This window comes from Cryptomeria japonica, chromosome 5 (genome assembly GCF_030272615.1).
Source record: "Cryptomeria japonica chromosome 5, Sugi_1.0, whole genome shotgun sequence".
Lineage (NCBI taxonomy): Eukaryota > Viridiplantae > Streptophyta > Pinopsida > Cupressales > Cupressaceae > Cryptomeria > Cryptomeria japonica.
The window spans coordinates 80,776,804-80,848,892 of record NC_081409.1 but is presented as its reverse complement, the minus strand read 5'-3'; the positions used below and the strand labels follow the sequence as shown (position 1 = coordinate 80,848,892).

The window sequence follows — 72,089 nt, the reverse complement described above, 5'->3', positions numbered from 1 at the left end:
TTCCAGGCTAACATAAGCATAAGAATGAGAAACTGCAACGATGCTAATAATAATGGTTACAATTAAGAAGAGTGTGGAGGTAATACCTGTGCAATCAGTGCCATTCGTGTAACCATTTCCTTCGTATCCAGGGAGACATTTGCATACGTACCCCTTCCTTGACGGAGAGTCGATGCATTCTGCATTGGAGGAGCAAGAATAATTGACTGTTGTTTTAGCCATGGAGCAATTCTCAAGGCCGATACCCCAATTAAGGCGGAGACCATAATAAGCCTTCTTTACGTGTCCCCAGTAGAGGTCCTCTCTATCATCCCCTATTGTGAAAGTAGACGGGTCTAATATGGTGGAGAAGCCACATTTCTTCTCATCTTTTAAGTGAACCAAACCTCCACCCGTGAAATTTAACCACTTATAATTATCTTGAAGTGTAATTTCACAACAGCCGTAACTGCAGTATGGCGGGTCATTTTGAAAGATACATCCTGCCACACATCTCGCTTCTCCCCCCAAGTTATCATATGCGTAACTACCAGATGTGTTGCAACCAACAACTACAAATCTATTGGTCATGGAAATAGTGAAAGGCCCATCCGAAGGCAGGTGAAACAAAACGAATCCGTCTCCCTCTTGCCTTCCCAGACACGAAGCGGCTTTCAGAGGTCTCGAACTGATCACCATCTGCCCGGTATAATTGATCTCCCTAATTTTATAATAAGATTTTGTTAAAGTTCTGTGAGTATTATTAGCGACATAGGCAGAAAGATATCGAGTGAGCATTCCAGTAGAATTCTCCTTGCATATCACCTGGAAACCAGGGTATCCACAATGAGAATTCTTAATCCAGAAAGGGTAACTCACATTCACCGAGCCACACTTTTCAGGAACACATTTTGCAGCACTAGCAACGCCCGCCAAACATACACAAATTACAAAGTGAACGAGAACTCCGCAATGCATTTGCGTTTGCAACGACATTTTCAATTGGAGCAAAACCACAATAACAAGAAGATATGAATGAGAGGAAAAGCCACATTGAATTAAATAGCAGAGTGGATATGAAGGAACGAAGAAGCCGCATTGAATTAAATAGGAGTGCATGGTTGACTAGACACACAGTAGAAGACTTTGCTCCTCCACAAAAATCCAAAAGGATGAATGCCACTAGCATATTTCCACAATTTTTTAAGAAAATTTATTTCCACCGCGATTCTTTCGGTCACTCGGCTACACTTCCATTGGTTAGCATATTGAATTTTAGCCCGCTCTCTCATCATGAGCAGATAAAATGGCACCACTTACATTTGTGGAAGTAAGCATCAAGCATTTAAAATTTGCAAGCACTCTCATTTGTAAGAGGAACATAGTAGGCCAAAAATCTGGAGATTCCATATGGAAATACAATAAAAATTTGAGATTTTTTTTCTCACTACTATTTCGTATTATCCATTATCTTACTTTCAAGGTATGTGCATTCTATTATGCACCACAACTTAGTAATTGACATAGGTAGTGCTCCTAATAATCTATGTTTCTTCAAGCCTTTCATGGAAATTTAAGCCTAGTGCAAACATATGCAACCTTTATTTAAAGTTCAACATATAATAAATAATACACCCTCGCGATTGTTAATTACTTTCAACTAGTTGATGTTCATCTTTATATTGTTGCTTGTATTAATTAGAGTTTATATAACTTTATTTATATCATTGTTGACATAAAACCTATACTAACAATTAAACTTGTGATATGTTTTATTTCATACCTTGATTTGATACTAAAAAATACATACGAATATACACCCATCAAATCATAAAATAAGATCATATTTGCATACATACATACATACATACATACATACATGTATGTATATTGAGTGGATATCCATATGTTAGCATGTTGAATTTTAAGGGCTTTACCCCACTCCTTCATCCATGTCTATAAATGAGATGGCACCATTTATATCATTGAAAGTAAGCATCAAGAATTTAAATGTGTTGTAAGAAGTTGACCAAGTTTTCCAATACTCTCATTTGTAATAGGGACTTAGTATGCAAAAATACGAAGATTCAAAATTGGACTAAAATAAAAGTTTGAATATTTTTTATCTCACAACTTTATACTATCCATTATCTTACTTTCTACATATGTTTAATAATAAAGCATTCTATGGTACATCCCAAATTATAAATTGACATAAATAGTGCCCCTAATATTCTTTACACAATATTCATACATCCATACTCTTATTACATTCATATTTTCTTCTCTGATCATTTTCCTTTATTTCAAGTTATCTTTGTTTATCGTTTCATATTCTTCTCTATCATATTTTTTTATAAATTTCATTGTAATATCTTTATTATTCCATCCTTTTTATACACCATACAATTTGTTATTATTGCATTTACATTTTTCATATACATTTTAATGACAAATAAATAAGTGTTTTGCATATAAATATTGCTCTTTAACGTGTCTATTAGACCAAAGTATATGTCTTCCATCACATGGTCTATTCGGCTCTACTAAATTGTAGACATAAATCTATAGACTAGAATAGTATGAATTTCATTATAATAATTTCCACACAAAAAGAAAAAGTTTCTCACATTTGAAATTTCTTTGTCATTGTGTAAAATATCCAAAGGTTTAAATATTTATATTTTCACACATAATATTTTATTTTATAATCAGGCCTTAATTCTATGTGTGAAAAATATTTACTATTTTATAGGAATTCTTTAAAAAAATATTGATAAAGTAAATATCATTCAAACCTTAATGAGGTTTTGTGAATATTTAAAATTCTCACATGTTTGCATTCACAAGTATAATTATCTATAATATTAAGTATTTAATAGATTGGTCATTTGAATCAATTATATTTGATAAGTTAAAGTCGAATGAATTTAGTCATAATTGACGATTCATCATATGTTAAATTAGTTGAGAAACTTATTTTAATTATTGATTAGGAAGTCTATGATTTCAATTATCAAGATGTAGAAATTATAGACAAAAGGATCTAAACCATTTTAAGGGCACATCACGTTGAGCCCATACCAAAGAAACCATTTGAAGTGGAGCCTCATGAGTTCCTTGTGTTGAGGGTACAACAAGATTGAAACTTTCTATTACAATGATTAAGGCCTTTTGAACTAGGTTGTGAGTGTGTGTTGGAATATATTATGAAATAATTAAACATGTTTGTTGTGTAAGAGTTTTTGGTTCTTTCCCCCTTATTATCTAATGCCCACTCTTTTTAATTTGTTACTTCTTTCACAATTTAAAAGGGGAAAATGATTTTTTTTGCTTCTTCTTATCTACCACAAACAATGTATATTTTTTTTTGAGCCATTTTTTCTAATGGAAGATGGGGCAAGACCTAATCTATCATCAAACATGTGTCAACTAGTTATATTACGTGGAACAATGAATAGCTAACTATTTGCACATAATCCATTAAAAACATTAATATTAAAATTATATATATAATTTTCCATGATGGCATAAGAGAAACTTTTAAAATTTATTTATAGGTTTGATGATTGTAAAATTCACCCTTGTGAAGTTCTTACAAAAATTAAATTATGTTGTGGGGTAGGTCATTTTAGTACCTCTATGCTACACTTCTATTGGTTAGCATATTTAATTCTAAGGACCTTGGCATGCTCTTTCATCATTTTTATAGTCGATATGTCGTCATTTGCATCGATAGAAGTAAATAAAAAATATTTAAAATGTTTTATAGAAATTTTACTAGCTTTTTCAACACTCTCACTTGTAATAGGGACATAGTATGTCAAAATATAGAGATTCAATATGGATCTAAAACAAAAATTTGAACATTGTTTTCTCACAATAAATATTTACTATCCATTTGGCTATTGTACAATATAGTTGAAAACTAGGGTATGAAGCTTAAATCTATAAAAAAATATTTTATTGGAGAAATTTTAGTGCAAGTAGATACTATAATTGCATTTAAAAGGCCCCAAAACCCATTTTTTTATATAAATTTTTTCCATTTTTACATATTTTATTTTTTGGGGAAATTTTTATTTTGTGAGGGGGTCATCACTATAGGAAAATAATAGACATTCGTTAAAAAATTCTTAAAGTTTGATCTAAAATATTAGATTTTCACAAACTAAACATAATTGAAAAAGTTGATTTTGTGCAATTTCCACTAGTGTGGGTTTCATTATCAAATCTATTGGTGAAGGTTATTATTCATAGGATTGAGGTCTTACTTTTTTAGCTCTTAAGCTCACCAAGTTTTTCCACAATATTTTATTTTCATGATTCTTGCATTGTGAGAAAGGTATTGAGGAGCCCTATCAAACCACCCATGCATTTTTTCTAGATTTAAAGCTAGGTATATTTTATTTAGTTTTTTATATTCTCATTCTAGAGGATTACTTGGATATGCTAGCACTTGGGAAGGTGTTATTTTGTTAAATCACTTTATTTGAGTCCCATTTCATCTATTTATATCTAATTTTATCATTTGGGGATTGTATCTATGTTATAATCATTCTAACTAATAATAATTATAAGTCTTGGAAAAAAGACATCTAGACACATTATAGGTGGCTAAATATTTTTCTTCATTGTTATGGAATCATCCTTGAGACAAATAAAAAATGGAAGAAAATATTTTGAGCTAATAAAAATGATCTCATCATAGAATTTATTGATACAAGAATAAAAAAAATATCTTTAAGATGTCTTAGGAATCAAGTGTGTATGCACAATTGTACCAACATTTGGAAGATCTATGGAAATCCATATAATCCTCCATTATTGAATAATCCTACATACAATTGCCTAATTTGACTTGATGATGCTGATACTTTACCCTTTTATTATGATACATTAGTGGTGATTTAATATGATGTAGGACTTGAGGATCTTGATAAGTAAGAGACCTATCCTATATATAGCTCCAACTTCTCCAATTCGGATCACAAATATAGCTATTTTTTGGCCATCAAATTTTAGAGATATTTCTTCAAAAGATTCTAGTTCTTCCATCTAACATGTAAATTATAGTCTCTCCAATTCATCTTTGTGGAATTACAATGCAACTTGGTACAAATACCATCTTAGGTGCAAAATAATCCAAGAGGATTCATCCATTAATCTTGTGTCAATATCTTAGATTTAATAAGTTTGTGGCTCTAGAGTATGAAAAAAATTGAAACATTGAACAATAGTTAGGAAAATTATTATTGATTGAAGTTTAGGCATTCCAATACCATTATTTATTTGAGGAACAATGTAGTAGTGGAAGAGAAAAGGGCATTTTAACTCAACAAAAGAGTCAACTCAAGTAAGAGAAGACAAAAAAATGCCTTCTTAGAAGGTGAGAGACAATAGAAAGAGAGAGAGACAAGAGAAAGAAGGAGAGTAGACATAATAAAAGTTAGTTAAAAGGCAATGAATAATTTTAACATTAACATAGAGGGTGAAATGTGGTGCAAGGCTTTGACTTATTGTTTTTAATAATTTAGGTTTAAAAAACATTAGAGTAAATGTCAAGTCATTAGTGATTTTGAAGGCTCCCAAATGTAGAGAAAATTGTAGAATAAAGATACAGGAAGTAACACCTTATTTTGGAAGAAAATGTGTTCTACTAATTTTGGAAGGAAATAAGTAAGGAAATGTGTGGTACTAATTTTGGATGAAAATATTTAAGGAAATGTGTGGCACTAATTTTTGATGAAAATTTACAGTTTTTTTATGACATATGGGTTGAATAAATGCTTAGAAATGAGGTGTGCAGAGAGTAAGGAATACAAACTTTTAATTTTTTTTGAATTGAGTGGAGTTTGTGAGAGAGAGGAGAAGGTGCATAAAGAAGATTAAGATTTCATAGAGATTCGCTAAAAAAATAGGAGGATTGGGAACTAGGTTTGAAGTATACTATTTGAATAGTAAAATAAAAGAATAGAGGAAGGGACTAGAGACATAGATTTTTTTAAGAGATAGAGAATGATTGTCGATAGGAAGTATGATGTATTGTTTTTGTTGAATTAATTTGTAATTTGATGTGTGGACTCTTAATTTTTAATTTGTAATTTTATATTATCATAACTATGGGTGTATGTGTTTATGCATTTTTTTAATATTGTATCACATCAAGGTATATAATGAAACACATCACAAGTTCAATTATTGGTTTGGGTTTTCTGTCAATAAATATATAGGAAATCTATTAAAAATTTTGTTAGGGTGGGCGAAAAGGAGGGGGTGAACATTTGCTAATTGGAAGTTATAGAGGATCACAAGGTTTGGTTATTTATGGATGTTGAACCTTAAAATAAGTGTTGCATATGTTTGCACTAGGCTTAAAACATATGTAAATATGTAAGGCTTGAGGAGAGTAGATTACTAGGAGCCCTAGCTATGTCAAGTACTAGGTCGTGATACACCATATAATGTATTATTATTACACATACCTAGAAAATGAGACAATGGATAGAGCAATGTTATTGTGAGACAAACCTATACACATTTTTATTTTGTTTCATATTGAATCCTTGATCCTTATTTCCACAAATGCAAATGATTCCATTTGACTTGCACAAATAATGAAAGAGTGGGCTGAGGTCCTTAAAATTCAATATGCTAACCAATGAAAGTGTAGGCTAGAGGTACTTGATCAACTTATCCCACAACACAATTCAATCTTTCCGCTAACTTTACAAGAGGATATTTTAGATACATCAAGTCGACAAAAGAGGTAAACACTTTGTCATTTGTCATCATGACAAAAGATGTGAAGGTTGAGTAACAATATTTTATAATAAAGGATTATGTGCTTTTTACGTGCACTCCATTAACTATTTGTTATTGGATGCAATATAACAACTTGACACATGTTTGATGATGGATTGGGTTTTGTCGGGCATCTACCATTGAAAAAATTAAGATGTGGTAGGAGCAAAATTGAAATTATTTGTAGGAGATAAGGGTGAAGCACAAAGTTTCATTGTCCCCATTTAGACTATGCCAGAAGCAACAAGTGAAAAGAGTGAAAATAGAAAAACAAGTAAGAGAGCAACACAAGCTTCTCTACACAAACACATCTACTTGTTTCAAAATGCATTCTAGCATACAATCACACCCTAGTGTAAAAAGATTCAAATCATCGTCATAGTATGTTCCACTACTTGTTACACCTTCAACATAATATAGGGAAAAGGTGAGGCTCCATTTCACATGGCTTCTTTAATATAGACTCAACATGACACAATTATGAAAAAAAAATAAAAAATGATTAAATTTATACTTTCTACCTATAAATAATTGAAATAAAAAACTTCCTAATTGATTATTTAAATAAGTTTCTCAAAATCATTTATATAATTAACTAAAACTTATGACTGAATTCTAACTAATAAATTAAACCTTAATCTTATAGATAGTTATATGCTTGTACACAACAACACATGGAAAATTATATATTCTGAAAACCTCGTTAAGATTTGAATGCTTTTTAGACTATAAATAATATGTTCAATCGTGATTAAATATGGGTAATGTTTTCATCACCAAGGAACAAAATATTAGGCGTTGAAATGATTATTCTTAGAACGCGTGGGAATTTTACTCAAGGAGAGAGAACTTCCAAAAGCGCGTGACTTTGTCTTTTGTGGAAAAATTGACTTAGACCGCACTTCCTACATCCAAAATCAACTTCAACTAACGAAAAGGAAACCGCGTGTGACAAACGACAATAAGTATGCCGCCCCACAAATTAGAAATAAGCCCTCCCCCCCTCCCCCCCTCCAAACAAACTTTTCACACAACCAAAACAAATTTTCCCCCATTGTGTGGAAACATATGTAATTATTAAAAAGGTCATTATTAAAAAGATTGTGATCATTATTAACATAATATAAAAATGATTCTCAAAATCATTCCGTCTTCTTTTTTGTTCTCAAGTGCATGAATAAATATTGTATACATAAATATAATATTCTAAGTGGACTTGTAGTATTATAATTGAACCTTCTTTTGTGGTTTATCGTATAATTCTCTACAAAGTCTACAATTGAAATGATGGTACGAATTATAAATATGTCCTTGCATAACTTAAATGGCAAGTCCAACCATTGACCTCTATAGATATGTCTTGCATATGCATACACTACATTCTCTCAAAAACTAAACATAAATTGATATACTGGTATTTTCGATCCACCATTTCAAACATTTTATCCTCTTCACCATCTTTTACAATGTATGTGACTTATTTATATTTTCCAAAACTTGTTCATTTTTAAATGTATGTGTATTCTCCACATGTAGAAAATTTGTAAAACAATACAACTATTATATTTCCCATCCAAAAATGATTTCTTGTGAACTAATTATCCATCTCCTATTTTCACATAAAATGGTCAACATGAAAGATCTCTAACGTATCATTAAAATGATCAAAACAAAATCTCTTGCTTATCTTGAGGGAGCTTTTTTCTTTTGTTTCTATGAAATCTCAATAATATATAAAGTTATCTATATATGCTAAAAACAACATAATGATTAGAAAATCCAATGTGTATACCATAACAAGAAGTTGTTTGTGTGTGATTTATTTGATCATAAAATGATTTTTCTATTTAAAACATGATTTTACTAATTTTTATTTAAGGACGTATCTCTATAAATTTGGGAAAAAAATATAATTATGTGTGAGTCATATCCAAAAAAATCCTTTAGATGTAGTTCATGGATTCATTAACCAATTCTCATTCTTAGAACATCTCTTTGATTAGTTAATACTCTTGTTTTTCTTTTTCAATTTTTTTAAATTACGAATTTCAAAGCTTCAACTATAACTTATCCTTTCATGGCAATGTTGGTACATCAAGGGCAAGTTGCAGAGCCATTTGCATGGTATATAAAATGGTATGCGAGGATAGATTATTAGCCAACCTTAAGAGACATGGATTTTCATGGGAAATTGTATATATTTTAATTGTAAATCATTTACGTAACATAATTGAGATATATTGAACCATAATAGATAGATATATTGTGATGAAGCAGGGAATGAGACTTGCATTTTGGAAATAAAGTTAATATATAATAGAAGATGTTGTTGGTCTCATAATTATGTATTATAAATGAATATATCTATTTGTCAAAATTGTAGGGTTATACACCTAAGTTTCCTTTAAAAATCATTTAGACAAGCTCCAAAAAGTGCTTAAAGTCGTAAAGCTTTAAATCTCTTTGCATTTTAACACTTAAATGTTAAATTTGTGGTTGACCTACTGCATCTAGTTAGATCAACTTATTAAGTTTTGGGAGTCAACCTTGTAGATTAGCTAGCTCTACGTGTTAGGCATGTACTTTTCATCAGATCACTAAGTCTTTCCCTAGGCCTTTTAGTGTCGTAAATTGCATCCCTGTGCAATTTCTCACTTAGCTAGGTACTATTCTAGCATTCTAGCCTTTTGTACTTAACATTCTTGATCCAACCCCAATTTAGCATCTATTTACATCATCTCCTTCTCACTTCAAGCCTTAGGTCCCAATTTGAGGCCACATTGGTGAGAGCAAGTTGCCCAGAGAAACCCACTCCATGATGTCTGGACCCAAATTTAAACCGTAGCATGCTGAGCTAGGTGGAGTGGGAAATATTTTACCATGTCAACATACTTTGAGTTTTGCACGCTAAAATTCTCGGAGAGGTATAAAAGAAAGGTATCCTCCACATTTTGGGTAACAACCACTCAAGTAATATGATGAAATAATGTTAATTTTGCACCTTAAGTCCTCAAGAGTGAGAGATAAAACATCAAGACACTGAAGACTAGGAGTATTTGGCAGATATATGCATTTGTGATGACCTCCATGATCTTCAATTTCTCAATTCAACTACATTCAAGACAACATCATATCTTCATGATAATTTTGACACCAAAGAGGGTTTATGAAGGTATAATTCAATTCTAGCCTCTACTATCTAATAACACGCTTTCCTTTCATGTTCAAATCAATTCAATTTCAAGGTTGATTTAAAAAATGGGGTTCAAATTACTCAAATTCCTTTCTATCCAACATTTTCCTTCTTTTCTATTGTGTATAAATATGTGGTGCAACTATACATGAATAGGTATAGAATAATCAAGTAGAGATCTATAGTTTGCAATTCATCAAAAGAAAAAGTGCCAAGGGAGGCTTTCCCATAGTGATCCCATCCCAGGAGTGAGTTCCCTAGTCCTCCATTTCTGCCTCAAATTTGGATTGTAGGTCAGTTATAATCAGTTTTGTCTCTTCTTCTGATATTGGTCTGTGTATTTTTTGTCTTTTTGTGCATGCCAAATTCTAGATCAATTTGAGCCTATTTGGTCCTATTTGGTTTGATTCTCATTTACAATTACATAGTCATCTTAAAGTACCCCACACCAAAGGATATTTTCTTCCACCTAGTGCATGAACCTTATTGAGCCTAGTAGATCATCTTCCTTCCAATGTATGGTATGGCATTGAAATATATTTCTTGTTCATGGATCATATTTCCCTACCATTACATTTTGATGAACTCAATGTAGGACTTCATGCTTATTTTTTAATTTCATGCATATTTACAATCATTTTTTAGATATAGCATTACATACATTTTTTAGGTCTAGTTCACCAAACTTACATTTTGGCGAACCCAACATATCCTATGCTTACTTTTGATTTGGATGTCTAGATCTGATTTGTATTATATTTTATACATTTAGAGACTCAAATTTTCTTCATTTTATGCAATGCTTAAATAATCAATTTGTTAAATATTTTTGTTTTGAAATTTTTTATATTAGTTTTGTGCATGATTTTTATGACTCTGAGCCCCACATCCAATATCCTTGTGAGAAGAAGTTATAGGATTAAGGCTTTCTAAAGAGGCATTGATCTTGAGTCAACTAACATTTTCCATGGGAACTTATACGAAAACTCCATGCCTACACATGAAATATGTAACATTGTTGACAGTAATTCTTCCCACACTTCTCATGATGATAATTAATTTATAACATGAGTGTCTCCTAACCAAGTAGTAAAGGTGGCTCATGATTTTTAAAAGATTGAATACTGGATGAGTTGAGAACACTCTAATAGTTAGGCAATCCCCTTGATTAAAGGTTGGGGAGAGTGGTTCAAAATGATGAAAATGGTGTGGATTTATTGCATGGAATATCTCATATTCTAAATGATAATATCATTTCCATTAAAAGTTGTGTTAAAGGTCTTAATTTTTGTAAGAACACTAATATCATTGTGTAGCATCCTAAAATTACACCCCTTGAAATTTTTTATCACATTTGGGTCTTCACCTTAGTGTTTGCACCCCTTCTCCTGATCAGGGACCTAATTATGCTCATACATATCATAAACACCATCTATCTCAAAGATGCATGCCACTACCATATTGATCCTGCCCCAAAATATGGTAGGACTAGGGCATGGCACCCTGGTCCTCCCTAATGGGGACCAATTTTGGACCCCTCGACCTATCTCAAATTTGAGCAGGAAAAACCCTCTCCATGTCGGCTCATGTCAAAAAACTAATTCATTTTCTTTTTGGGAAAGTATATAAGAGGGATTTCCCCTCTCATTTGAAGATGAAGATATCAAGCATCCACAAATATCCAAGAGATCAAGCATTCAATTATTCAAGAGCAATTGAGCATTTTCAATCTCCCTTCAAGCTTTGGAGCAGCAATGAAGTCAAGGTTTCAATCATTGAAGACGAGATCATCATCCTAATTTATGAAGTTCTAATTGAATTTGGAGGAAAGAAAACTTCACGAGGAGGTGTAAGAATTTCATTTTCAGTTAATTCAACATCTCCTCAAAGAGGGGGATTTCTACTTTTATTCATTTCAATTACATTATTTCAACCACTTGGCACAGGGGCTTCACTTAGTGAACCTGAATTATATCACGTACGTTCGTGGAATACTATAGAAGCCCACTATTTTCAAAAAATATTGTTTTGAACTCCTTTTTTCTCACCCCCTCCCAATACAGTCTGAATTAAAAGCCCCCCTATTGTCACCAAATATTGTATTTTTTCATAGCCCAAATTAAAAACCCCCCTATTTTCACCAATAGGCAATATATTGTACCCTCAATTTTGGGATATTAAACCCCTTAATATGAATGCACGTGATATAATATTGCCTATCCAGTCAAGCCCCCATGCCACTTGGTTAATTTCAAAACCTGGGTTTGACCTAAAGGAAATCCCCTATCCCCAACACATTTGCCTTTCCTTTTCTGTATAGAAAAATAGGTGTGCAACTATAACTATTAGGATAAGCTTCAGACATAGAGACAGAGAAACCCTTTTTGACGATCGAAAATTTTGAAGGACGAAGAGGGGGCATCCTAGTCCTTGCACACAGTCACAGAGCAGTTATGAATCATCTCATACTTCTCAGATCCAGGTGCATGACAAAATCCCATGTTTACAACTCACTGTTTTCTCAAATTTATCTTCATTTCTAGCACATAGTCTTAATTCAACTAGTCAACTTACAAAAGAGGGTCAAACATATTCCATTTTAGTCAATCTACTTAGTATGCAGTTTTGATCTGATTAGTGACTGAATCTAGTGGATTTTCTACATCTTTTGAATGTAAAGGCATCTCCCCATTCCAAGCGAAAATAGGTGATTTGATGATTTCTCCTCCTTTGTTGCAAATTGCCAAGTCACCTAATTATTCCCTTTATATTTTGGTGAACCTGACATGTCTTATCCTTACTTCCGATTTTCATTTTTAGATTTGATTCATATGCCATTTACAATTCAAATTTTCAATTACAAGTTTCATTTCCTTGTAATTTTATAAAATTTAGAGGTTAAATTCATAAAAACCCTAATTTTAAGATTCAAAATTGAGCTTGTGATTTGTTTAAATTGGATTAATTGTTTCATATCTAAGAACTCTTCAATTTTACAATTCAAATTTTAATTTACATGTTTGATTTTCAACAAAATTTCAAAAAATTAAGTCATTAATTAAAAAAAAACCCTACTTTCTAATTTTAAAATTGAACTTGTGGATTGTGTAGATATTGAATTAATTTTCATATTTGAGTTCTTGCTTCAATTTAAAAATACACATTCCCACCTTACAAGATTCAAATTTTAAAATTTAAAGTTTTACAATTAATCAGTTAATGCAACAAACTCTAATTTTTAAATTTAAATTAATTTTGTGTAATTTCCAAATTTATTTTAAGCATTTAATCACTTTAGTTAAATCTAAAGCTTTCTTTTGTCCTTCTAAAAGTTGGCCCTTAACCTTATGTGTTTTCTTTTTTGTTTCATTCTTTTAATTAATCATCTTATTGAACATCTTAAGTGTGTCCTATTTCAATGTTAAAGGTCTTATTTCGCATATCTAGACATCTCCATTTTCCATATCCTTCTAGAATTTGCATTAAAATCACAATATCTTGATTCCTTCAAAAATTTGGTAAAAAGTTGGTCAGACCAAGTAGCTAGCTACCTGGTCCTAACTTTTTCTCCCCAAATTTCGGGAGCCTGTTTTGACTATTCAATTCCAGAGACTTATGAAATTTTATTTCTTTTAGGTCACCCTAAGGTCAAAAGAAAATATAAATTTCAACCTTTCGATTTTTAATTTAAATTTTAAAATTAAGCTGTTAATTACATACACCCTAATTTTAAAATTAAATTAATTTCTTGAATATTTCAACATTTCAAAATTTTAATTTTAAAATTAAGAGATTAGTTTTGGACAACCCTAATTTTAAATTTAAATCTTCCCTCCTTTAAATTTTCAGTTTTAAATTAAGAGGTTATTTCCATAGGCCCTAATTTTAAAATTCAATCTCTTGTGGATAATTTTCATTTTCATTTTCCTAGAAGATTGCATCATTTCTTTCTAGAATTTTGCATTATTCAACTTAGATTCCAAAATTCAAATTTCTAATTTCCCTCCCTTAGTTCATGAGTTTTACTAATATTAGTCCTACTTATAGTATCCCCATGAGAAGAAGTTGTAGAATTAAGGCTGGCCACGGTTTAATTACAGAGGAGATGGAGCCTAATTTTACTAGCTTTTTCAATGAGGATATTGGTGGTTCTTCCAATCCTACAGATATCCCCCATTATCTCCTTGATAATTTTCATGATGATGAGGAATCACTAACTAGGGTATCCATTGACCAATTGGTGAAGATGGACAATCAATTTGACAATCTTCAATAATGGATGAGTCAACAATACTCAGAAAGTGGAGCTCTCCCATTGATTGAAGGATTAAAAAGAATGATTCAAAGTGATAAACATGGTGTTGATATCTTGCATGGTATTTCTCATATTGTTGATTCTAATATTATGCTCATGAAGAGTTGTGCTTCAAAGCCCTATATTATACACAACCTCCTAGTCAAGTTAATCATTCAATTTATTTGACAACTCCTATGGCTAGTATTACCACCTCTACATCAAATATCATGGCTACCTCTACAAAAAATATCACACCTAAAAGTGTTAGTGATGGGGGCAATCCCTCTTCTTTCATTCCTCCTACCATGTGTGTTCCCCTTATTAACTAATCACCTTCACCACCTATAAATGTTAGTCAAGGGGACAACTCCTTCAATCACAATTCCTTCATTCCTCCTACGATTTTTCTATTTGTTACTGTGTGGGGGAAAAAGTGACACTAAGCAAACATGCCCTAATCTCACTTTCAATCACACACTTGTGGAATACGAAAGAGCCTAGAGGTATCACACAATTGGCTACTTCTTTTTGTGGAAGAGAGAGCCACGGGCTACCTATTAGGATTTCTATTCCTTTGTTGCAAATGATAGATAAAATGATGCAAGTTCAACTATTAACCCTAAAGTGTAAGTATGAACTAGCAACAAGATTGCAAGATTGAGATTAAGTGATGAAAAGCTGTAAACACAAGGACAAGACAAGAATGCAAATGCATACCCAGAGTTAAAATCTGAGTGAAAATGTTCGGGACGGGGGCGCGGGCGCCACTGTCCTGATTCTGCCCCTGAAATTGCTCCTGAAACTGCTATTTTACAACCTGAAAAGCTGTCAGAAATGCTGAAAAATGTTGTCTGACAGAAGGACCAGGGCGCCCAGCACCCCTGTCCCAGGGACCAGGGTGCCCAACGCCCCTGTCCTGGCAGGACCAGGGCGCCCCACGCCCCTGTCCTGGTCTTTTGCTCTGAAATTTGGTGTGGAGTGTTGTCTCGGCCTGCTTTTCCCGGATCTGCAACTTGCGGCGTCGTCCGAATCCCGAAACCTGCACTTATATCTGAAAAGGTGTGGTGGGCGGCTATATAGGGTTTTGCCTTAGTCAAACCCCCGCTTTGGTGATTTCCACCTCCACGAATAGCCAAGTTGTATTGTAAAAGTAATGTGTGTGCAGACCTTGTGTGTGTGCAAGATCCTAAAATGCAAGTAAGCAAACTAGAGCAACCTAGAAAGTAAACCCTAATTGCTTGCAAATGATAATGTAAATGCTCCAAATCAAGATGCAAAGTGATCTAAAGCATGAATACAAATGATATAATGAGGCTTATGCAAAGACATGAAAACAACATGAAATCATACCCAACCCCAAGGGAGGGGTACAAGCCAATCTTCAGTCGGTAATCCCCTATTGCTCTTCAATGTCTTCAAAGCCCTAAGTGAATAATTGATGAATGCTTGATAGATGAATGTTGAATGTTGTTGAAGTCTTCAAAGATCTGCTCTTTCGCTGCATAGAAGGTCCTTGAAACCAAAAATCCGGATCCTTTCAAATGAAGAAAGAGAGCTCTTATATATGAAACCCTAGGTCATAATTTCGTCTTTTGGCCAACCTAGAGATTGAATCTCCCGCCAATTTCTTGGGGTTAAGCTTTATTTTATGATTGGATTGCGCTCCTAAAATTTCGGGAAAAATGTCTGGGACCATGTGCACGCCGGGCGCCATGGTCCTGACAACTTTTCACCAAATTTTCAGGGCCGTCGGATATGATGATTTTAGAGAGAATCCCGAAGTTACAGCTGATTTCGAGATGTTTTGACCCCCGAAATCAAGCCCCCAAGTTCAAAATAGGACCTAATTAGGGTTTTTGATTAAATGATGTATTGGAAGAATAAAATGAAAGGGGCACACTTTAATGAAAGGGCCCAACTTTATAATGTGGAAGATGATGAAATAGAACCTTAGACCTAATTAATTTAATTAATTAAGTGCTAAAGGGGAAATGCAATGCAAAATGCAAAATGCGCCAAGGCGGGTGCTAAACTAGGTGTGAAATTGTACCACCCTAGCAAGTGCGTACAATTTATGACGCTACATTTAGCCCCCACTTTAGCGGTCATATGAACACTACGTGCATATGCAAGCTAAAGTACAGAAAAGTAAACATTATTTGAAAAAGGATATATCCATAAGTCTGTCGAACGAAGCCCCCAGCGGTATCTGCAGTACACAGTTAGGAACCGCACCCTACAAAACACACGTTAGATCACAAAATCACCTAATGCTTACTAAGGAAGGTGATGAAAATTCGAGGGTAGCTATATGCCCCCCCCTATTTTGGCTTGCTAATTTTAGTGAGTTGAAACAGGGTATCATGTTGACCACTTCGAATTGTTAAAGAATATTGATGACAAACGCTCACAAGAAGATTTGATATGAGATCAGAAACTAATGGAGAATCATTTGGTAAGAAAGAGAACTAAATCTCAATTCCAACACAACAAAGAGTGTGAGGATTTGAGAGTTCTCTAACACAAGATGAAGGATGTAAATGGAAACAAAATGCAAAGAGAAGAAAAGAAAGGAAAAAAGCATGAATACACACATTGGTGGTCCATGAGAAGAATAGTGAGAGAGAAAACATGGACTTCTCACCCCTAGATCTTGTCTAGGTGATCCATGGGAAAAAGGACATGGAAAACTAGCCCCTAGAGTCTGTCTAGGTGATCCATGTAAGGGAGGAGAGTGAGAAAGTCTAGCCTTATGCCGCTAGTTCCACTCAACCTCGTGCATGTGTGTGTAAGTGAGGTTAGAAGCACCTCATAGGAGTCTATGCCCGAGTATGCTACAACCTGTATATGTATAGTACAAAAGCGTGACATCTCGCTCTAAGAGTCTGTGCTCTGGTTCCGAGAATAATCACCTTGCATAAAAGAAAAATGGAGACATCTCGCTCTAAGAGTCTGTGCTCTGGTTCCGAGAATGACCCACTACTCAAAAGGTGTAATGTTTATGTCATAAGCAAAGTAGAACAAGGATACCTACCTTCATCACAAAAGAAGATACCCCAAAAATGCAACAATGTCATAGATCCAAGCAAGAGAGTTTTGCACTCATTAAGCAAGGATAAGATAGTTGAAAAAGGGATATCTTGTAGTATGTGTAAAGGAGATCCTTAGAGGAGAAGAGATCTTTGTACAAAAGACACCTATCCCCGAGAGGAATTGTCTTAGACAAATATAACATCTTCTAGAATAAGACAAAGAAGAGAATAAGAATGCAATACTTCCTTCTTTTGTGAGGTGAAAGTGATTCTTAATGAAGGATGACACTCTTTTTAACCCAATTGGGAGAGTGAATTCATTATGGATGTATTTTACCAAGTGCAAAAGAGGTTGTAGTCAAGGACTTACACCTCTTGTAAGAGAGAATCCTTGAACAAACAACAACAAATGCATACAAGGAATAACATCAAGTAATAAAGTTCACACCATCCACAAAATAGGGAAAAGTGGATCCTTAGATAAAAACAAGGAAAGATCATTGCCTCCCAAGGATAAGGATAATGAGAAGGACTTACACAATATTCTAGGGAGAGATTTAGACATAAGCAAAATGTACTACATACTCACATGAGTTCATGAAAGCAAGACATTAGTGTATGTAAAATGCTCCTCACAAGATGATCTGATTTATGAAAACCAGATTACAATACCTAGTGTGATACCTGCGGTATTGTAGATTTCAACACAAAAATTGACAACAAGAAGATTGCAAACCAAAAACTGTCTCCATTCTATTCAAAATTGGAGTTTATACAAGTCGAATGTATCCCAAGGGTCACACAAATCCCTTGGAATTGAAACGAAGAGTCACCATAATGTTTATTACAATTAAACTACTAAAACTATCAAAATTATCAAAAAAACTAAATATAAAATTTTAGTCCACTTTGAGAAGGCATAACTTTCTCATCCTAGCTCCGAATTACAAACCGTTTGATGCGTTGGAAAGGTATTCAAATAATCTAGAACCAAATTTTGGAAACATAGAAAATTTTGAAAATTAGATTTCAATATTTTCCCAATTTAATCCTGATCACAAGAAGTGGGTAGGATAAGAAAGAGAATACACATCTTCTCCCATATCTAGGAAAAGAGGATTCTAAAGAAACGATGATCAATATTTCCACACTATTACCCCAAAGGGAAATTTTAACCATAAAAGGAAGAGATGTATGAAATCACTCTTGTCCCCATAGGAACAAGAGATAACATAGAAAATTAGGCTATTATGTTGCTTCAAAAATATGATTGCACTTGAAATTGTACCATCATGAATGACAATGAGCCCCCAGTAAAAGAGCTACCAATGTCACATAATGATGAGCAACATAATAGCCATTAATGTTATTTAAAGACATGATAGACTGAATGAGGTATTTGAATATGACATGCTAAATGCTCCACTATAAGTGAGATCAAAAACATGTATAAAATGATAAAAATTGAAGAAGAAAAGTCACAAGAAATCTTAGAAGAGGGATGAGTGTAATTTATTAGAGCCTTATCCCTAGAGGAAAGGACTTTATTATGAATAGTAGATAAAGATTCATAAGTGAATTTAGAAATTTGAGGGGAGTCATAAAGAGATTTGTTCATTGCCAAGATTTCCTTATGAGGGGAATGAGAGTTGATAGAAGTAGAAGATGATTTAGTTGAAGTGAGATCATCATCACTACTAAATATAGCATTCACATTGAGAGATGGTCTTTTAGATTCTTTGGTGGGCTTAGAAAGATTATATCCAAGTCCCAATGAATATTCATGCATGTTATGTTCTAAAGGAACTTTAATTCCTTGTTCATTTGTGCCACAACCATTTCCACTATAGCCACTCTTAGCCAAAATGTGAAAACCACGACCATAAAGGGATGCTAAATCAGAGAGAGATGGTGATGCCCCATAGGTCTCAGTGCTATTTGTATTAGAGGAAGATGTTCAAGAGTTATTTGAATCGGAGGTAGCCACAAAGTTGTTACTGAATTGCTTAGACAAAGTGGGCTTCTCTTTAGTTTCTTCCTTAGATTTTCCCTTCTCAATCTTAGGCACTCTATATTCTCCTACAAAAGTAGGGTTAAAGTCTAAAGATCCCCAATCGTCTTCTGCGAGAGCCTTCTCAGGATCAAAAGCCTTTTCATGTGTAAATTCAAGTTGAGAAGAATCTTCTTCAGGAACTTTAGGCTCATCCAAAGAATTTTGATTATCAGAGGATGGTAATTTGTCCATAGGTATCATGTTTAAAGAATCATCACTAGAAGAGGAAGGTTTAAAAGAACTCCCTTTGGAAGTAGATGTTTGCAAACAAGCTTGAAAATTAGTATCACCTATCAAGGTATATGTCTTATTGTTATAAATAAATTTAACTTGTCTGTGCAATGTAGAGGGGACAACTTGCATACTGTGAATCCAAGGTCTCCCTAATAACAAGTTGTATGTTAGATTTCCCGACATAACATGGATAGGAGTAGGCAAAGTAACAAGTCCCACTGTGATGGGTAAGGTGATAATACCTAATGAAGATTTAGCCACATTATCAAAGCCTCGAATGGGACGAGAGTCAGGCTCAATAAGGGATGTATCCACATTCATCTTATGCAATAGATTAATGCTACACACATTAAGGCCAGAACCATTATCTACCAGTGTTCGTCTTATAGCAGTGTCATTTATGATAACCACAATCATCAAGGGATCAAATTGATGTTGAATTTCACTAGTAGGCAATTCATCTTGAGTAAACACAATTTGAGCTTTAGGATTCATCACAGAGTTAACCAAAGACACTATATTACTAGATGTATTAGGTGGAGGAACATTCAAATCTTTCAAGGCATCTTGTAACATTCCATGATGAGCGAAAGAAGTTTGGATCAAATCCCAAAGGGATATCTTAGCAGGGGTAGCTTTAAGTTGTTCTATGAGATCATATTCCTTACTAAGCATTTGTGAAATATGAGGAGCTTGAGGAATAATAGGTTGGGAGGGAGGAAGTGAAGTTGGGCTAACTGGAGGAGGATTAGGTTGCCTATTGTTTCTTGTGCTATAAGTATGGGCAACCGCATGATAACTCTCTCTAGTCAGTTGCTTAGCATACTCATAAGGGCTCTTAGAAGAATAACCTCCTTACACGGTAATAATAGGTTTCTTAGGAGTGCAAAAAGAATCATTAGCATAACCACCTTGAACCACTAAGATAGGCTTATTTAAAGGTTGAGAATTTTGAGAAGGACAAGCACCTTGGATAGTGAAGAGAGGTTTGTTAGGTGTTTCATTCACATGTATCAAATTGATTGAGGATGGTTTAGAGGAATGAACAAAAGTGTTGGAAGAATTGTTGATAATCTTCTCTTGCACTAAAATCTCATCACGGATTAAATCAATTTTAGGAGAGAGACAAGGGGTAGACATTGATGTTCTAGTAGGAAGAGTAATACTAGGAAAAGTCATATCATCCTCTATCATCAAAGGATCTACATGGGGAATAAATTCTCTACGAGAAGGATCAACATTACTCTCTAAAGTCTCACTTTTGAGAGGGAGATCTTTGAAAGAGATGTTAACCATCTGGCTTTGAACTAGGGTATCCATATGAGTAGAACCAAGTTAAGGAGAGGGAGATGCTTTATTTTTAGAGGGAGAATAATTGAGATTCAAGGAAGGTGAGACACTATCAAGGGAGTTTTCAATCTTGATTTCATCCCCTTTGGCTAGGGGTAGAGAATAATCTACACCTTCTTCTAATGGTTCATCCCAAATAGTGAAGTTGTTGAAAGGAATGTTTGAAGTATTGTCAATTTCGGGAGAGAAGATAACATTGTTTATTAATTCCTCATCCTTAGGAGAGAGAGTATCAATAAATGTGTTAAACTCATCCTCTTTCCTCAAAATATGTTCAATATGATCTTTAGGGGAGAGAGAATTAAGGAAATTTCTTATTATTTCATCTTCTTTCTCTAAGGGATGCTTATGAGTAAGACAAACTTTAGGAGAAGGGTAAGCATTTATCATTAATTCATCATCTCTAGTGGGAATTTTGTTGGAAAAGGAAATGCCATCACTAGGAAATGTAGGGATAATGTCATCTTCTTGCACAAAAGAATCCTCATGAAGGGAGTGTTTTTTAGGAGGAACATGAACATATTTCTCCAAAGATTCATGCTTAGGAAGGAGATCTTTGAAAGAAGTGTTCATAACCTCTTGTTGCACTAACATGCCCCCATTGGAAGGACCAACTTTAGGAGAAAATAAGTCAATGTCCATCAATACCTTTTCACTTAGAGAGGCATCATGTAGGGAAGATGAAGTAACATTAAGAAAGGTGTTTATGATATCATTCTCTTCCTCTAGGATAGCTAAATAGGAAGGGTACATTTTAGGAGAATTGTCAAGATCACTCTTAAAGTCTTCATCCTTAGAGCATGGGAGAGTCTCAAAGGGATTGGTAGCAACTCTTTTAAGCACTAAAATGTTGTTATAGATGGGGGGAGGTTCTTTAGGAGAAGGGAAAATTGAAACAAGGGAAGCTAACCCATTATCACATCTATGAAATGAATGCATCATGACAACAATTTTCCTCTTTCAAATGATAACACATGCAAAATAGAAGGAAATGTTTAATTTTAACCAATGCAAGCACTTAGAATGTAGATTTAGAAAATGAAATTTATGATTCAAATGAGTTCCTAAATCAGATTTGAAATTATTGATCCCAATTAAGCTATCCACAAGTTCAACTTTAGGGTTTTAGCAAAAATTTCCTCTAAATTTTTGAATCTTGCAAGAAATTGAGACTTGTAAATACAAATTTGAATTTGAAATAGCATAAACACTCAAATTTGAAAACAGAAATCAAAATTAGAGAAGATTGGAGTTCACATCGGGTTCACCAAAATGTGTGGGGGAAAAAGTGACACTAAGCAAACATGCCCTAATCTCACTTTCAATCACACACTTGTGGAATACGAAAGAGCCTAGAGGTATCACACAATTGGCTACTTCTTTTTGTGGAAGACAGAGCCACAGGCTACCTATTAGGATCTCTATTCCTTTGTTGCAAATGATAGATAAAATGATGCAAGTTCAACTATTAACCCTAAAGTGTAAGTATGAACTAGCAACAAGATTGCAAGATTGAGATTAAGTGATGAAAAGTTGTAAACACATGGACAAGACAAGAATGCAAATGCATACCCAGAGTTAAAATCTGAGTGAAAATGTTCGGGACGGGGGCGCGGGCGCCACTGTCCTGATTCTGCCCCTGAAATTGCTCCTGAAACTGCTGTTTTACAACCTGAAAAGCTGTCAGAAATGCTGAAAAATGTTGTCTGACAGAAGGACCAGGGCGCCCAGCGCCCCTGTCCCAGGGACCAGGGCGCCCAACGCCCCTGTCCTGGCAGGACCAGGGCACCCCACGCCCCTGTCCTGGTCTTTTGCTCTGAAATTTGGTGTGGAGTGTTGTCTCGGCCTGCTTTTCCCGGATCTGCAACTTGCGGCGTCGTCCGAATCCCGAAACCTGCACTTATATCTGAAAAGGTGTGGTGGGCGGCTATATAGGGTTTTGCCTTAGTCAAACCCCCGCTTTGGTGATTTCCACCTCCATGAATAGCCAAGTTGTATTGTAAAAGTAATGTTTGTGCAGACCTTGTGTGTGTGCAAGATCCTAAAATGCAAGTAAGCAAACTAGAGCAACCTAGAAAGTAAACCCTAATTGCTTGCAAATGATAATGTAAATGCTCCAAATCAAGATGCAAAGTGATCTAAAGCATGAATACAAATGATATAATGAGGCTTATGCAAAGACATGAAAACAACATGAAATCATACCCAACCCCAAGGGAGGGGTACAAGCCAATCTTCAGTCGGTAATCCCCTATTGCTCTTCAATGTCTTCAAAGCCCTAAGTGAATAATTGATGAATGCTTGATAGATGAATGTTGAATGTTGTTGAAGTCTTCAAAGATCTGCTCTTTCGCTGCATAGAAGGTCCTTGAAACCAAAAATCCGGATCCTTTCAAATGAAGAAAGAGAGCTCTTATATATGAAACCCTAGGTCGTAATTTCATCTTTTGGCCGACCTAGAGATTGAATCTCCCGCCAATTTCTTGGGGTTAAGCTTTATTTTATGATTGGATTGCGCTCCTAAAATTTCGGGAAAAATGTCCGGGACCATGTGCACGCCGGGCGCCATGGTCCCGACAACTTTTCACCAAATTTTCAGGGCCGTCGGATATGATGATTTTAGAGAGAATCCCGAAGTTACAGCTGATTTCGAGATGTTTTGACCCCCGAAATCAAGCCCCCAAGTTCAAAATAGGACCTAATTAGGGTTTTTGATTAAATGATGTATTGGAAGAATAAAATGAAAGGGGCACACTTTAATGAAAGGGCCCAACTTTATAATGTGGAAGAGGATGAAATAGAACCTTAGACCTAATTAATTTAATTAATTAAGTGCTAAAGGGGAAATGCAATGCAAAATGCAAAATGCGCCAAGGTGGGTGCTAAACTAGGTGTGAAATTGTACCACCCTAGCAAGTGCGTACAATTTATGACGCTACAGTTACCTAATCTTCTCCAATATCCACCTATCATAGTGTCCCACCTTCTTATTCTCAATTCCTCCCTTAATTCAACAATGTTACTCCTCCCTCTCAATCCAACATGTCTAATGTTAATCCTTCTACTGAAGCTACCATTAATAGTTTATCTCAAGCATTATCCTCCTTACAACAACAAATAGCTTTTATGAATCAATCTAAGTATAATGTGGCTACATTTGATATAGCGAATCCATTACCTAATGACATTGTTAGAGCTATCCCTCCCAAACGTGTAAAAGTCCCTCAATTGGATCTTTATAATGAAAAACGTGATCCCTTAACTTATTTTAAAACATTCCAAACTTTGTGTAGTGACTTTTCTCATGATTTAGTTTTATGTTTCTAACCTATATAAGGCCAATTATTTCATATTTAGTTTCACTGATTTTAAGGTACATGATAGATCCAACAAAAATACACATGAAAAAAATCAAGAGAATTTTGAGGTATGTGAAGGCACTCTAAATTTTGACATTCATTATTACTCTTCTAAGAAGTTTAATCTTGTTGGCTCTATTGATTTAGATTGTGGAGGCAATTTGGATGAATGTAAGTATACATTTGGAATTTTTTTCTCAATCAGTTCTAGTTTGATTTCTTGGAGCTCAAAGAAAAAAAAAACATTTTTTCCTCCTCATCCACAAGAACAGACTATGTTGTAGCTACCTTAGTAGATACACAACCTCTTTGGCTAATTTTTTTTTTTAAAGAAATTGGAAAGAATAAAATTCAGCCTACAATGATTTTTTTGTGATAACATGAGTGACATCATCTTGGCAAATAATCTAGACCACCATGATAGAAGAAAGAATTTTGATATAAAGTATCATTTTATTTCAAATTTGGTGCAAAAGAAAAATTGGAATTGAAGTATATCAACACTCAAGATTTCTTCACCAAAGTAGTTGCAAAAGTTCCATTTTTAATCCTTCAATATCAAATTTTGAGTCCTCTTAACATCAAGGAGAAGTATGTTGAAAATTGATTTTGACTTATTAGATGAGTTTGGGAAAACATTATTTTCTACCGTTGCTTCCAAAACTACCGTTCACAGCCATGCATTGATTCACTGATTTGTTGCATGTGCATTCACATGCGTAGTTTTTTATTAGTATATTTTTAATTACAACTGTAATTTTTTGTTTACTTAGATTTAGTTAACATTCTTTAGGATGTATTTTCTAGCATGCTCTATTTTTAATCATGCATACTCCATTTTTAGATTATACGAATTGATTTTCCAGGAGGTGCATAAAAATTTATTTATATGAAAACTCTACATTTTCAGTACAAGTTGCAATAAAGATTGATCTGTAATAGTGTTATAGTTCAGAAATACATTAGTTTTTATGGCTCAACTGGTCTGGCTTTTATGGTAATCTATATTATTTATTTTATTTTTATTTTTTGTTGTTATTTTTAACCTGTTGTTTAGATGGACACTGCATTCAAATTCTACAAGGTATGCAAGATAATTGTATGTTTAAATATCTATGTTTTTATATGCAATCTGTAAGGATGTCGAATGAATCGCAAGGTTTGATATATTTTGAACCTCGCATTTTAGAGATATTATGTCGATCTTGATGGGGTAGACAGAGACAAAAGACAAGAAAAGAAAATAAACAAATGCAAACATTATATTATATTAAATATCATAAACATTACATTCACATCTCCTTACATCTCTACAGAGTTGGACCCATGAAAGAGTGAGTAATAATTTATATTACATCTTATTTATAGCCAATGCGATGAAGATAAGGAAGAAGTATATAGCAAGGAAACATCTAGAATTAGAAACTTCTAGAATTCAAATCTAGAAACTTCTATCTTAAATACCAAGCTTGAGGATTTGTACTCGTGGAAATTATTAATTACCAACACTACCCCTTAATTTCTACCATGAATTCTCATTGAATTCTTAATTTGTTTCACCCATGATGTGGCATAAAAAATCTTCAAATACTAGCGATCCAACATAGGAAATCTCGTGCTATTGTTGGGATGCTCTTATCATGATCTTTGGTTCATTTGGTATCCTGTCCATTGTCAATTCAAGTGCAAGACACAGTATTTCCTCTCCACCTCCCATAGAGTCACACTGCGTGTGCTCAGGGATCCTAAATATATTTTTTTCAATAGCTGCGGTTGTACCTCAAAAATATCTTCAAACTTGGCAAGACTTTTGCCTTAGCTATTTTCTCCTAGCTGCAGCCATCTCTTACTTTTTCAGATTTCATGCCTCACACCTTTTATCAGCTTCCACGATTCTCCTTTAATGGCTTCCACTGAAGTCTTCTGCAACAAACAAAATCACTTGCAAGCTGAAACAATCCACTCTTAACCTGATTTCTTCTAGATCTCCATGAACACAACCATCGACTCTGATACCACTTTGATGAGGTAGACAAAGAGAGAAGACAAGAAAAGAAAATAGACAAATGCAAACATTATATTATATTAAATAACATGAACATTACATTCACATCTCCTTACATCTCTATAGAGATAGACCCATGAAAGAGTGAGTAATAATTCATATTACATCTTATTTATAGGCAATGTGATGAAGATAAGGCAGAAGTATGTAGCAAGGAAACATCTAGAATGCCCTTTGTGAGAAACATCTAGAATTAGAAACTTCTATCTTAAATACCAAGCTTGAGGATTTGCACTGATACAAATTATTAGTTACCAATACTCCCCCTTAATTTCCATCACAAATTCTCATTGCATTCTTAATTTATTTCACCAATGTTGCGGCATAAAAAAAATTCAAATACTAATGATTAAACCCTAGGAAATCCCGTGCTACTATTGGGATGCTCTTACCATGAGATCTGGTTCATTTGGTAATGTATCCATTGTTAGTTCAGGTGCAAGACACATGTATTCCTCTGCACCTCCCATAGAATCACACTGTGGGTGCTCAGGGATCCTAAACATATTTTTTTTCAACAACTGCAACTATACCTCAAAATTATCTTCAGCTTTGGCAAGACTTTTTCCTTAGCTATTTTCTCCTGGTTGTGACCATCTCTTACTTTTTAGATTTCATGCCTCACAACTTTTATTAGCTTCCATGATTCTCCTTTAATGACTTCCAGTGAATTCTTCTGCATCAAACAAAATCACTTGCAGGCTGGAACACTCCACCCTTATCGTGGTTTCTCCTAGATCTCCACGGACACAACAATCGACTCTGATACCGCTTTGATGGGGTAGACAGAGACAAAAGACAAGAAAATAAAATAGACAAATGTAAACATTATATTATATTAAATAATATAAACATTGCATTCACATCTCCTTACATCTCTATAGAGTTGGACCCATGAAAGAGTGAGTAGTAATTCATACTACATGTTATTTATAGCCAATATGATGAAGGCATAGGTATATAGCAAGGAAACATCTAGAATGTCCATTGTGAGAAACATCTAGAATTAGAAACTTCTAGAATTCAAATCTAAAAACTTCTATCTTAAATACCAAACTTGAGGATTTGCACTGGTAGAAATTATTAATTACCAACACTCCCCCTTAATTTCTACCATGAATTCTCATTGCATTCTTAATTCATTTCATCAATGTTGCGCCATAAAAATTCTTCAAATACTAGTTATCAAACCTAGGAAATGTTGGGGTCCAACAACATTGAGAGGGGGGGCGGGTGTGAATCAGTGTTCTATCGGTAAGATAAGATTTTATGCTTTTATTACATACACATATAAACAGGTAAATGAATAAACATATAACTTGAAGAAAATAAACCATCCACATGAATTAACACCATAACACACATAATTTATACATGGAAAACCTCAAAGAGGAAAAACCACGGTGGGATTTGTGACCCACAATATCAATTCACTGGCCATGTGAAAGATATTACATAGAGAGGGGGCCTGCACATGCAGAAAGGCACACTGCCTACAACACACTGCTCATCACTAAATAGTTTCACTGACTACAAGCTTCTGCTAAAGTATAACAGTAATAACAAACTCACAAAATGTATTTGCAATGCCAAAAAGAGTTTTGGTTATAGCTCTGCTCTATATCAGTTCATAAACCCTAAACACTTGTACCAGTATCTCCTTTCCTCCAAGAATGCCTTGCAAAACATGTACAAATCATTGCATGATATAACATTCGCATACAAATGACCTACGTACATATCCTTCACTTTACACAGTTCTATATTCTCCTATTCCATCCACATACTCTGTCATATCACATCATCCTATTCTGTCATATCATAATGACCTTATAAAATGACCTATATACCCTTTACAAATAATATGCCTTATGTTGGCTTACAATACAAAATATATACAATGTCGTCCTTATATAATAATTACAAAATGATTTTACAAATAAAACTTCCTTGATGTCGGCTTCACTGAAGTGTTGGATGTCGGTGCCGGTGTCGATGTCGGTTGTAACCCTGGATACCCAATTTCAGTGTCTATCGGTGAATGCCTCCTGATGCTGGTATATGACACCTATAGAATCTTGTTGCCATCAATGACAACATATGAATCTAATGAGTGTCAATTGCCAACAATCTCCCCCTTTGGCATTGATGGCAACACTCATGTGAAAAATGGATTCCCTTCCAGTTCAACTGAAATATGACACATGCTCCCCCTGAGCAATACACTCCTTCTGATATCCTTCCCATATTTTTTGTCTGATATTTTTAACATATATATACTCCCCCTTTGGCATCAATGCCAAAGACCAGTGAAAGAATTGAAAGAATTTGGTTCAGAACAAAAGAATGAATAAATTCAAATCATTCTATCATAGTTTAACCAATTTCAAAATTTCCGGGCAAGCCTTGTCTAGCAACTATAAATATGTATCCCAACCAGTTTTAAAGGTTTTAGATCTAGATACCAGTCCACTCAGTAAGTGTGCAAGTGTTTCCTTCTCTGAGACTTCCATCGGTGTGGGCTTTGCAATCATATCCATATATTCTCTCTTATGTAGACCGAGTGAATCCAATCTTGGACTCACCAATCCTCTAAGACTGCTTGCTCTCTAAATTATCTTTTCTCTTTCCTTTTCAAAAGCAAAAATTTGGTTCTCCAAAGATAAAATTTGCCCATCAACAAATGTTGTTAGTGAGGTCAATCCATCAAAAGAATTTGCAATGTTAGCAACCTTATCATGTAGTTCTTTTAATCTGCTATCTACATTAGTTGTAAGAATTTCTATGTTACAACAAGCCCTGTAGATATTTGTACATTGTTTCAAACAATTTTTAATAAGAATTAGTTTTTCTTCGATTTTCTTCTTCTCTGTGTCAATGATTTGGTCAAACGCAGCTCTTTTAGCCACAACAAATCTCTCAAGTGTCTATCGGTCTGAAATTTGTTGCAATGATTAAAAGTTGTTAGATGTATGCTCAGTTAGTGTCTTAAGCTTGCAGGAAGGGCTTGCTTCATTCTCAATCATACAATCAGGAATTAGTTTGTGCAAAACTATAATTGATTGTTCTATTATTCCTTTTTCCGCAGATCCCTAATTCAGTGGGACTCAACTCCATTATTGATTTCTTCTCAACTTGAGAAGTCTCAATTGCTAAAATTTTCATCGGGGAATCTATATCAACTGCTGGTATAGTCTCCTTTATCTTAACCTCCTTTGCACTGGTGGCTTCACCACTTTGTGCAGTATCAATTAATATCGATGGAGTATTATCCATAATATTCTTAGTGCCCTATACATTACCTTGCTCAAAAATTATCTCTACCGGTATAAACTGTACACTCTCCTTTGCTTTCAGTGGTGTCTGTACACCCTTATTTTCAGTCGGTATATCCAAAATTGGTTCTGAACTTCGCAAAATACCTTTCCCTTTTGATTTATCTAGAATGGTGGAAGTTGTTGCCTTAACAAATTCTTCATGAGAGGTAAGAAAGTTTGGATTCTTTTGAAATAATTTGGACCAGCCATCACTGGTCTCATTTATAACCTCATTAACCTTGCCCATCATTAGGCTTATTTGTCGGGGTTTTCTACTAAAAACTCTTCTATTAGCAACATCTATACACCTCTTCATTTCCTCATTACTTATTGAACTCCACAAATTCAAAAGTTTTACTTCCTTAATCTCTCTATCCCTCTTGACTGCGTCAAGTCTTCTAGCATCTAACTTATTGTATAGTGACAGAGGAATTTCTTTCAAAATTTGTACTAAGGCTTTCTTATATATATCTATGTGTAACAAAATTGCCTCTTCAATCTCATTGTGCTCATTATCCTCTAAATTCTCATAGTAAATGAGTACATTTTTCAAAATTCCATCCTTAATTATTTCATATATTAGCTCAGCATAGGTCATTGTAGCCTTACCAGATTCAGTAGCATCATCACTCTTCTTCTTCTTGCTGGGAGTTGTCAGAGTGGATGTAACCGATCTTCTCTTCTGAATAGGTTTACTTGCCAGAGGTGGGGGTGCAGTAGGTTTTGTTGCCTTTCTTACAAGATTCCTCCTTGGCTCCACCTTTTTCTCCTCTATCAGTATGGTTGGTCAACTTTCTTTTTCTGTACCCTTCTAAATGCTAGAGGTTCATTGTCCTCTTGATTAGAATCAGAAGTGATAGTAGAAATGAAATTTTTGGGCCTCTTCACCTTTGGAGCACTAGCCACTACCAGTTCTGTTGGTTCTCCTGCCGGTTTGGATCCATAACCTATTTCAGTACCTATCATATGAATTACATTCTGTACAAATTCAGACATCTTGTCAATTTTCTTATCTCTTTTCTTCTTGTTGAAGCCAGTTTTGACTTCAAGAGCCTTTTCTTTTGCAGTGCCAAAAGATTTGGTCTTATCATCCAATGGAGCTTCTAGCAACATCTTTGCATAAAGTTCCAGAATGTTATCATACACTTCATATCCAAGCTCAGTGACCCATACGGTCCTTGGTTCCACTGCCTCCATGAGCGTTTCATCAATTTTCACCATAAAACAGATATCAGTGGAGTATTCCTCCATAATGTGCTTTGAAATCCTTTCCCTCTATCTATTTTCGTGAAACGTTTTGAAGTAGCCCCAAAGCTTTTCATCTCTGCTAGTACCAAGACTGGTGATTGCTTCTTTGATTTGCATACCTACCACTATGTCATGATCCCAACGCTTCTTCCCTAGACCAGGTAGCTCATTTATGAAGTAAAGCATTAAACAGACAATGAGATTCCCAAATCTAAAAGTTCCTTTCTTAACACCCTTAATTTTTCCTAGATTCAACATAAGTTCATTTCTTAGTCATTCACATAAATCATATTTTCCATCATTCCTTAGCATCTGGTGTGTAGCATGGATGCAAGAACTAGCAACAGAGTTCAATCGACTAGATTGAGTTACCTTGCAACAGATTATCATGCTTGCAAACTTCACATATGTGTCCTTGATTGTGCTGATCCTCATTGATCTTCCATCATGGGTTGCATCGGTGAGCTTCTCAATCTTAGTATTGGAGATCTTCTTGCCAGGTTCTTGTTTGACTTTGGGTAAGTTGATGACTTCTTGGATAACCTCCTTTGTGGTCATGTAGGTCCGATCCAGCCAGATGAATTCATTGTGAACCCTGCTCAGAACCTGTCTGATCACCTCATCTTTGAATTCTGGTATGTATAGGATACCGGTTAACCCTAGATCCTCAATAGCTTTGTATTTTGGCTTGATTGTTCCGTAACTGCCCAGTATCATAGATTGATACATTCCTTTTATCTCCTCTGTGCCTAGATCCTTCAAGGTGCAGTGAATATATGCCCTTACATCTTCTACATACATCACGCCATCGGGAACCCTAGAGAATGCTCCCGCAGAGTCTTCCTTCTTAGCTATTAGGTGAACTTCCTTGAAAATGGGTCTAAGACTACCATTGACTTCAACAATGGTGGGATTTGCAATGAAAGTAGGATCAGATGATCCGGATGCCATTTTGAAGAAATACCTGAAAAATGATCGCCGGTTGGAAGACTGATTGCTTCTCAGATAATTGCTAGAAATCCTTTCAGAATACCTTTCGTCTGAGATTCGCCTTTGCTTCACTTTGGATTTCTTGAATGATGGGTGAGTGAAAATGAATTCACTTTCCCCTTTTATCAGCAAGTAAACCCTAATCCTTCACTGTCATAAATGCTTTGCGATGTACCCTATCGGATGTCGGTTTTATAATCTTATGTTGGGTAAACCTTCATCAATGATTAACACAACTCTCAAGATCTCTTGTAGATCTCTTCAGATATCCTCTGGGGAATATGCAAGATTTTCAATGAATGTGTCAACCCCTAAGGCATATGCCTCAGTTGCCGGTTGAATTTCCTGTCGGTGGAGGAATTCTCTGTTCTACCGGTGTAGTTGCATCTCCACTTGGTTCTTTAGATTTTCTAAGCTATCTCTTGGTGTGATCTTGTTGTATTTGATGTACCTTTTGCTTTCTTTTCTCATCTGATTTATCATTGCTAACCAGTTGAGTCTTGCTTCTACAATACTTAGCAATATGACCTATTTTGTTGCATGCATAGCATGTAACATTGTTCTTTTGAATTTCTTTAACATAACTGGTGTCATTTCTTGACCTACAATGATTAGCCAAATCTTCAAACTTTCTACATGCATGACATTTAACATTCATTCTACAATCTTCTAATTTATGACCATATTTCTTGCAATTTGTGCATTGATTGGGAACAAAATTATAGTTTTGATTTGATCTATTTCTACATTGTTCAGCCATATGCCCAAATTTATTACAAACAAAACATATACCATTCAATTTATTAGCATTAGATTTCCTTGCCGGTTTCCTCTATTCTGATGAGTTCTGCATACCAGTTGTCTGATCTTTATTTGTAGTACCGAAGCTTTTACCTTGTACAAATCCAAGTCCTCTAGAATCATCACTCTGCTTTTGTCTTTTCAGTAAGTCATCCAATTGTGCAGCACTAATCCTAAACGTTTCTTTATACTCACTTGTAGTAGTCAAATCATCTCTCAGAGTTATTACTTGTCTTTGAAGTTCTCGTTCATTATTCCGAAATTGCACCAAACTAGTTTTCAATATATCATTTTCATGAGCAAATCTATCACATTCTTTAGATTTGTTCTTCAGAGATATAGGAAGATTTTCTTCCTTCTTCTTTATGTCCTCAATATCCTTTGACATCCTCATAGCCAGGTCTTGCATTTCATTTTGCATGAGCATGTTTGTTTGACTTAGTTTTTGACAATGTTCCTTGATTGTATTTTCATTATCCTTTTTTTGCAAAAGTTCCTTCCTCCTAGCTTGAGTTGATGATGACCTTTCTTGCAAAACTATAATAAATTCATTTACAAAATTGAATTCATCTTGCAGTTTTAAGTTCTTCATCCTCTCAGCATCATAATCCTCAAGAGCCATCTCAAGTTGCTTTTCCATAGCCATGTTTAATGATTTTGGTTTGAAGATCTTCCTCAAGCTGTTAAACTTCTTCCGAGGTACCAAGCTTTGATACCAATTGTTGGGATCCAAGAACACTGAGAGGGGGGGGGGGGGGGGGGGGTGAATCAGTGTTCTGCTGATAAGATAAGATTTTATGCTTTTATAACATACACATAAATCGGTAAATAAATAAACATATAACTTGAAGCAAATAAACCATACACATGAATGAACACCATAACACACAGAATTTATATGTGGAAAACCTCAAAGAGAAAAAAACACGGTGGGATTTGTGACCCACAATATGAATTCACTTGCCATATGAAAGATATTACATAGAGAGGGGGCTTGCACATGCAAGAAGGCACACTGCCTAAAGCACACTGCTCATCACTAAAGAGTTTCACTAACTACAAGCTTCTGCTAAAGTAAAAAAGTAATAATCAACTCACAAAATGCATCTGCAATGCCAAAAAGACTTCCATTTATAGATCTGCTCTGTACCGATTCATAAACCCTAAACACTTCTACTGGTATCTCCTTTCCTCCAAGAATGCCTTACAAAACATCTATAGATCATTGCATGATATAACATTCGCATACAAATGATCTACATACATATCCTTCGCATTACACAGCTTTATATTCTCCTATTCCATCCACATACTCTGTCATATCACATTATCCTATTCTGTCATATCATAATGACCTAACAAACTAACCTATATACCCTTCACAAACAATATGCCTTATGTCGGCTTACAATACAAAAGATATACAATGTCGGCCTTATATAATAATTACAAAATGATTTTACAAATAAAACTTCCTTGATGTCGGCTTCACTGAAGTGCTAGATGTCGGTGTTGGTTTTAACCCTAGATACCCAATGTCGATGTCTGCCGGTGAATGCCTCCTGATGTCGGTAAATGAATTCTATAGAATCTTGTTGCCATCAATGACAACATATGAATCCAATGAGTGTCAATTTCCAACAGGAAATCCCATGTTACTATTGGGATGCTCCTACTATGAGCTCTGGTTCATTTGGTAACATGTCCATTGTCAGTTCAGGTGCAAGACACATGTATTTCCTTTGCGCCTCCCATAGAGTCACACTGCAGGTCCTCGGGAATCCTAAATATTTTTTTTTCAATAGTTGTGACTGTACCTCAAAAATATCTTCAGCTTTGGCATGACTTTTGCCTTAGCTATTTTCTTCTAGCAGCGGCCATCTCTTACTGTTCAGATTTCATGCCTCACGACTTTTATCAACTTCCACGATTCTCCTTTAACGACTTCTAGTGAATTCTTCTGCAACAAACAAAATCACTTGCAGGTTGGAACACTCCACTCTTAACCTGGTTTCTCCTAGATCTCCATGAACACAATCATCGACTCTGATACCACTTTGATGGGGTAGACAGAGACAGAAGACAAGAAAAGAAAATAGACAAATGCAAACATTATATTATATTAAATAACACAAACATTACATTCACATATCTTTACATCTTTACAGAGCTGGGCCAATGAAAGAGTGAGTAATAATTCATACTACATCTTATTTATAGCCAATGTGATGGAGATAAGGCAAAAGTATATAGCAAGGAAACATCTAGAATGTCCATTGTGAGAAACATCTACAATTAGAAACTTCTAGAATTCAAATCTGGAAATTCTATCTTAAATACCAAGCTTGAGGATTTGCACTAGTAGAAATTATTAATTAACAACACTCCCCCTTAATTTCTACCACGAATTCTAATTGCATTCTTAATTTATTTCACCGATGCTGCGGTATAAAAAATCTTCAAATACTAGTGATCAAACCTAGGAAATCTCGTGCTACTGTTGGGGTGCTCTTACCCCGAGCTTAGGTTCATTTGGTCACCTGTCCATTGTCAGTTCAAGTGCAAGACACATGTATTTCCTTTGCACCTCCCATAGAGTCACATTGCGCGTGCTTGGGGATCTTAAATATTTTTTTTTCAATAGATGTGGCTATACCTCAAAAATATCTTCAGCTTTGGCAAGACTTTTGCCTTAGCTATTTTCTCCTAGCTGTGGCCATCTCTTACTTTTCAGATTTCATGCCTCACAACTTTTATCAGCTTCCACAATTCTCCTTTAACGGCTTCCAGTGAATTCTTCTGCAACAAACAAAATCACTTGCAGGCTGGAACACTCCACTCTTAACCTGGTTTCTCCTAGATCTCCATGAACACAACCATCAACTTTGATACCACTTTGATGGGGTAGACAGAGACAAAAGACAAGAAAAGAAAATAGACAAATACAAACATTATACTATATTAAATAACATAAACATTACATTCACATCTCCTTATAGCTCTACAGAGCTGGACCCATGAAAGAGTGAATAAAAATTTATAGCCAATGTGATGAAGATAAGGCAGAAGTATATAGCAAAGAAACATCTAGAATGTCCATTGTGAAAAACATCTAGTATTAGAAACTTGTAGAATTCAAATATGAAAACTTCTATCTTAAATAGCAAGCTTGACGATATGCCCTGATAGAAATTAGTAATTACCAACAGATCAGAACTAATTTTCTTAAGCATTTCAAACTATAATATCTAACTAAAGCCCCTGTACCACTATGCTTTGATGCATATCCATACCCTATTCAAAAGCTCCCATTTTCGTACAAGTAGTCTACATGCAACAAATAATTTGGTTTTCTACCAAAAAAAAATGCATTTGTTTGAATGTTTTTTTTAATGCCTTTTCAACAAATTGTTTTTTTTTAAATCTTGAAATCTGTACATTCCGTGAGATGGCATCTCATTGACGCATTTTGAAGTTCCCGTGCTTTGTTTGTGCTTCAACATTTTGCATGCATGTCCACAGAGTAATTGAATATGTGCTCGTGAACTGTCGACCATGATGTTTATTATCATAGTGTTGTAAGTCTGCCATTGTATCACCATGTATTATATACTGAGGTCTTTGATGAGAACGTCCGTAAATGTAGATATGACACCATGTACACTTAATGGGATTGTGGCAGTCTAATTAAAGCCACTTTCATATCACAAGCAAATTGTTTATTTATCAATTTCTGTTAATGTTACTTAAACATTTTGGACATAATGCAATAAGCAAATTATAGAAAAAGCTTTCAAATTTTCTATCATGGTTTAAGAAAGGTACAAGACAGTAGTATATGTATGCAACTAATATTATATATTATAATAGTATTATAATAGTGGTCTAATTTACATCACATTACATTTTGCAATTTACATCACATTATATTTTGCAATTTATATCATAAGACATTTTGCATATCATCTAAATGTATATGATTAATGTTTTTATAATTAAGAACTCTCAATAAATAAAGAACACACCAAAGTTCCAACTCATTTCTAGATTATGTTCACAGAGTTTTTTAATCAGTACAACATTACAACAACTATAATTATAGTTGTTTCTTCAATCATGAACTTGGAGGAACAAATTCTCCTAGTCCCATACTTCGTATTATCTCAATAACATTTGAAAGGCTTGATAAGTAGTTTATTCCTTATTAAGATTTTTAGGATCAATATATTACATATGACTTCAACTTCTAGACTTCATCTATTTGGTGGAATAAATCGATACAAGTAGATGGCCAACTTATTATATACTACATGAAACTTTTTGACAAGATTTTATTTAAAAAAGAAATTCAAACATTTAGTAATATATGAAATATCTCCTTCCTTAACTAAAAAGATAAAATAAAATATTTAAATAATTTAATATTTAATTCCTCCTCCCTTAGAACTTCAGTTATCAACCTTTTATGAATGTAGCATAGAACTTGAGATGGCATATAAATAACAAACTAACACTTTTCTTACTTGAAATTGTTTATTTAAGGGAATTCTCTTCACAATAAACTCATCTTACACATAGGTCAAGGATTAAGCTTACTTGAATTACAGTTAACGTTTTATGAATATAGCATAGAACTTGAGATGACATATAAATAACAAACTAACACTTTTCTTACTTGAAATTGTTTATTTTAGGAAATTCTCTTCACAATAAACTCATCTTACATTAAGCTTACTTGATTTACAGTTAACGAGTTGAAACGATATCTGAATATTTGTGCATCTTGTTTTAAGCTCCACAATTATAATTATAAATTAATATAAGAATAATATCCAAGCCCTCTCGATCATGCTTTCAATTGGAAATGAGTTCAGCATTTTCTATGGTTTATCCATTTAACTACATTTCATTCGTTGGGTATCTATCTCATCTCGTATAACGCGAACTGGTGTATCTTTCATCCCTCTATCCTGGACCTTCAGGATAATTATTGTCTGTTTCTCAGATGCAAAGAAAGCAGGTGCTCAACGTCAATTTATACTAATTTATAGTCATAATTCGAAGAGGCAGGAGTTTTCTACAATATATTTAGTAATCACACCAACAATATTCCATTTAATCCCATATCAACAGCAACTAAAGTGGAACATAAAACAATTTTGGGTTTATCAGAGTGTGTATTCCAGTAATGAAAAAAGACTGCTAGCTTTCTTTCCAACTTAAAGGTTCGTGATAGTACTAGAGAGGTCATTTCTTTCCCTTTCTTGAATCGCTTTCCAAATGTTTTGGTCTGCCATTGCCACAACAGATGGAAGATAAGATTCCGATTTAACTATTGTTGATATTATCATTTCAAAGTCATTTCACTAGTACGCATTGTTGGATATAATCTCAACTATACAGCTGTACACATCCGTATGAGCATTAATATTTGCCACTGTTCCTATCATGTCAACTCCATATCCTCTGCATCCTCCTCATCAGAGGTCAGTCTCAGTATTAAAGATGAACAGTAAGAAAATATCTTTTATAGATTCGATTAGACTTCATATTAACTACTCCAACCTGACACCGTTCTTTCAGTGTCCTCATGGATTGTACGCTGTGCTCTCTACGGTATGTGCTCATCTTTCTATATAATGAATGATGGTGTATTTGGTCTATCAGAGAGTGTAAAGGTTTGTGATAGTACTTTAGAAATTATTTTTTTTCTTTTTCTGAATCATTTTTTCAATGGTGGAGAATTTGTGTTCTTGAAAGAGAGGTCACAAGTTTAAATTTAATAGGAAGTAATGTATGTACGCTTAATTCGTAGTGCAGTTAGGTACCTTCTGCAAGGAGTATGAAATAGTCTCATAAAGCTTTAACCCATCTGTAAATCCATACATAAATGACTGACATTGTAAACTATAAAAGACACTTTAACTTTACTTTTAATGTTTTGAGCTACCATTGCCACAACAGATAGAAGATAAGATTCCTATTTCCCTTATTATTGGTAAAATATCATTTCAAAGTCATTTCACTCGTACGCATCCCTTTTTCTTGTTCTACGATTTTTAGAATTATTGAGCTTTTAAGATTCGTAGGGAGATCGTTTATAACTTTATACAACTTCACAGTGGAAAAGAATACAAAACGACAAAGTCATTCCATATTCAGTTCGGAAGGAATCTGTATATATCATTTTATAGTCATTGCATATTCTAGAATTTGTGGAAAAATTATGATTTATAATGATTTATTATTTTAAATCTTTTCACTTTTCTGTAGTACAGAATGATAACATCTAATCTATCGTTTTACAGCCATTTTATTTTCATGTATGCTGTCTTTCGCCATATCACTAGTATTTTTATTTAGAACTCTGCATTATATATATATATATATAAAATGATAATAAGTTTTTATTATTGTTTGAAGTTTTATTTTGTCTATCTACACTTTCTTTCTATAAGTTTTGATTTAAGTGTTTTCCTATCTATTTTCTTGTGTTTGTGTATCATGGATGTTTAGATTACCTGTGCAATTTATACAATTGAAAATTTCAGTTCCTTGAAAGTTTTAAAATGGTTCTATTTCTTTTGTCCATTTAGAATTCTTACTATTTTCTTTAATATAATGCAAATATATTGATGTGAACATTATTGATATTGTCTAATACCTTTACTAATACATCAACATTATTTCTTGCTATTTAGTGCAATTTTTTTAACATCTAGCAGTGTCTGATTTTTTTACCATACAACACTTATCTATTCCATTATGATTTATAGGATCCAGAACTCTTTTGTAGTCCATTTCTAAAAATATATCAAACAAATTCTAGATGCATCACCTTTCTTTATTCTATTTCTTAATCCTAGTTTATATCTATTTATTTCCATTTCTCAATCTACTTTTCCAAGTTGTGTTCAATTTTTGCCATTAGTCTTATCTGATGAGTAATTTGGTTATACTATCAGATTATTAGAATCTCTCACAAAAAATATAAAATTTTATTAAGTTGAGATTCTATGTATGAATTTAATGTTCAGAAAAATATTGTTTCAATCAAGCATTCGAAAGTTATATAAGAATAATAATTCATCAATTAAACCAATGAGGAATGTTATTTATTTATAATTAGAATCGTCACTAGAAAATTATTTATAAGCTTATCAAAGAGATCATGTTGAAGAAGTAGGTTATGACAAGACAATTACAAGCTTTTATTTTTCTATATAAGAATTATATGACCATTCTACACAAGCCAATAAACTCAATCGCCTTAAAATTTTACAGTCAACTATACATTAATTAACTTAAATTTTTTATTACATATAAAACTTTAAACAAAAAAATTATAACCCAACAAATAACAATATTAATATTAAACAAATCCAAAAAAAAAAAAAAAAATTCATAAAGATTCAAACCCTTTACAAACAACACAAACTCAACACAATATTTCCAAACCAGTAAACACACTAACAACAACAACAACAATAAACAACCTTAGACAAACACCCAACAGGAGATCCTGAACAAACTTAACAGACTTTCCCAAGTACAACTGCTTCAAGATTTCAAACTGCCTCGTGCTGGTGGAAGAGTCCAAAAAAACAATAGTAAACTGGAACAATACATTCATCATGTAATCAAGGGATGGAACCTCCATACAATAACTAGCTTGTATAGACATGATATGTTTTTATTTTATGCAAACATCAAAATATTGGTAAAACTAAATCAAGATCAGCGTCCTTGCATCCTGGACATCTCTGTGAGCTGAAACAGTGAACTTGTCGACTCAACTTTAGTCTCGCTTGAAATGTGGTCACTGCGGACGTTTAAACATGAAGTTGATGTGGCGAGCCTTGTGGAACCTCCAATCTCTTCGAGCTTGATCTTCACCTCTCTCATCGTCGGTCTTCCTTTTCCTTCATGGCAAAGACATTCTCTTGCTAAACTCGCCACAGCAATCATCTGATACTGGTTCTCTTCATTCTTCACGTTTGAATCCAAAATATCAGTCAAGCAGTCATCCTTATATTTGGAAAGAAAAAACTTAGATAAGATGATTTCATGAGGAGGTCTTCCAGGAGACAGGGGATCTCGACCGGTGAGGAGCTCTGCAAGGAATACGGCGAAGCTGTAAACATCGCTTTTTTCAGTAAGAGTGCCTGTTTCATAGTATTCAGGATCCATGTAGCCGCAGGTGCCCATTATATTGGTGGTGAGATGGGTATCATTCCCACACAGTAGCCGAGATATCCCAAAATCTGCAACTTTTGGAGTGACAGTATTGTCCAGAAGAATATTGGTTGATTTCACGTCCCTGTGGATAATGGGTCGATCTAATTCTGAATGCAGATATGCTAGAGCATCTGCACTACCTCGGGCAATCTGTAAGCGACTCTGCCAATTCAAATGACCGGAATGAAGCTGATGTGAAATAGTTCCACCGTCAACAAATTCGTATACTAAAAGAGGAGATTGTGTTTGCAGGCAGCATCCAACCAATTTCACCACATTTTTATGATTTAAACCAGAAAGAATCACGATTTCATTGATAAACTGCTTCATGGCTTCCTCGCTTTCTACACCGACGGGAAATTCCTTGAACTTTTTAATAGCCACAGCTGTCCCATTTGGAAGGATGCCTTTATATACAGTGCTTGACCCACCAGTACCAAGCTTCATATCATCTGAATAATCTTGGGAGGCCCTTTTAAGCTCATTTTCAGAAAAAATCTTGAATATTTTCCCCTCCGTCTGATTTCCCTTTTCTGTGAGGATTCTCTCTAGCAAAAAACCTCCGTTGCATCGGAAGTACTCGTCCCTCGCCTGTTTCTCGTAACGCTTTTTCAACAGAAAGACTAATCCCAATGCTCCTAATGAAACTCCAACGAATGAAGATATAGAGCCTTGGAGACATAAGAAACATAATTTTTATCAACTATGCACTTACAACTTTTTTGTGAAACTACATTAAAGACATTAGACGTGGCTCATAGTTACCTATAGCTGCAAACATGGCAGTTTTATTTGACCTTTCCGACTCGCACCTTGAACCGTTTTGGAAGCCATCTCCACTGTAATCCTTTGCACATGTACAATTGTAAGAGCCTTTCAAATTCTGGCATTCACCTCCCTTGGATCGTTCCACGCAATTATTCAATGTTCTATTATTACATTCATCAATGTCTGCATATCAAAGCATGAAGAAAGGAGACTTGAGAAAATAAATGATTATACAAGAATATAAATCAACAAGAAGATTGGGATTCTTGAATTTATTTTAAATTCATTTAAAATAAAAAATAAAAAATTCCGTAAACAGAATCAATTAAGAATATAAATGACAAAACATGGTACCAATTATTGTTATAATTAAGAAGAGTGCGGAGGTAATACCTGTGCAACCAGTGCCAATCGAGTAACCACTTCCAACATATCCAGGAAAGCATTTGCATACATACCCTACTTCTGAAAGAGAATCATTACATTGTGCGTTGATGGAGCAAGAATAATTGACAGCTTCTTTAGCCACAGAGCAATTGTGATGGCCGATACCCCAGTTAAGGCGGAGACCATATTCAACCTTCCTATCTCCCATAAAGTGGTTTGTTTTATTATCCCTTACACTCAACGTATTCGGATCCATTATGGTGGAGAAGCCACATTTCTTATGACCGTCTAAGGTAAAGACACCTCCACCAGAGAAATCAAACCACTGCCTGTTATCTGGAAGGGTCATTTCACAACAGCCACGGCTGCAGTATGGTGGAACACTTTGAGAGTCACACGAAGATAAACATATTGCTTGTGGCCCATGTTCTCCATAGGAGAACCTACCAGACGAATTGCAACCAACAACCACAAATTTATTTGACCTAGAAATAGTGAAAGGCCCGGGCATAGGTAGCTGAAACAAGATGAATGTGTCTGCCTCTCCCCATTCCATACAGGTAAAGGCTTTAAGATTTCTCGAACTGATCACAATGTACCCAGAATAATTGATCTCTCGAATTTCATAGTAAGCTAATGTATTATTATAGTCATACTTCCTAGTATTAATATAGTTCCTAGTATTAATATAGTCATACTTCCTAGTATTATTATAAACAGGAAGAAATGGAACCATCTTCCCAGTATCTGCATCCTTCATGCATGTGATATTAAAACCAGGGTATCCACAATCAGAATTGTTAATCCAAAAAGGGTAACTCACATTGAAATCACCACACTTCTCGGGAACGCATTTTGCAGCAGCAAAGCCCACCAAACAGACACAAGTTACAAAGCGAACCACAACTCCGCAATACATTTGCGTTTGCAACAACATTCTCCGTTTAGGCAAAATCGGCTACTCAATCATCAAACAAAACGATATTAAACGAATGAAATGCCGTCCGGAAATGTATAACAGAGTGCGTGGTTGACTGGAAAACAGGACAAGAGATTGAGAGAAACCTTCTTATAACGCTGATAAATCTTCAAGATGATTTTATTGAGTGAAAAAAAAACCTTTGCTTTCAAACAAATACTGCCCTACTTTGTCGAAACTAATGTTAAAGGATTATTTATCCACGGTCTAAGGAAACCTATGAATTTGAGCTATGTGAATAAGGCCAACAGCGTAAGATGGGAAATTACTTTCTAAATAAGCGTGCAAAGATACGGTCTACGAGAAACTCTACGATATTATAGTTTTGTAACTATTTCACATTAGAGTCAGCTTTTGCAACGAGTGTAAGTTGAGAAGATTGCAATGAACGGAATTGAACTTAACGTTTGCTTAAAAAAAAATATTAAGCAATTTATTTTGCTTACGAAGAGATTATCGACACTTGTAAAATGCAAAATGAATAAATAAATCTGATCTGGACTTTAGACCATGCTAAACACACATTCAAAGAATTGGAATATTTTTTATTTTTTTTGTTATTGATGAATACTAGACTTATGATTTGTTAACAATTTTGGAGGATGTGATTTTCATATTTCGAATGCTGAAATTAAAATATTTATGCAATTTTTTATTTAATTTTGTGTTTTAATGTTACAAGTCATATATATCATATACAATTTGCAACAATAATTATTTTAATTAATTTTTTTTTTAATAATATTATCATTTTTAGGTAAATTAATGGAACAAATTAGTGCATAAAAATGTAAATAATCATTCAATCATGTCAAATCCATTCTTCGCAACCTTGAAAATGTTAAAATCTCACATGCATTTAAGGATGCAAATACAGTGATCGATTATTTTGCTAATGAAGGAGTCAAGCTCACTGGCTAGTAGACGTGACACTCCTATAATGATTTAGAAGTGGGTGTTCAAGCCTTAATTGGATATGATGTCACGCATGGAAAAGTTGTCGTTTCAAAAAATGATTTAAGCTGATCTGAGAAGGGTACTGTTTCACTCACTACAATGACGGTGCCATAATTACTTCTTCAAGTTGCAAGGAGTGGCACGTTTTGTGGATGCCTTAGTATTGTTGTGGGATTTCTACCAAGTTTATCTACTTTGCTATTGCGAACAGAGAAGTCTACTAAAAAATAGGGGGTAGCAGGAAGAGGGTAGAGCCTAAAAGCTATGAAAAGCACCAAAAAAACATGAAGGTATGTAAACAAATTGATAAAGGTGGGCTGAAATCTTTCCTACAAAAACGTCACGGTGCTAACCCTGGCATTGTGAAGTATTTTGTCAAAAATTGGAAGAAGAAAGGTATCATTCTCTTTAAAAGAAAAGTGACAATCAATGAGGGTCTTATTGGGGAAGTTACTGGCCTTTCTATAGAGGGGATGAAGTTCTTTTGTGACAGAAAGATCGTTGATGAAGCGCTTGTTAAATTTCCAAAAATTGATAAGGAAAGAGAAGTGATGGTAAAGGTTTCGAATGACTATTTTTAGACTGGTACCATTAAGAAGCTCTGGTGGGAGGTACTAAAGGTGGTGATGGAATACCTTACTATGGATGGTAGATTCATTAGAGTCTATGGCTACCGTTTTGTTTTCCTCAACCACTTCTAGTACAAGGTCAGGGTTTCTTTCCCCTACTATTTGTTGTGTTCTCTTAAGCCTTATATCCCGCAACATCGTAAAAGTCCTATTAACAACAACTACTATTAACAGCAACTAAAGTGAAACGGAAAACAGTTTTGGGTTTAACAGAGAGTATTCTACTAATCAAAGAAGACTGCTAACTTTCTTTCCCAACTAGTAATAGAGATCATTTCTTTCACTTTCTTGAATTCCTTTCCAAAAGTTTTGGTCTGCCATTGTCACCATGGATTGAAGATAAGATGTCGATTTCTCTAATTATTGTTGATATTATCATTTCAAAGTCTTTTCACTTCTATGGAACCCATTTTTTGTTCTACGATTGTTAGAATTTTTGAGATTCATAGGGAGGTCATTTATACAACCTCACCTACTCATAAGTTCACTGTGTGGAAAAGAACACAAAACGATAATTTATCATTTCAAAGTCATTCCATTTTGACGTGGAAAGGAATATATAGTCATTTGACATTCCACAAGTTTGTGGAAAATAACACAAAATGATAATTTATCAGGAATATAGTCATTCTACATTCCACAAGTGGGGGGGAAATAATGGTTTAATATTTCACTCATTTTATTTTTGTGTGGAAAAGAACGATAAATAATAACGAGATCTATAAGAAATAATAATTTATTATTTCAAACTCTTTTACTTTTGTATAGTAAAGAATGATAACATTTCTAGAAAATGATGACCCATCATTTTAAGGTTACCTCACTTTCATTTATTTTATCTTCCATCCAATCTAATAAATCTCATATTTTATATATATTTTTATTCAAAATTCTATATCTTATATATATGTCATTATTAGAAATGTATATAGTTTCTGGATTCGATTGTGTAAAAATTTTCAACTATCGACGTTTCAAATCAGACTCTGCGATCCATCATCACGATTAAGAGAGCTCAAGGTGGTGTAAAATGGATAGTTGCAGACCAAAGCTTCAATAAAAAGAAAGAGTGCATGAGAACCAAGGAGAACCATTATGTTTTTTATCATAGTGTTTTAAGTCTTCTATTGTGTTGGTATGTATTAAACATTGGAGTGCTTGGTGAGTATGCCATTAAATGTAGATGTGACACCATGGACACTTATTGTAATTATGTTATTCGAAGTAAAGCCACTTGGATATAAAAAAAACATTCAGTTATCATTTTTTGTTATGTCAAGGTGTTAAAGCTAAGGCATTACACACTTTGCAAATGATGTAAACAATAAAACTATAGAAAAGTCTTTCAAATTTTCTATCATGGCTTAAGAAAGGTACAAGACACCTCCAAGAAAACTACAAGATTTAATTCATTAACATCCATTCTATATTATAATGACAGTCCAATTTCCACCACCTTACATAGCGCATGCCAACTAATTTGCTATGAGTATAGTTTTTCTAACTAAAAACACACTATAAGTAAATAACACACTAGATCATTTCTTTCACTTTCTTGAATTCCTTTCCCAACTTCTAATAGAGATCATTTCTTTCACTTTCTTGAATTCCTTTCCAAAAGTTTTGGTCTGCCATTGTCACCAAGGATTGAAGATAAGATGTCGATTTCTCCAATTATTGTTGATATTATCATTTCAAAGTCTTTTCACTCCTATGCAACCCATTTTTCGTTCTACGATTGTTAGAATTTTTGAGATTCGTAGGGAGGTCATTTATACAACCTCACCTACTCCTAAGTTCACTATGTGGAAAAGAACGCAAAATGATAATTTATCATTTCAAAGTCATTCCATTTTGACGTGGAAAGGAATATATAGTCATTTGACATTCCACAAGTTTGTGGAAAATAACACAAAATGATAATTTATCAGGAATATAGTCATTCTACAATCCACAAGTGGGGGGAAAAATAACAGTTTTAATATTTCTCTCATTTTATTTTTATGTGGAAAAGAACGATATATAATGATGAGTTCTATAGGAAATAATAATTTATTATTTCAAACTCTTTTACTCTTGTATAGTAAAGAATGATAACATTTCTAGAAAATGATGACCCATCATTTTAAGGTTACCTCACTTTTATTTATTTTATCTTCCATCCAATCTAATAAATCTCATATTTTATATGTATTTTTATTCAAACTACTAAATCTTATATATGTCATCATTAAAAATGTATATAGTTTTCGGATTCGATTGTGTAATTTTTTTTAAATATAGACGTTTCGAATCAGACTCTGTGATCCATCATCAAGATGAAGAGAGCTCAAGGTGGTGTAAAATGGATAGTTTCAAACCAAAGCTTCAATAAAAAGAAAGAGTGCACGAGAACCAAGGAGAACCAAGGAGAAACTGTATACATTATCTCAATGGATTGTGGAAATATGATAGCTTTCATGTCATTATTATTATTTCCTATTAGATGATTAAGTTTTATTTTCTCCATCTTCTCTCTCTTTTCATAAGTCTAGAATAAAGTGTTTCCCTATCCATTTCCTTGTTTGTATCACAAGTGTCTATATTTAACTACGCAATCGAAGATTTTGGTTCCATTGAACATTTTAGGATAGTTTGAGTTCATGTATACAATCAAAATTCCTCCCATTCTAGTGTAAATATCCTAATATTAGCACTATATGATATTATCTAACTCCTTTATCCATACATACACATTATTTGTTTCCATTTAGTACAAATTTTCTAACATCTAACAAACTCCAATTTTTAGTTCTTGCAATATATGGAACTAAAGGCGAGACTACATTTTTAACTAGTGATTAACTAGTTATTAAATAATTTTATTTAAACCAATTGAAACTTTTTATTATTTTCATACAATCAACTTTAATGTTTAGGCTTTATGTATAAGAACAATTTTTATACCAATTAAATAAATATTTATTTTTCCTCTACTTTGATTGGTCGTATTTGAAATACCAACATTTTTCAAAGGCATAATAAGACTATTTGTAATGACATGTAGACTACTTATTTACCCAATTTTTGGCTTCAATCATAACTATTCCTATATTTGAGGATAATGAGGGTGTTTTCCTACTAAAAAATCACCTTATTTCTCGCCTTTGGATTTTTCAATCTTAATGAAATAACAAAGAAAATAGAATAGCTCATGTACAAAGTAACAATTATTTAATCTTTATATGTAAGTTTTAATTTGTAAAAATTATTATTCATTATTTCTATAGGAAAATAGTTTTGAAAATGTAGTAAATATTACACTTGTATTTTCCTTTTCAAATCTATATTAAAAATAAAATAAAAAATTACATTAACAACACTTCAATTTTTTCTGAATTCAAATTGTTAGTGTAGATTTTTATATTTATTTTCCATACACATTATTAAGCATAACTAGGTTAATAAGGGACATGGACGTAATCCATCTATTACATGTGTTACTTTCACCCACACATGGGTGGTTGAGTCTCACACACTTTTTTGGCCTCTAATGCCACCTCACATAACCACTTTGTTGTCTTTACCTGAGTTGATTTGTCACATGTTTGGCATTTTGCAAGTAGGCACAAATCCCACCTAATTTGGATATTTGCTCATGATTACATTTCATAACCTTCACATCATGGGAAAGCTTCTAGGTCATGATCATGAGCTTCTCCATTTTGTTAGGCTCAAGCGAATCAGTAAAGATATCAATTATCTCCTTAATCCCCTGTTTGAGGGTATCAATCTCCTTTACCACCCACTTCCAATAGTTCTCCTGGCTTCTAGTCGCTTCCATCACCAGATTCATTAGATTACTTTCCTTCTGTAAACCACTATCCACACCTTTAAGCTGAGTCTCATGCTTCTCCTTCAGGACATGAAGAGGAATGTCGAATTGATTTCCTGGTCCAAGGTCTTGGGACCATAGTCTTTAGCTACCAACTTCTTATTTTTGGAATAAGGCTCAGTTTAAGAAACCATCTTGCTGGTCGATTTATATTTACTTGCAACCCATCTAGGGGGGTTCTTGTTTCTATGGTTTCCAGGAGTGACCAACATCTCACCCTTTTAAACCGGCTTGTAATCAGGGTCAACAAGAGGTTTGGAGCTCCCACTATCCTCTATCTCCATATTTGTATTAGAGACATCTTTAACATCAGTATTAGGGATTTGGCCTTTCTCAAAGAAAGAGGACACAACTTCATGGGCTTTGGCATACTCCATAATGACTAAAATAAGCCCTTCATGGAGGACTGAATTATTTAGATTCTCAGCATGTTTTTCTAGACTATTCTCTAAAGAAGAAACCAGATAGAATGGAATCGAAATAACTTTGCCATGCCTAAAGTGATTTAAGATGGTAAAATGATAAGAAAAGATACTTCCATATCTACCACCAAGCATAATGTACCTCATATAATTAATTCAGCCATATCCGCCTAGGGAGCCATGAGGTCCTTTCTATTGTAGCCACCATCCACCATTTTATTAATTCTTAAACGCTCCTTATCTTTGTTAAAAAAAAATTTCATGTCTTCCTCCCCTATTTTTCTATCTATGTTAAACCTTCTTCCATTCATGGCCAAACCCATAACCGTAGCCACTAGGGTTTCATCCACCTGAAATTCAGCACCATAAGCCCTCAAAACCCCTTTCTTCCACCCATTGACAAACATTTCCATGAGGAGAGGAGAAGGGTCACAGAGTCTTTCCAAGAAGGGAACCATTCCCCCATCTTCAATTTCCTAGCACACCTCCTTATTTTTCTTCCATTTATTAAAAGTTGGTTTTTCTTGCCTATTTTTGTCCCCAACCATACTGGTCTGGGTCACCAAATAGAAGCAGGAAATGGGCCACACAAGACAAGTCTCCAAACAGAAGCAGGACAGGGGCCACACAAGAAGACAAAAAATCCAGGCATAAGGGAAGTTTCTAGATCTTCGAGTAGGGAAATCAAAAGGAAACCATTTCCCCAACGGGCCAACACCTTAATCAAATCATGATTGTTCTTCATTAATTACCGCAAGTAGAAATGGTATCATCACATGCCAAGTCACACAAGTTTTATTGGGAAACATTCCCGATTGCTCCACCATTTTGTTGCCACATAGCCCACCACCATATTGGCCAACAAATCCACCGCTTTATTTCCTTCCCGAAATACGTGAGAGATTTTGAAATCATCCAAGTCTTTAATCATATCACAACAATCTTTGATCAAGTTGGCAATAGTCCAGATAGGATCTGTACGCCCATTCAAGAATTTGATAATGTTAAGTGAGTCAGATTTCAGCCAGACCTTTCTAAATCCTTCCCTTTTAGCCATGTGTATCCCTAAATGGGCAGTATTGTGCTTCGTAATATCATTATTCGGTTATTAAACCATATTCCAACATTTCATCCTCTTTGTTGCTCTCATGTAGAATGTTGATCTGGTTTTGTAGGTGATCCCAGGAGATTGAGTCCATAAGTGACTCTGACATGGTATCAAAGCTTCTAGATCTATAAACCGCTTCTCAAATTTGTGACAAATTAAACATTGAGCTTTTGTTGGGTGTGTTTTTAGTTTGAAAGGACATCATGATCAATTCCAAAAGGCTTAATAGATGAATTTTGATATAAGATACGAGTTATGTTTTGTTGAAAGTCAGATTTGTGGCGAAAAATTGAACCCCCCCATGCAATATGGTATGACTTTTATTTTTCTTATAAAGAAAACATATTATTTTTCCTACTAAAAAAAATAAAATAAAAATTATTATCTGAAAAGAAGGTGGGTTTTTTAAATATTTCAAAAGGACTTTAGTAAAGTCTTTATTTTTTTAATATATTTATTAAGAAGTTTTTTAAAACTTTTGAAAAAAAAATTAAAAATATATCGAAAGAATTTTATTTATTTTTAATTTAAAATTCAAAATTAAAAAGGTTCTAAAGGACCTATGCAGGCCTTGGGTTGTGTGTAACAAAGGGGGTACACTAGTACCCCTTTGGGCCTCGTAACCCCCATTGGAGCTTGCATAGTACCCAAGCTACCTACGATGGAGGCCTTGGGACTAGTGCAACCCATGTGTGGGGCTTTAGGGAGTTGCTTCGGCCCCCAATAAAAATAATTTTTAATTATCTAATTTAAAAGAAAAAATCACACCAGCATCTACCTCGGCCTTTGTGTTCATGTTGTGAACTAAAATAATTCACCTTAGAATTTTTGCTAAGATTTTGTGTCACTACCAAATTTGATGGCATTTTTTACTATTGTAGTGGTTTTTGTAATATTCTAAAGTTTGTTCAAGATATACTAAAGTTGGCGGGTCTTCCTAAAAATGATTATCTTATAGACAAATTTGGGGGTATTTTAAAATTAGTAATAATTAGCTAAATTTGGAAAGTTTGTCTCTTAGCAATTTTTAACCCCTCTCCAATGGAGTTTTAATTTTTGCACCTCAACTTCAGAGTGCCATATATCAAGAATACTGTGGAGTTTTTGCGAGCAATATTTTTATATATTTCGGGTAGAATTTTTTTTTTTTATTAAAGATAATGAGTTCAAAATTACATAAGAGTTCAAGATTACATCAACCAGAGGCCTAGCCTCACTCGATCAAAAACATATACAGTTTACAGAGGACGACACTGATCAAAAAATATAATTTCGGGTAGAATTTCATAGGCTTCATAGTGGTGAAACAATTTTTAATCAAGTAATTATGATTTTCCATAAATTAAGTTTTTCATAAGATCTGAAGGATAATCCTTGTTTTTCAAACTTCAAACGGGTGTAACTTTCACATTTGACCTCGGATTGAGGTGCTTCTTTTTTGGAAAGTTAATATTTTTTTGAGCACTACACATTGGTGTTATTTTGAGGTTCTTATTTTAATATTTTATTATATTTTCAGTATTTGAGTCCATAATTGGACATTGCAAAACTCTGCGAAACAACTCTTGTATTGTTAATGCACTAACTTATAAAGTGTCACAATAATATTTTTGTGGGGGGCATTATTGATTTAGTGAAAAGGGGGGTGTCTCTCTTGGTGTTTGTGTTTCCAATCTACTTGCTTGCGCTCTTTCATTTTCAGTTATGGGTTCTCCTAAATTTCCACTCTTAAATCCACATAATTATGCAACTTGGAAAATAAATGCATGGAGTAAACTAATGGAAAAATGCCTATATTATTATGTCAATGGCACAGTGTCAGAACACAAATATTTTAATGATCCTAATCTAAAAAATGGAATGGTTCATAAAAAGCTCTATGGCCCTTGGAACATTGAGAAAAATATATCTCTTGATCTTATCTTTCACATTGATAAGGGTAAGACAATTAGGGAAGCTTGGGATAAACTTGAAAAATTATATAGTCAAGTTGATAAGATTATAAGTTACATACTTGAAATTAATCTTGTTATCTAGATCCCAATTTTTTGTATACAATCCAAGACTATGCCACTAGAGAAAATGAGCTAAGAGAACCATGTAAAGACTGTGGCATTAATAAGGAGGATACATAGTTGGTTTTGAACTTCTTGGCAAAGATTCCTTCTGAGTATGCATCTTTTACTTTTAGCTTCCAAACCCATCGGCCAACAATGGGTAGTGCTTACACTACACCTTCATTTGATTTATTTATATAATTTTTGATGCTTGAGCAATCAAAGTTTATCACCATGGGGATTCTTAAGTCATCTATGCCACATGCTTGGTGGCTGAACAAGGGAATCTAGGAAAGGATTCTAACAAGAAGTAAAAGAAATCAAAGCCAAAGCCACATAAAGATCAAACTCATAATAATTCATCTAAGAAGAAGAAACTTGCACATATTGCAAGAGGACTAGACATGAAGAACGTTCTTGTTATAAGAAGAATATTGATAAAATAGAACATCATCTTAATAAGAAGAACATTGATCTTCCTTCTAGAATGTCTAAGTCAACTTCTTCTTCCAATTCAAAATAGTCGGGCTCTTCTAAGGTAAAAGGTGATGCAAGACTTTCTTCTAATGTAGAAAATAATAAAGGTAAAGCTCTTTATGCAACTAAAAGTTGTGGAGCAGAGGGATGACTCCTAAATTCTGGAGCTTCTCATCACATGGCTTCTACATAGTCTAAGTTCTCTTCTTTTGAGCCTTGTGTTATGTCACCTATTTTGATGGGAAACAACACTTATATGAATGTGATTGGGAAAGGTTATATTGATATTGGGGATGGAACCTTCAATTCTATCTTATGTGTACCTCATTTGTCAAAAAAATATTCTTTCCATCTATCAGATCGCCCATGGTGGAACAGGGAAGACTATGGAATTCACACTTGATTCAGTCATCATTCGAGACTTGGAAAGAAGATAGATAATTCCTACTAGAATGGTTGATCATGCATCTCGGTTATAAACATTTTCAGATATTGCACCTAATGACGGTTCTGATCCTTTAGTTGTAGATCACACTCCTAGTGTAAACATTGATTATGAGGAGAACTTTGGTTACTTGAATCTAGGTATTTTGACATCAGATCTAGTTCTTGAACCTTGCATTCCTTCTCCTTCATTTAATATTGCTTTTGAGAGTACTTGTGTTACTATATTCATGGTTACTTGTGATTTAGTGCAGCGAGATATACATCGTCTTCCAAATACAATTACATGGGATTTGTACTTGACGAACATTACAGGTTTTCTTTGTGAGTCCTATCTTGCAGACTTCGAGGACACTATTAGGTGCATACATCTTCTCTTTAATGAATTTACTTCGTATTCTTCAAGAAATGAGGGGGAACCTTCTTACCCTCTTGTTCATTACCCACATGGTCATTCCTAATAGTTTGACATGACTATGGCCACTTTTGAGAAACATTTAGAGAAGGCACCTATTGTTAGGATTTAGGCAAATCCGGAGCAAATAGAAATTAACAATTATATGCAAATACAAACACAAAATATGAAAAAAAATGCATAAAACAAATAACACTGAGATTTAGCATGGTTCACCCAAGATGGGATACATCCACCAAACACAGTCGTCAAATATTTTCTTATTATCTAGTAAATCTCTACAACGTCATTGCAATGCCTTATGCATTCCAGTCGCTTATAACATGTAATTTGAGGGCAAAATACAAAGTCAGCTAACAAAGAATAACCCTAACCCTAAAGGAATATTCTTGTGATCTTCTTCTTGTACACATATTCTCGTACTCGTACTTTCATACTCTCGTACTCTCATATTATCCTATTCTTGTATTCTCATACGTACAGGGGCTACATAGTCTCTCTTCTTCTTCTGCCTTGGGGGGGATTTTGTCTTACAAGTTTTCTCTTTCTCATTTTTTGATAGGTTTCATTATTGTACATGGGTAGCTATCATGGCCTTGTAGTCGAGACCCATATTTGCATCTTTTCATCTTTTCACCCACCTAAGCTATGATTAAGGGGGGGTGTTAGTGTAGTTTTTTATATTTGTTTTTCCTACACATTATTAAGAATACTTAGGTTAATAATGTTGGAACGATCTGATACCAGGAGAAAACTAAGAGGGGAGGGGGCTGAATCAGTTTTCTCATAAGTACAACACTTAATTAAATTTTAAACTTTATATTGGAGCATAGCACAATGAAAGATAAACCATGAATGCACAACACACATGACAACAATATTTTGATGTAGAAAACCTAATAAAGGGAAAAACAATGATGGGAAACCCTACCCACAATCAAATATTATTTTTGCAACAGTATGCTAAATAGTTACGATGGAGATTATGCTTGCAATCAGGCCAATCGTCTAGAGCTCACTGATCAACACAAAAGGGAAGTCTCACTAACTTACAAATCATCAGACTACAATCCATAAAGAATGAACTATAAGAGTAGCATCTACTAATGCTTGATATAGTTCTGGTTAAGCACAAATGTCTGCCCTACAATACAAAACCTTCACCAAAATGATATGACTCTATTCGCACATAATCCTTTCTCTAATAATGCAGACATAACCATCGATCCTAAAAATAATTCCATAATTACATGACTAAGTCACCTATAAATACAGATCATCAACCTTATTGACAAGGTCGGTTAAACCCTAAACCTTTAAACCCATTATTACAAAAATTACTTCACATGATACCAATATACCAACATTATGATTTAAATTACATAGCATGTACCTAATTCAAGTTCCCAAATAATTACATCCGCTAGAAATTCTGCTAAGACCAAGTGACTAGGTTCTCTTCAATGCTCATGGAGAGCTCATCAAATATTACCCTTTCCTACTGGATTTGAAAGGAAAAGATTTGGACAGAAACAAAGTCTTCGCCAGAGTTGGTTTGAGCTACCTCAAATGGCAGTTTTTAGGAGAGAAACTGGAGGTTCAGGGAAAATAGGAGGATCTATTCCAATTTGCAAGACTTAATGGAATCCTGCCCATTAAACCTGCAGATGTAGAGCCCCAAGCTGACCAGAATTGCAGGGGTGGTTCAAATAGAGGTCATCGGGTCTCTGGACCTGGCCAGGGTCATGATCATAATTGTAGGGGTGGTTCAAACAAAGGTCGCCGGGCCTCTGGTCGAGGCCGAGGAAGAGAGAGAATTTATATGCCCCAACCTGATCCTCCCAATGCAAGCTAGGCCTTTTTCTCGATGCCGTGAATTTTTTTTTCCTTGAAACTTAATCCATAGTCGTATTTATTATATTTTGTTTATTATGTTTAAACTCTCTGTTATCTAGGCAGTTGGCAATCTGCCATATAAAATTTTTAGTTCTATTATCTTAAGGCTGCATAATTTCATTGGTTTTTTAAAAAAAGATCATGAATCATAATGACAATGGTTTTTTGCCTATTTTTAGAAACCAATTTTTGTTGGGATTGCTAAGAATAGGTTTATGCTATGTCTCACAACTATGAAGCTACTACAATTATTTCAAATGAATATAAATCTTGGCTCTGCCTTTACCGATCAAAAAAAAAAGATCGAGCATGGCTCGATGATTCTCATGTACTATCACGACAAGAAAGAAAGCAATATGCATTGATAAGTGGAAACTATTCCCCCATCTATTCATTTGCAACTCCTTTACATGAAATGAATAAATACTTTTTAATGAAAGCTATCTTATACGTTCTTCAATGCTTCATTCAAGAGTTGTTATAAATTAACAAAGAAATTCATAGATTCTTTTGTAAAATTATTGAGCAAATTCATTGTGGAGACTTGATCATTTCTTAAATAGGCGATTTTTTTTCACTAATTATTCAATTAAAATGTTCAATGAATCATGTAACAAACCCTTGAACTAAAATGGTTTATTCATCCTTTTCTACTAATTGTATACCAGTTAAAATTAATTATTTTATGATTAGATTGATTGCATAGCTCGATGATCATATACATTTCCCCCTTGCTAAATTATCAAGAGACGTAACTCCTATTTCATAAATAGTTTAATTACATACTCTTAGACTAATATAAGGTTCCTATCTTTTTCTTCAAAAAATGTATAGTTTTCTCTTCTTAAATATTCATCAGCACAAGTTTTGATAGACATAAATTGGTAGTACTTCCAACTTTTTCATCTAGTTTTGTTAAACTAGATATCACAATTTGTTGGTCTTTCTCCATTAAGACATCCTTAAAATTCAACTTACACAATTAAAAACTATGACCATTAGATTTCCAATTATCAAATGTCAAGGGGCAAGCCATTATAAATACACGATGAGATCCTTAATTTTTTTCAAAAAAAATTCCCCTATAATCATCGAAACCCTATAGATATGGATTTGATACCAAATAAAAATGTGGGTCAATGATTAATAAAGAAATTTCAATTATGTGATCACAATAGGTATTATATCTATAGTTTCAAATCACTAAGTAATAGAAAAGAGGAAAATAAATATTCACACAATTTTACAATATATAAGGCATACTAATTAAAATAAAAAATGGTTCCAAGAAAACAAATAGCCAACAAATTCATTAATCCATAAGACATCAAAGTATATATACAAATAAATTGTCTCTTGCATCATTGTCCACAATCTATCTATCTATATATATGTATGTATGTATGTATGTATGTATGTATGTATGTATGTATGTATGCATGTATGTATGTATGTATGTATGTATGCATGCCTGTACGTATGTATGTATGTATGTACGTATGTATGTATGTATGTATGTATGTATGTATGTATGTATGTATGTATGTATACATACATACGTACATACGTACATACATACATACATGCATACATACATACGTATAGGCATGCATACATACATACATACATGCATGCATACATACATACATACGTACGTACATACATACATACATACATACATACATACGTATAGGCAAGCATACATACATACATACATGCATACATACATACATACATACATACATACATACATACGTACAGGCATACATGCATACATACATAAATGTTGTAAATACTCTAATAATAAAAAAATTGCATTATGCACGTGATTCAATAAAAATATTATATCAAAATATTTCAAATTTTCTTTATAGTTGAATTCATTCTAAACCTCAATATATAATATCTTATATGAAATATTCACATTGTATAGTTTAGTAATGATTCAATTCTCACCACCTTGCATTTACATGATGTTCAATTATCTATAATTGAACTTTTACTAACTAGGAAGTCTCTATAAATAAATATTAAACTAAAGTTCTAAAGCAATCAAGGGCTATGCTCCTAGGAAAGTTCTAACTTTGTATAATGCTAAAATAAATAGTCTCATTCACGAGGACCCTCCAGTTCTCCTAGCAGTAAAGATGATTTTGGGTAGTGCCCATCTGAACAGGGAATAATACCCGTGAGACAACACCTGCATCTCTTCTAGATTTGTGGCTTCTCCATTGGACCAAAAACTACCCAAGAAAGTTGTATGGAGCCTCACCAAGGAGCTTTTTCCTGAGGAAATTCTTCAGGAATTCCAAGAAATATTGAGTAAGGCCCTCCACGACTCTGGGGCACCTTGGCCAAGTGACTAGATTCTCTTCAACGCTCATGGAGAGCTCATCAAATATTTCCCTTTCCTATTGGATTTGAAAGGAAAAGATTTGGACAGACACAGAGTCTTCGTAGGAGTTTGTTTGAGCTACCTCAAATGGCAGTTTTTTTGAGAGACCCCAAAGGTTCAGGGAAAACAGGAGGATCTATTCCAATTTGTAAGACTTAATGGAATCCTACCCATGAAACCTATAGGCGTAGAGCCCCAAGCTAACTAGAATTGTAGGGGTGGTTCAAATAGAGGTTGTCAAGTCTCTGGACGTGGCCAGGGTCATGATCAGAATTGTAGGGGTGGTTCAAATAGAGGTCATCAGGCCTCTGGTCGAGGTCGGGGTCGCCCAGCTGGTAGAGGCCAATGAAGAGCAAGAATTTATATGCCCCAACCTGATCCTCCCAGTGCAAGCTAGGTCTTTTTTGTGATGCTGTGAATTTTTTTTCCTTGAAACTTAATCCATAGTCGTATTTAGCATATTTTGTTTCCTATTATGTTTAAACTCTCTGTTATGTAGGAAGTTGGGAATCTCCCATATAAACTTTTAGTTTTATTATCTTAAGACTCCATAATTTTGTTGGTTTTTTAAAAAAAGAGGATGAATCATAATGATAATGGTTTTCTGCCAATTTTTGGAAGCCATTTTTTGTTGCGATTGTTGAGAATAGGTTTATGCTATGTCTCTTAGCTATGAAGCTGCTGTAATTAATTTAAATCAATATAAATCTTGGCTCTGCCTTTACCGATCAAAAAAAAAGATCGAGCATGGCTCGATGATTCTCATGTACTATCACGACAAGAAATAAAGCAATATTCCTTGATAAGTGGAAACTATTCCCCCATCTATTCATTTGCAACTCCTTTACATGAAATGAATAAATACTTTTTAATGAAAGGTATCTTATACGTTCTTCAATTCTTCATTCAAGAGTTGTTAGAAATTAGCAAAGAAATTCATAGATTCTTTTGTAAAATTATCTAGGAAATTCATTGTGGAGACTTGATCATTTCTTAAATAGGCGATTTTTTTTCACTAACTATTCAATTAAAATATTCAATGAATCATGTAACAAACCCTTGAACTAAAATGATTTATTTATCATTTTCTTCTAATTGTATACCATTTAAAATTAATTATTTTATGATTAGATTGATTGCATAGCTCGATGATCATATACATTTCCTCCTTGCTAAATTTTCAGGAGACGTAACTCCTATTTCATAAATAGTTTAATTACATACTCTTAGACTAATATAAGGTTCCTATCATTTTCTTCAAAAAATGTATAGTTTTCTCTTCTTAAATATTCATCAACACAAATTTTGATAGACATAAATTGGTAGTACTTCCAACTTTTTCATCTAGTTTTGTTAAACTAGATATCACAATTTGTTGGTCTCTCTCCATTAGGACATTCTTAAAATTCAACTTCCATAATTAAAAACTATGACCATTAGATTTCCAATTATCAAATGTCAAGCGGCAAGCCATTATAAACTCAAGATGAGATCCTTGATTTTTTTCAAAAAAAAATCCCCTATAATCATCGAAACCCTATAGATATGGATTTGATACCAAATAAAAATGTGGGTCAATGATTAATAAATAAATTTCAATTATGTGATCGAAATAGGTATTATATCTACAATATCAAATCACTAAGTAATAGAAAAGAGGCAAATAAATATTCACACAATTTTATAATATATAAGGCATATTGAATAAAATTAAAAATGGTTCCAAGAAAATAAATAGCCAACAAATTCATTAATCCATAAGACATAAAAGTATATATAGAAATAAATTGTCTCTTGCATCATTTTGACCAATCTACCTATCTATATATATTTATGTATGTATGTATGTATGTATGTACGTACACATATATGTATGTATGTATGCATGTATGCATGTATGTATGTATGTATGTATATATGTACATATGTATACGTACATATATACATACATACATACATACATACATACCTACATACATACATACATACATACATGCATACATGCATACATACATACAAACATGCATACATACATAATTGTTTTAAATACTCTAATAATAAAAAATTTGTATTATACACGTGATTCAATAAAAATATTATATCAAAATATTTCAAATTTTCTTTATAGTTGAATTCATTCTAAACCTCACTATATAATATCATATATGAAATATTCACCTTGTATAGTTTAGTAATGATTCAATTCTCACCACCTTGCATTTACATGATATTCAATTATCTATAATTGAACTTTTACTAACTAGGAAGTCTTTATAAATAAATATTAAACTAAATTTCTAAACCAATCAAGGGCTATTCTCCTAGGAAAGTTCTAACTTTGTATAACACTAAAATAAATAGTCTCATTCACACGGACCCTCTAGTTCTCCTAGCAGTAAAGATGATTCTGGTTAGCGCCCATCTGAACAGGGAATAATACCTACGAGACAACACCTGCATCTCTTCTAGATCTGTGGCTTCTCCATTGGACCAAAAACTACCCAAGCAAGTTGTATGGAGCCACACTAAGGAGCTTTTCCCTGAGGAAATTCTTCAAGAATTACAAGAAATATTGAATAAATCCCTCCACGACTCTGGGGCACCTCAGCCAAGTGACTAGATTCTCTTCAATGCTCATGGAGAGCTCATCAAATATTACCCTTTCCTATTGGATTTGAAAGGAAAAGATTTGGACAGACAAAGAGTCCTCACTGGAGTTGGTTTGAGCTACCTCAAATGCCAGTTTCTATGAGAGAACCCAAAGGTTCAGGGAAAACAAGAGGATCTATTCCAATTTGTAAGACTTAATGGAATCCTTCCCATGAAACCTGTAGACGTAGAGCCCCAAGCTAACTAGAATTGTAGGTGGGGTTCCAATAGAGGTTGTCGGGTCTCTGGACGTGGCCAGGGTCATGATCAGAATTGCAAGGATGGTTCAAATAAAGGCCGTCAGGCCTCTGGTCGAGGTCGGGTTTGCCTAGTTGGTAGAGGACAAGGAAGAGTGAGAATTTTTATGCCCCAACCTGATCCTCCCAGTGCAAGCTAGGTCTTTTTTTTATGCTGTGAATATTTTTTTCCTTGAAACTTAATCCATAGTCGTATTTAGCATATTTTGTTTCCTATTATGTTTAAACTCTCTATTATCTGGGTAGTTGGGAATCTCCCATATAAACTTTTTAGTTCTATTATCTTAAGACTCCATAATTTCGTTGGTTTTTGAAAAAAAGAGGATGAATCATAATGATAATGGTTTTCTGCCAATTTTTGGAAACCATTTTTTGTTGGGATTGCTAAGAATAGGTTTATGCTATATCTCTCAGCTATGCAGCTACTGTAATTAATTTAAATCAATATAAATCTTGGCTCTGCCTTTACCAATCATAAAAAAAGATCAAGCATGGCTCAATGATTCTCATGTACTATCACGACAAGAAATAAAGCAATATTCCTTGATAAGTGGAAACTATTCCCCCATCTATTCATTTGCAACTCCTTTACATGAAATGAATAAATACTTTTTAATGAAAGCTATCTTATACGTTCTTCATTGCTTCATTCAAGAGTTGTTAGAAATTAGCAAAGAAATTCAAAGATTCTTTTGTAAAATTATCGAGGAAATTCATTGTGGAGACTTGATCATTTCTTAAATAGGAGTTTTTTTTTTCACTAATTATTCAATTAAAATATTCAATGAATCATGTAACAAACCCTTGAACTAAAATGATTTATTTATCCTTTTCTTCTAATTGTATACCAGTTAAAATTAATTATCTTATGATTAGATTGATTGCATAGCTCGATGATCATATACATTTCCCCCTTGCTAAATTTTTAAAAAACATAACTCCTATTTCATAAATAGTTTAATTACATACTCTTAGACTAATATAAGGTGCCTATCTTTTTCTTCAAAAAAATGTATAGTTTTCTCTTCTTAAATATTCATCAACACAAATTTTGATAGACATAAATTGGTAGTACTTCCAACTTTTTCATCTAGTTTTGTTAAACTAGATATCACAATTTGTTGGTCTCTCTCCATTAAGACATCCTTAACATTCAACTTACACAATTAAAAACTATGACCATTAGATTTCCAATTATCAAATGTCAAGGGGCAAGCCATTATTTATACAAGATGAGATCCTTGATTTTTTTTTAAAAAATTCACCTATAATCATCAAAACCCTATAGATATGGATTTGATACCAAATAAAAATGTGGGTCAATGATTAATAAAGAAATTTCAATTATGTGATCAAAATAGGTATTATATCTAGAGTATCAAATCACTAAGTAATAGAAAAGAGGAAAATAAATATTCACACAATTTTACAATATATAAGGCATACTGATTAAAATAAAAAATGGTTCCAAGAAAATAAATAGCCAACAAATTCATTAATCCATAATACATAAGAGTATATATACAAATAAATTGTGTCTTACATCATTGTCCATAATCTATCTATCTATATGTATGTATGTATGTATGCATACATGCATACACGCATACATGCATACACACATACATACATAATATAATAATAGAAAATATTCACTATGCACGTGATTCAATAAAAATATTATATCAAAATATTTCAACTTTTCTTTATAGTTGAATTCATTCTAAACCTCACTATATAATATCATATATGAATTATTCACATTGTATAGTTTAGTAATTATTCAATTCTCACAACGTTTCATTTACACGATGTTCAATTATTTATAATTGAAGTTTTAGTAACTAGGAAGTCTCTATAAATAAATATTAAACTAAAGTTCTAAAGCAATCAAGGGCTATGCTCCTAGGAAAGTTCTAACTCTGTATAACACTAAAATAAATATAAATATAGTTGTGTTCTAATTTATGATCATTTAATAACAAATTATCTTAACCCCATACTCCAAATTTTATGCTTCAAGTTAGTTCAATAGTATTTGGAAGGTATGAAAAATGATTTCTCCCATTAATATATTAGACACAACGTCAACTAAGTTACTACAAATGAATGAGAAACTTATCTATTAGACATGACGTCAATCTAGATGATTCAATGTCAAATCCTTTCTTCCTTGCGATTTAAACTACACACCTTTTGTGAATGTAACATGTTAAGGATTTGAGATGGCATACGAAGAGAAAGCTAACATTTTTCAATCCCCTTTATCTTTAGTCAACACTATGTCATTGAATGTCAATTTACCCCGGTCTATGTTCATATTGTGAAGAAGTAGATACCTAACTTTTTCTACAAGATAATTTTGGTTTGAACAGAATGAGTATTCCACTAATGAAAGGAGATTTCTAACTTTCTTTCCCACTTTAAAATTATTTTACTTCATGTGTTTCATCATTGACCTTTCATTTTTTAAGAGTAGGCTTAACATTGTGTGCTATTAATGATATAGATAATTATTTATAACACTTGAGTTTTAATAAGGTGTAAAAGTTATGACAATTATATTTTAAATTGAGTATTGCTTAAATACAATCAATTAGAAATATGCTAATAAAATAAGACTAAAATAGAGAGCAAAAGATAGAGCGAAAGACAGAGGTGCGAGAAGTGGAGGAGCGCACAAGAAGGGCATGCAGTATGGAGATGATGCGGATATAGGAATGTGAAGACCTATGAAATGGCGAATATTGGAAGTAGACTGGAATAATCTTGAAACCCCTTGCGAAGAGCAGTCAAAATCGGAAAGAGGAGTAGAAAACAGTGGAGATAGTTTAATCCATCACCCTTACACAGAAAAGGAGGAGCCATCCGACGACATTGAAATTGACCTAACCAAAGATATTGATAATGAAAGTCTGATCTTTGAAATTCATGCGATCATTGCAAAAATCGTGCGACCAAAATTACCAAGGAAGGATATCCATACCTAGACTGAGGAAAATTGGGGGAAGCACATAATGATTAAATTTCTACCCAGAGGCTTCTTTGTAGCAATTTTCCCTGAAGAAAAAGAACGAATCCATGTTTTGTATCTCAAAAACTGGTTTTTGAACAATCACCCAGTGTATATGTAGTGCTGGTCTCTGAATTTTGATCCCACATCGCTGGCTGTATATGATAAACCTATATGTATCCGACTGTACAACTTACCAATTGAATATTGGAGTGAGACAAGCTTGGAAAAGATTGGAAGAACCCTTGGAACTCTACTAGAAATTGATGAAGATATAATAGAGGGAGACCTATATACTTATGCCAGACACAAAATCGTTATCATGAAGACAATTCCCTCTTCGGTGATATTACTTTCTGCGAATGGTGAATGGAAACAGCAGATAGAAGTGGAAAACTAAATTAGGGCTTGTTCAAGATGTGGAAGTTTATTTCACAATTCGGACAAATGCAGATTATTTGTGAGAAAGGTCTTTAGCCGCCCTCCCAGAAAACCGAAACAAGTATGGAAAGAAAAAGGGAAAAAATGGAATCGGAAACTCTGTTCTTAGAGGGACCTAAATTTGCCAATCTTGAATCTAATCAAGATGCAAGCATGGCTACCCCGACACAAGACAACCCAGTAAATATGAACAATGATATGCAAATATTTCCAATTGAATCCCCCCTGTAGAGGTCACACTTCAGGAACTTGAATCAAAATCATCGGAGTCGGACAATAATGGAGATGATTTAAATTTGGTAGATCCCAGACGCATCAGTCGGTCGGCCAATACTATCCTTGGGGGTGCAAAATACACAAGAGGAAGGAAAATCCATAAGACAGTGAGGGAGCAAAGGGCAAATGAGAAGGGTATTGTAAGTATGCTAAAATTTATTAATCACTCCAAGGAAGGAAAGGCCTCCCTTCGAGGACGATGAGGATCATTTCATGGAATGTCAGGGGCCTATCAACCCCTAACAATTATATTTTAAATTGATTATTTCTTAAATATAATCAATTATATTTAATAAAAATATTTTAATTGTTATCTTAATTTTTTCACTTGATTGTCCACTTTGATTTTAGATATCGTATTTTTAAATTAGCCTTGAAACATGTTGTTCTAATGGTGAAATTCGTATTACTCGATAGTAACTAACATTTAATTTTGTACCCAACTTAGTGTGGTACCTATGATAAAACTACATATTAACAAATATCACACTCTTGTACTTAGGATTGGCTCATCTACAATCTGTATCCTTACCCATTTAATCCTACTTATACTTATTCCTAGTCACTATTTACCTCTTATATTTCACACCGCCTATGATCTCAGCTCAATGTATTCACTCTTTACTTCAAGATTAACATTTTATTGTCTAGCTACATTTTAATGCTTCTTAAGATTGAATCCAATAACCATTGATTTTTTTGATGGTTAATATTTTTTAATTAGCTAATAGTTGAAAATGAGGGTTCAAAATTTGGCTAATAGTACAAGTTGCAAGGCAACATGAATTATCATATTTTTACAAAAAAATATTTTAGTCTTTGTTAAATTGCCTTAACATTTATTTACATCTTTTTTCTAAAATTTAATTATCTACATATTATTTATTTTATTTAATTCTTAAAATTTAATTATCTACATATTATTTATTTAATTTAATTCTTAAAATTTGATTATTTACATCTTACTTTTAGTATTTAAATTTAAAACTTCTTGTCATTATTCAAAAAATATTAGCACTTAAAATCTATTAAATATACATTTTAATTGAATTTATTACTCTCTACAAATAATTTTAGAAGACATTTATTTTTTAGATATCTTTATTTGTATTTATTCATCTATCAAAAACTTATAATTTTGATGAGACATATATTTTTATATGCATTATTTATTTTGAAAATATTATAGTTATGATTAATATTAATATATAAATGGTGTCAAATTTATGCTAAAAGATAATAGTTTTTGTTAACAAAGTCATGTTAATACACTGATGCACACTCATAACATCATTCCCGCCCACTATAATTGTAAAATTCCTCTCGGCATTAGTTTCACTCTATCATTATTAACAAATGGTCCTTCAATAGGTCCTACCTTCACATAACATCTAAAAAAATGTGAACATTAATTAATTATTAGTGATAACTTTCATGCTTTTTATTTCCTTTTATTCTTTTTATCATCTTATGATCATCTAAGTTTTGCAAATTATATGAACTAAATAACTTCTAAATAAAAAAATTGAACAAAAAGATAACTAATTGATTATCACTTTGCTAAAAGGAATATCTATTACATCTAAAATTTAAAAAACACAATTTCAAATTTTTCTAGTTATTCAAAAATATAGACTAAAACTAGTTTTTTAATAATTACAACTTGTTCATCTAAACTAAATAAATTTATAAATAAAAAAAACATAATTAATTGATAACAACTTAATATATATTTATTTGAAGCTATTCAGTAGAAAATTACAATCAACTTCCATTCAAAATGTTTTGTACATAGTCTAGCACAATCCTTATAATATTATATCTTACATACCATAGGCAATTGAATGGTTATCTTATATCCTTATAATATTTAATCTTACCTTGTATCCTATAGTGTATTAAAAGTTGCAAAATGCATATGTGAAGGAGGTGATATGGAAACACAACTAGAAAAAAAATATGGTTTCGAAATACAACACATTTTAATGCTTGTGTCAAAAAGAAATATCTTAATGTTCTTCTCACTTCTCTTTCTTCACCCTCTCACCCTAAAAAACACATTGATAAGTATATTTTAGAGAAACTCCATGATATCTTAGCAAAGATCTCCCTTTGGGACTTAATTCAAACTTCGCCCTCACACCATAGGTTGATCCTAAAAGCGTTTCATAAAGTGATTCCTCATCCTTCTTCTAAACCAAATGATATTACATTCTTACAAGATGAATTACCTTCTATAGAAGTTAAAAATAGAGATTATCCCCTTATGATTACTCCTCGCATTTATGAAAAAAATATAAGACGTACCCTAATTGATAAAGGGTTAGCACTTGACAGCTATTGTCTTGACTTATTAAACAAAATAAATTGGGATCGTTATTCTATTCAACCTGACAAAATAAATTGCGATCATTCTTCTATTCAACCTGACACAATCAAATTCATATATAACAATGAACTTCACACAATCAGCATTGATCCTAATCCTTATGATTCTGTTCTAAATGAAGTAGGATGCATTTCTCCCTTTAATAAATTTATGATTCCTTCAACAAAATAATCTCCTATCAATGATGGCTTCCTTAGCAAATAATTATGGTACATTAGACTTTATACCTCCCGTTAATGGATATCAAATCCCTCAATCTAAGGATGAAGCCTTGAAGGAGCGTTGTGTGTCATTTATCAAAACTTCTTCCAAATCAATCCCCACTTCTTAGTCCAACACATGTCTTGATGATGATGGGGGCTATTTAGACTTTAAAGCTAATAATAAACACTCTCCTCTAGAAATTTAGACATATATATTTGATTTTGTGTATGGATACAATGGACATGGTTTAGGATGTGTGCAACAATTTCTGGATGGTCATGAGAAATCTATACAAGGTATAGGTTTCCAAAGAACTCCTTTGTCCACATCCCCTTCCCTATTGTCTAATACATATATGTATTCTTACAACTTGTCATCATAAAAAGACTGTATTTTGTATGGGTTTGTTAAAGCCAAATTGATTAATTTCCCTCTAAAAAATCAAAGAAATGTTTTTTTAAGAAAAATCAGCACAATCCTTCCTTTTGCAAGTATCATCAAATCCCTAGTCGCGCCACTAATGAATGTCATTATTTAGTGGATAAAATTCAACAACTTATTGTAACTAGCACCATTCAAATACTAGATGACAATGAGTTTGATTCTCCTCTTATTTCCTCTACATAAATTTAGTGGATGTTATATTGCTCCTCATTATGTGACATTGGTTGCTTACCTATTGGGGGCTCATTGTCATTCATGATGGTACAATTTCAAGTATAGTTATACTTAGGTAGCAACATAATAGCATTGTTATTCTTGTCTCCATTCTTTGGTTGGAAGATCAGCGTTTCAATCCTTCTCTTTATTGAGTGGTATCTTTTATAATAAACCCTTCTTTATGGTGGAGGTGCACATCCTTGGTAAGGATTTGATCCCCTTTCTAGGAAAATGTATCAATAACGAGGATCTTTTCCTTATCTCATAGGTATGTGTCTTTTATAAATGATCTCTCTTTGGTGTCCTTGTCTCCATTCTTGAGGGGCAAGAACAATGTTTCAATTCTCTCTCTTTTTCCCAAAGATTGTCTTCTTTTTCCTTTTTTGAGCTGCATCTTTCATAATTTGATGTCATTTCTTGCATAGAATTGTCTTTTATATGAGTGAATTTGTGTTACTTGTTTAGGATCTATTCTTTTTTTGAAATGGTACATCTTTTAGGAACAATCTCTCCTTAGTGAAAGTGTTCAATCCTTCACTAAGTATCCATTTTTTTCATAAACAGTGGAGAAAGGTGTGTATTCTTAGTCCTCTCCTTTCAAAGATCTCATCTTTATAAATAATCCTTTACATTTGTTACAAGATATAGTTTTTCAATTATCTCATCTTTGTTTAAAGAAATGAATCCTATTCCAGAGTCTATCTTTCTAGCTTGGAATGCATGCATTGTTGATTGGCCGATATCTCCTTGATGTTGAAGGTGGGTGTAGCTGTTTCTATATACCTTAAACATCAACATAGTAATTTGTTGATATCTCAAGGTGGGCATATGTATGGCATCCTAGCTGCATTTTTTACTATATATTATCAATATGAGATTGTTTCATACTCATGTTTCATTCGTATTTTTCCCATCTTTATGGGATTATTACCTCCTCGTGCTTAATCCTTATTTTATTTATCAACATTGGATTGTTGCATCCTTATAATCCATTATCATTTCATGCATCATTTTTCTTATATGAGGTTACACATGTGCAAAAATAGATTAAAAAAGGTCTTATATGAGATCTTATAACCAGACAACAACATATGTAGCAGGATGAATGAAACTAGCAAAACACGACTAGACTATTCTAATTATCCTCCACAACATGGATCACCTAGATTGATGCATCTTGCTAGCCCATGAAATTCATGTTCCTTCATTCTCTCCCATGAACCCATACCATAACACACATTTTCTAGTATTTGATCATGGTTTCCAGTGCTTTTAATTGGTGTTTGTCCTTGTTCTTTCTATAACTCCATTTGTGCTCTTGAAATAACACATACCAAGTATGATATTAGTAGTTGAGACATTTTGATTATCAAGGTTTTGTCAACTAGCTGACTTGGAGTTTTGGGTTTAAGTACTAATGTTGTTTTGTTTTGTCTATACTTGAAGGTTACTTGCATGGATTGATAGTATCCTATGCTTGGGGGCTTTATCACCCCTCAACATTATTCTATCCCTAGTTTGTCTTTATCTTAGATTCTCTCTCTTTGTTTCTACTTTACTGAGAGTATGACTGTAAGTTCATACTCTACTAAAGTAAGGGATAAATGTAGAGTTGTGAATTATACACCCCTAATGAGGGTTGTGCAGTTATACACATTGGAACTAGCACTTGACTTAGTGTGTCCCATTGTATTTTGAATTCATAAGGCTGCTTTAGGAATTTAATTATTAATTTAATAAAATCTAAAGTCCTCTCTCAACAATTCACCCTATGCACGCCCCATTTTTTTTTTTTTTAATTAATCCTAAAAGTGTCCTAATTTCAATATTCAACACACTTTTTCACATATCTAAAGACCTTGGATTGAGCTGCCATGTTAAATTTAGTATTAGAATAATGATATATTGTATCCCTAAAAAATGGAAAAAAGCTAGTCGAACCAGAATGCTAGCATTTTGGCCCTATACTTTTTTTCTCAAATTTTGGAAGTTTAATTTGGTGGCATTATAATGTTCAAATCCTTCTCTGTGTCAATATTTATTAATTCTAAGTCAGCCTAAAGGTGATTTTAATTATGAAATCCCTATATATGACATCTCTCTCAGTTCATTTTCAATAATTACACCTTAGGCTAACATTATCATCAGAGACGTGCACTTTCCATTTACCGATGGGTGAGATGATCGTCACCCTGGAGGATGTCTACAGGATTCTACGGATACCGATCGATGGGGAGCTTATCCCATACGATTGAGATGGTGACAGAGAGGCCCTGAGACGGGTGTTCTAGGACCCTGGACTGGAGATGAGGGCAGGACACGTGGCATGGGATACCATGACAGCCACAGGTTTAGCATTGCCGACAGTTATAGGAGGAGCTATCAGTGGGTTCTTGTGTCCAGACAGGGCGACACGGGGGTTGGCTGTGGGCTGGGGAGGAGCACTGGAGACGTTGGTGACACAGCACACCAGATATGCCTGGGGACCATGTGTGCTGGCCCATTTGTATTATGAGCTTCATCAGTTCGTTTATCATGGATCAGTGGGATTGGGCTGCGGGGTTACATTGCTGCATGTATGGGCCTACGAGCATCTGTCGGTTACCTGACCGATACACTTCAGGGGTAGAGGTCACGGACGCAGCTTTGTACATTTGTACGATATGATCACATCACAGCCGCGGATTGGCAGGTTAGAGCATTGGCGGCGGGTGATTGATGACATAGATGAGGTTATCTGGAGACCCTACTTGGGCTGCGAGCAGTGGGAGGATGACACAGTGGAGCTGCCATACACCTTCCAGAGCAGGTACCTGATTGGGTAGATGCCCTATGTACTAGAGAGACAGCTGGTGGACAGGGTTGGCCGACAGTTTGGCCGGATTCAGAGGATGCCCCGAGGCTCAGGCATGTATGCCCGCACAGTTAAAGATCAGGCACAGTTTGGGCCATTGCTGTCGTATGATCAGATAGTGACACAGCTGGTGGAGATGATGCCCCTACCGTGGGATATGTGGCCTGAGATCGAGGATGCCGACATGGATGCCGAGTATACAGCTTATTGGGCAGAGCATCCATTCCCACGGTTGACAGATCCAGGAGAGGCATTGGATGGAGATGGGGGGGGAGATGATGATGATGGTGGTGGAGGTGATGGGGGTCGAGGCCAACGGAGGAGGAGGGGAGTAGTTGGAGAGAGGCGGGTTGCACCTCGAAGGGGGGGTGGAAAGGAGAGGCAGGCTCAGGTGGTGAGGGGTCGCGGTGGATTGCCTTTACAGGTGCCAGCAGCACAGGGTCCCAGGCAGGTACAGATACAAGGACAGGGACAGAGATAGGTACCAGTACAGGCACCAGTACAGGTATAGGTACAGGCACAGGCACAGGGGCAGGCACCCGTACAGGGGGAGCCACAGGCAGAGGCAGAGGGGGATGACCCGGTGGAGGCCGAGCTACTAGATCTGAGGGAGATCTGCCAGGGCCAGGCAGATGAGATCCAGGAGCTGGAGAGGGAGAGGGATCGGCTCAGGACGAGGCTCAGAGATACTGAGCGGGAGCGGGATCAGGCTATCCAGCGCTATACTAAGGCTGAGACAGCACTGAGGGGAGGGAGGCAGGCGGCAGAGGACACAGGGGTAGGATATGCATATGTCCTGCGAGCAGGAGAGGAGATAGCCTACTGGAGAGACCTCTACTATGGTGCAGTGCCAACAGATCAGCGGGCGAGGAGCTTCCATAGACCGTTGCGTACAACGACAGCTACGGGAGGGAGCCAGAGGAGACAGGCATCGAGTGGTGGGGTTATGGGTCCTCCACCACCACCAGATAGAGGGGACAGGAGGGATGATCCTGGGGCGAGTCCTTCAGCGGCTCAGATTCCATCGAGGCCAGGCGGCTCCGAGGGAGGGAGTTCTTCATAGCCGTAGAGGGGCTCCCTATGTATCATTTTTTGTACCATTTTTGTATTATGATGTAGACACCTGTGGGTGCTTTTGTAGCCATATGATTTTGACATCATTGTATCATGACACTTTTATATATATATATATGAGATGATTCGTCTTTGCGGTAGCTATATGCATGTGTACCTATGTGATGAGATTTTTCATGATGTATGTTTTATGTGATGCTTATGATGTGGATGCAAATATTTATATGATGCAATGCAATGTTTTTGCTCTTTTATGTTTTTAATATGTGTATGCATGATGCAAATGTGGATGTATGTAATGCAGATGAATATGATAATGCAAATGTGTGCAGGATGTGATGCAATTGTGATATCTATATGTATGTATGAAAGGCTTATGCAGGTGCAACTACATGAAATGCAAATGTTTTTGGTGTGTCATTATACTCAATCATGTGAGAGCAGGTTACGCGGACTCGAGAAGGACAATGGAAGTCAATCAAGAAAGGGGGATGGAAGACAGAA

At 34.1% G+C, this 72,089-nt stretch overlaps 2 protein-coding genes across 2 annotated transcripts in view; both read right to left on the bottom strand.

Annotated features, from left to right (window-relative positions):
• The window catches only part of LOC131032780 (wall-associated receptor kinase 1-like), a 2,507-nt gene extending 1,532 nt beyond the window's left edge, over positions 1-975 (bottom strand). Inside the window, exon 1 of the mRNA XM_059220349.1 lies at positions 87-975. Coding sequence (XP_059076332.1) covers positions 87-975 — 889 coding nt within the window. The remainder of the gene's footprint in view (positions 1-86) is intronic.
• A 39,350-nt stretch (positions 976-40,325) lies between these two features.
• On the bottom strand, positions 40,326-43,310 carry LOC131032795 (wall-associated receptor kinase 2). The gene is made up of 3 exons (XM_057963846.2): positions 42,122-43,310; positions 41,726-41,911; positions 40,326-41,631 (listed from the first exon to the last, which is right to left on the bottom strand). Exons 1-3 carry the CDS (start codon positions 43,050-43,052, stop codon positions 40,460-40,462), a joined length of 2,289 nt encoding a protein of 762 aa, XP_057819829.2. The 5' UTR covers positions 43,053-43,310; the 3' UTR covers positions 40,326-40,459.
• Positions 43,311-72,089: the final 28,779 nt, after the last annotated feature.

What these genes read in the sequence shown, in the direction of transcription:
- LOC131032795 (XM_057963846.2), bottom strand. Translation starts at nt 43,052, where the DNA reads ATGTTGTTGCAAACGCAAATGTATTGCGGAGTTGTGGTTCGCTTTGTA. An exon ending in GATTGGCACTGGTTGCACAG is followed by an intron (nt 41,912 to 42,121) that starts GTATTACCTCCG and finishes TTTGATATGCAG; the next exon opens with ACATTGATGAATGTAATAAT. An exon ending in TGCCATGTTTGCAGCTATAG is followed by an intron (nt 41,632 to 41,725) that starts GTAACTATGAGC and finishes TATGTCTCCAAG; the next exon opens with GCTCTATATCTTCATTCGTT.